Here is a 63,657-nt window from a genome sequence, read left to right as displayed (position 1 = left end):
AATATTTGATTGGAAGTTGAGAAAATGTGAGCATCAAGTAAAAAATGTATTTTCTATAATATTTTCAAGATCATAACCAAACACCTGAAAATATTTTCCAAAGTATTTTTTAAAATGCCACCAAACACCTAAAAATATTTTCCTTTCCGGAAAATATTTTCTTTTCTTGAAAACATTTTCCGGAATTGCTTTACTGTCGAAACAAACGCACCCTTAATATACAAGCAGGCTGAAAGGGTTTGTTTTGTCTTTTGCTCTTAATTTATTTGATGTTATCCCTTTGTAGCCTTTGTGGTCAGCCAACAACTCTATTTATTGACACGAACACAGGACACGCGTTTGAGAGAAGAAGAACGCGGGAGAGGACTCTGCTTTACCAACTACTCCACTAATTGACAGAGAGCAGCTATGAGTAAATCATAAAACAAACATGAGAGAGAAACAAATTATAATGGGCGTAAACTTTTAATTTCTATATTTTGTACTTTTTATATTTTAATTTTTATATTTTAATTTTATTATTTTTAGTGTTTAAATTAATTAATACCTAATATTTAGGTTATTTTTGTTATTTAATTAATAGCAAAAGCTAACGTGATTGACAGTGAAATAAAAAAATAATATAATCACACATAATATAATGCCACGTCAATGTATAATAAAATTTAATGGTCTACTAAGTTATATTGGGTGTATTAAAATAATATATGGTAAGTCTATAAAAGCATGGTACTATATATATTAGTTACAATTTATTTTTTCCTCAAAAAAAAACTACAATTTATTTTATATATACATGTGATGTGAGGAGTGGATTAACCTGAGTGATAGATTCATTGACACCGATTCATCATATAAGGTTTTATACTATTATTTGTGCATAATAAAAAAAAGGCATTTTAATAGTTGATTTATGTAAAAGTAATGTTTCATTAATCATAACTTGTTACTTCAACAAAATTTAAAAAAAAAAAAATTGTCTCTAACATTTATTGACGGTCTCTTATAACCAATCTATTCGTACTTCTTTTATGGGCCATTTTGTTCCATTATATTTTTTGTTTTATTTTGTATTAAAGTGTATTAGGGTTCGTTTGGTAACATTGTTCTAATAATGTTGTTTGAATTTTTTAAAAATACGTGTGAGCGAAAAAAATATGTAAAAATACGTATAATGTTGTTTAAAAATTGAAAATTGTTGCTTAAAATCCCATACCAAAAGACCCCTTAATTTTTGTATAATTTTTCTAACATTTTTTTAAAGTTTAGATTTAGTAGATAGAGTAGTATGATAGATATAAGATCTTCTGTGTTTGTTCTTTTACGGGTGTTTTGTGGACGTCAGTCATCAGTCTATCAAAAGATCCAGAAGATTAGGATTAAAAAAAAAGAAAAAAAAAGCATAATTGTTTTGAAAAAAAGGGGAACAAGTGTGCAAATTATAGAAAAGTAGTCCATTATATAAGGAAGTTTTGCCAGAGTTGCTTTATTTGACCAAAAGTGAATTATTGATACAAGTATGTTTGACACCTCTTAAGTGGATTATGATGTGTAATTACCCCAATAAAAAAGGATTATGGTGTTTGTTATTACTCCACTTTGCCTAATTTGGCATGTTGCATATGAGTTATGACCCAGTCAACGGCAAAGTCCAGATGGCATTTTTGTAAGGGACAACAATTAAATACAACTAGTAAGTTTCTTGTGCGATGCACGGATACTGTTGTAATGTTTTATGTAAATTTGTTTTAGAAAATATTAGACATATATTATAGCATATTTATTATAAAATTTTGTTAATAATGAGTTCGTCATAAAAAGTAACAATTATAAATTGCTCACATATATCTATAATTATTTTGTTAAAGTAATGAGCAATAATTAAAACAACTTGGAGTAATATTGTATAATAAAAGTTGATAAAAACATATTAATTCATTCTATATTATTGATTTTTATTATATGATGTAATAAAAAGTTTCATTACGATTTTTTTTTCTTCAATCTTTGTTAATAAGGTATGGTGATGCTTGTTATCATCATTAGTTTCTCTATCTTCAACGTTTGAAGTTTAGTCCGTCCATATTTGTTCAATTTTTGAGCTTTTATCATTTTTTTTCCTTTTGTTGCATCATTTGTGTTAATCACTAATGAATTGGCATCAAGAGATTCTTAATTGGATCTTACAAAATTTGGACTTTGTTACTAAGATTTTTCATAGTATTTGCATTTATATTAAATTTCAATGATGTTACAGTTTTATGTAAATATTTTTATTTTTTATTTTTGTTAATTTCGGAATAGTGCAGCAAAAAGAATTAATATAGCATATTAAATTGTGTTTTTTTTTTCTTCCATATCTTTTTATCATTTGAGGGTGCATCAAAAATCTTAGCACTATGTAATTTTCAAAACCATCCTTTAGATTGAATTCATTCGAATGAAGTAGAGAAATCCATTTTTTTCCTAATATTTTTTTCAACTCATGTTGAATTCGTTCTCCAATATCAATACTTTTTACAATAATTTAAATAAGTTGTACTTCAGTTTATTTTTCAGCAAAATATCTTGTAGATTCAATTAGGATTTTCTCGGCATCTCAATCAAATATCACAAAATTTGTTTTGATAGTTGCATCAAAAACTTCAATTTGAATCATGTATCTGAAGTAGTTTGCAATTGTATATATATAGTAGTTATAGTGAGATAAATATATTATAAATATTTGGAGAGTATGTAGTTAATGTGAGTACCTCTAACTTTGGGATAGAAAGATTTATTTTTGTTTCACATTTTGTATACCAAAATGATTTTGCTTGTGGTTTGACATTCATTTCACAAAGTACGCATAAAATGTAATACCAACATATTGTTGTATGAATATTACTTATTATTGCAATACCCTAATAGTTCACATCTTGCAATGAACTTTGAAATTAATATGTATTATTTTTTTAATATAAATAATATGATGTATGATTATTTTTTTACGTAAATGATGAGTATAAATTGAAATGATTAACAAACCTGTTTCATAGGATCTCATTCAATGCATTTTATCTTTACTATTGTCTTCATAATATTTAAAGACAAATCCTCCTATGAAAATTTTATTGCATGTAATTTTGATATTTTTTGTATAGGATCATGTTTTTTACCATTCCTATTATTGAATTTTTTTAGAGAAAATATTAAGTTAATGGCATTTTGTGAAATAGTATATGATATTTATTAGATTTTTTTGTTATTATAAATTTTAGAAATATGCACTTGTCAATTATTTCAGCAACCTCAGGGATCTTAAAATTTATATATATTTTTGTTGCACTGGTTGATGACAGAGAATTAATCTGCATAAATCGCATAGAACATTATTAATAGACAAAAGTATATTGAATTGAAATTGGGGAAAAATGAAGACATGATTTCACGAGAATGAGATTTTCTAGAAGTATCACATATACGTGGGGGAGGAAGAAGAGAGTTTGTAAGAGGGTAAGAGTTTTTGCTTTGATTTACATGTGGGAATGGTTAAACTTGGGCCATAATATGTAAAGTAAGAACTGGCTTGAGTTATTCATAAGGTTTGGTCTACTTTTAAAAGGTAGTTTATTTTATAGTAAATTAATTTTGGTCTAATGGGTCTAATTGTCAAGAACAACCCATATTTTATATAATAGTAAAAAGAAGTTACTATGATCAATTGGGTAACAGTAAAAAAAATTTAATAAAAAGAGATAAAAAATGCTAAATTTATGTAATGATAAAAATAAGTTACTATGATTTATTGGGTAACGGTTAAAAAAACTTAATGAAAAAATGTAAAAAAGGTTAAGTGTAATATCAAAGTGTCATGTGGCAGGACAGTAAAAAGAAGTTACTATGATCTATTGGGTAACGGTTAAAAAAACTTAATAAAAAAAAAGTAAAAAAGTTAAATGCAATATTAGAGTGCCACGTGGCAGGACCTCATGCACTCTCATATGAGGTCTCTGCTTTTATATATATACTAGTGTTTAACCTACGCAATGCGCAGGAACATTTTACATTTTAATTATGAGCTTTGCATCCTACATAAACTTAGTTATGATACTTCCACGGCATACATTCAAACTTAAATAATATAGTATATTTAAGCATATAGTGTCTAAAAAAGGAATTTGACTTTAAGCAACAACAACACCACCAACAACTATGCAGCTACTTAAACCTCTAGCAGCAGCACCAACATGAGTTATGCAGCAGCTTATGTTGAGCATTATTGCCACCAATCATGAGCATTGGTTCAGCCATCATAAATTCTGAAAATCAGTCTCATTCTGGTAAAAACCCAAACATAGAAAATCATTGCATCAAATCAAATCAAATCATTGCCAAACTCAAGGAAAATATTATGCAATAATAAATCATGACAGATCATATTTAACCGATGCATCAAAACTTTCCTTGTAACTTGTATATTAAAATATAGTAAACTATTCTATTACTTAACAATATAGTATATGTTAAGAGTCATCAAGCAACACCTATGATGTTGCTGCTAAAGTTGACTTGCTACCATAGCTGTTATTGTTGATGTTGCCTAACGTACACTTGTCCTAAGCCGCTGCATTAGAGTTAGGGAGTTGTCAATCTTTTACCATAAAAGCTGTTAACATCTGTTAGTTGCTTTCAGTTAGTTAGATATATAGGTTGTTAGAATGCAACATATATGGCTTTACTTGGAATAGCTTTGAATACTCAAGAAAACTGGATATTAGTGGTTTGCTTGAGTGGTGATTGTAAGGACCATTGAATGAAATAAGCAACGGTTCTCTCCTAATCTTCTCTATTCTCTCTAAATCTTATTTCTCATTCTTGGAGGCCAGTTGCCTCAAATTAGGTATTTCTCATAGATATGAATTACATATTATGTTAAAGCTCTAAGCATAAAACTTTGTGGAAAGCAAAAGAGACAATAATAATGAATTGCTATAAAGTTGGTCTAAATGGTTTGGCAATGTGTTGTAGCTAATATTTATTTTCACATAGGCTATTAGATTTTCTATCACTCATTTATCACTTATTTCAACAAACATTTGGCATTCAAATATGCTTCAAAACACAGTTCTTATACATAGATAAGAGATGTCAGTTAAGAACTCAACCATCAATACCTTTATTTTAATTTTTGTGAACACATGGAAGAAGAATAATTGAATGTATGAGGAGATGACACTATTTTTTGTGATACTGATTTACAATAATGCTTTATGCTCACTGTGAAGCAGGTTATTCAGTAAATATCTGATAAGCCAGGAGAGGGGTACCAATCTCCAAAGGAATTGTAAAAAGCAGAGAAAGGAAAAAAGTAGATAAATTGGATGTTTGATAGGGGCATGACTTTCTATCTCTTTTTCTTCCTGCCATGTAAAGAACTGACTTCTATCAATCACTGAATTTCAATTTAGCTATTTTGAGTACTAATTTATGGTCAAGTGCAGGTTTCTTCTTGGCATTCTCTGTTTTTTAAAAAGATTTTTGAGAGAGGGCTTGATTTTGTTCTTTTGAATCAAAGTAGAGTAAATCCCATTCACAACTCTAATTTGAGTTCGATTGAAAACTATAAGCCCAAACAGGTCCAGGAATTAATGGGTTGACAATAACAAAAATGTTTACATCAATGTATGCATCATAAAATTTAATTTTCCACCTTAACTTGCTTCTACTTGGCAGGAAAACACAGGATTAAGCTTCACAGGTCGTTGAAGATTGGGTATGCTTGGTTTCTTTTCCAGGATATGACAAAGATAGCACATGGTTTAATGCCACAATTCATATACTTAAATTATTAAGGTTTTTAGTTGGTCAATGAGTACTCAAATTGATAAAATCAAGAAAAAGGAAATGTGTGGATATTTGAGCCTCAAGAGAGTCAGGGCGTTCTTGATCCTTATTGAGACTAAAAAGCTATTTCAATTAAAATTTAATATAGGAAGTAAAAGTTTGATTTATATCCACAATTCACTACACATGATTACATGAACAAATTACACTAGAGTCTCCCCCATCTCAGCAAGTTCTTGATCAATTTTTGGGAAATCAAATAAGACTAAAGTTAAACACCATATGTTCTCAGCTTTGGTTACCTATAACTATCAGATTCTAATAAATTTAGAAGGAAGAGGGGGGGGGGGAATTGATTTAAACCTTTATAAATTATTGAAAAATAATAATAACAACAAAATAAATAAAAACTCTAGTTCTTTATAAATGGGTTAAAAAACTGAACTTCGTTTTTAATATACTCAAAATTTTCAAGTAATGCTATAATGTTGACAATTATCATACACCAAGGTTTCTCTTCCAGACATGCCCAATACCAAGCAGTGATGTAAGCCAAGCTTATTGTGATTTTAAATGCATATATGTATGTATGTATGATGATGATGATGATGATGATCGATATATCCATACCACATCAACAAAGACAATCTCCAGCTCATTGAAAAAGTTCTCTCTCTGATGTTCGTACTTTGCAGCAGTCTAGAAAATAATATATATATATATATATATATATATATATATATATATATATATATAAAGGATTATCTACATAAATCAAAAGAAGAAGAATTAAAGGTTTATTACTAAGAACTGAGTATGGGGATAGAACCCCATGTGCAGACAAAGAGGGGGAAAGGAGTCCATTTACAAACTTAATGGGAAAACATGCATGCATTCTGCAAATATAAAAATTTCCTCCTTTAGCATGTCATAATTAGGCATCCAGTAAAACAAACAACACATTCACTAACCAAAAAGCAGACTCCATTGGAACATTGACCCCAAAAAACTCCCATTTTCAACTAACAACATCCCAAAGATAACACATTTATAAACCACAACCCAAGTAAACAATTAACAAAAACCAAACTTTAAATAACAAATGTGTTTTCTTATCAAAACTTTGAATAACCAAAAAAAAAAAAACTTATTGTTGAGTTACACAAACACCCAATAGGTTTTAAAATCCATGATCTCACCCTACAACTTGGGGGAAGGAAGTTCCATTTGTGCCAAAGCTCATTCCTACCAAAACTTCACAAAAATTGAGAATGACACACGCATTGTCAAATACACACAGAATTTGAACCAAGTATAACATCTATATATACCCAGAAGCTCCAAAAGTACAAAGAATTCCCCCACCACCAAAAATTTAAATCCAAAGACAATTCATATAAAATTACCTGAAGCTTCTTGGCAAGGGCCACTACTTCATCCATGTTTGCATCACTTTCCTCGTACAAAGATAACAATGCCAAATGACTGGTTTTGTGGGAGAGTCTTAACTTCTATTAAAAAAAAGCTGAATATTATTAAAAAAAAAAATTAGAAACAAAAAAAAAAATCAAAATTTTCACATCTGCTTCTGATTCCATTGATTAAATTAAGTAAGCAACAGGAATTTCACCTTCTATTAGCACAATGACCTAAAAGATGACTCACCTCTAGGGAAGATGACTCACCGCTAGGGTTTGCCATCAAGGGCTATATCCCTGTCATGGAAGCACCACCAATCAACTCCAAGCTTGTTTATGAATCCAAAATTGGCTTTCACTGTTATATGCATTAAGAATTTTGAGGGGAAAAAAAAGTTCATATCATTTCCACTTGTAAATTATCAATGCCAAGTATACAAAATTGGACAAATAAAGATCAATCTTACTTCTTCTCTTGGCCATAACCACTGAATTTGTACCATCGCTTTAGCATTTTCTGTTGAAAATCCACTTCGTTCTTCAAAAATTTCTTCTAATGCAATGTGCTCCTATCAAACAAAGTATTTCAAAGATTTTAAAAATTAAAAACAGAACTTTACAGGTACGATTTCGGCAATTTGACTGTGTGAAGACTCTAATTTTTCTCTCTACTTTATAATCTCAAATCTCTATGTCGTTATTCTAAAATCCCCAAATTTTTCCTGTTTGATACTGAAATAGTTTTTAACAGCAATTGCAGTTCAACATTTCAACAGAAACTGCCATAGAATGGTTGCAGAGAAAAAAGAAAAAGTAAGAAGAAAGAAAAGGAAAACCAAATATAATTCAGAGAACAAGAAGAAAGCAAGAAGAGAACAATAGCATTAACAAATATATATATATATATATATATATATATATATACAAATCTGAAAAATAAGAATCAAAATTGATTTTTTTTCCTTAGAACTTTGAGTCTCTCTCATTCCGTTGTGCGCCTTACAAATTGTTTCTATTTGTGATTGTGGTTCCAGTGGTCTAAGATTGGCAAGGGAACGGATGGTACAAGAAAAACTAATGGTTTTGGCTGGCCTTAAATATTTATCTCTTGGCGCCCTATGAAATCTGTCTCTCCTATCTCTATATCTCAAGCCTTTCGAGTTCCAATTGCATTTTAAGTTTTTAACTCAAATAACTAAATCTAAAGCAATCCAACCAAAAAATCCAAACCTAAATCATATTCAAACCCCCAATTTGAAAAAGAAAAGGAAAAAAAGAAAAACAAAAACAAAAACTTTACTGATTATGGGTATACGGCAAAAAAACCTAAAAAAAAAAAAAATCAAATGCAACATTCAATCCTATACTTATTTAATCCCAATGATTTGGTTAAGATTATAAACAGAAGTACCCAAACTAAAACCAATATTTTTTAGTGATTTTTGTAATCTAAAAAAAATCCTGTTTCTTTACAGTGAAAACCCAAAAAAAAAAAATCAAAACCTAGTGTAATCCAAATACCTAAATAAATTCAATCCAACCAATCTCATACCCAAATCTAAGAAAGAAAGAAAAGAAAACCTTTACGGATGGTAGTTCCGACGATCTGATGGTAACGTGGTAATGGCAATTAGTTTTCTCTTCCATCAGTAGCTATATTTTCTAAATTTCTCATAGTTCTATCTTCTCCTAGGCCTTTCCTAAACACATCTATTTTCAATAGGGCGATACTCTCAGTGCCTTTAAATAATAATAATAATAATAATGATGATATTTTGAGACCAAAGAATTCAAAGAAAAATACTAAACCCATCTTTTTTAAACTGTTTTTGTTTAAAGTTTTTTTAATCAAATATTAACAAATGATAAAGAGATACAAATTTAAATGAAAGCAACGAAGGAAAATTAGGCTGGCCTAACCTTTCTATTTAATCAAGTAGCTCTTCTTGAATAGCTACCAACTGTCTTATAAGCCAGAGCCGAGATGATAGATCTACATTAGCACGTGAGGAAAAAAATGTCATTAAATATACAAAATTACTGATAAGTGAAAATGTAATTGAGGCCCTCGAAAATTTGGCATATTAATGAATTATTAGTACTTGACAGGATAAACTCAGCGAATCTGAATTTCAACAAAAAATGAAAGGGTAAGAAGGTTTTTTAAAATGACAGAAGAGAGATGAAAGATAGACACACGCCAAACAAACTATCAAAAAGTAAATAATCACACAACCATATTAAGTAAATAATCCCTTAATATGCAGTAACACATTTATTTAACAAACTATTTGCTATTTATTTGTTTGTTTCTACTCAAAATTTCACTCTGGAAAAATTCTCAAAACAAAAAAGTAGAGACGTTAATTTGAGACCAAAGCATCCCAATAAAAACCAACCTTGCATCTTTTAGGCATTTTATCAAACACTTCAAGTGCATAATTAAACCTGCTACTGTAAATAACAACAACATATTTTGATTCTATCAAATTTTTACACCCAAATGCAATGGGTAGGACAAACTTCCCTTTCACAATCCTAACATTCATATGAAAATCTGCTAACCCAAGTTTTCGACTAATGCTAAATTAATCATTATGCATGAGCATGGAAATACCTTACTTTGATGCATGAAATGCATAGGAAGTCAATGAAATTTAGAGAAGATATAGGGCTTATCAATTGATAGAGAGCAATAACAATTAATAAGGAATAAATCTGTGTAAGGAATTTGATGAAGGAAAGGGTTTATCCATGTGTGTCTGATCAAATGAGAGAATTTGATAGTTACAAAATGGGTCAGATTGTAAGAGATGCTATTGTTCCTTGATAAAATAAAAGGGTTCTTTTCAATTTTTGAAGAGGCAAAATTGGTTTGCGATTTTGGATTTTCTATTCCCTATGTCTGTTGTTTTGAAACAGAAAACACAAATGGCACGAAAGTGGGCCAAATTTGGTAAACTACATAGATTTAGTATCCGAAACAGTAAAATTAACAAAGCTATACTGACCTTGTGTGTATGGAGTTGCAAAAACAAAACAGCCAGAGAACAAACAGGGGAAGAGTTTCAGTAATCTCAATGAAACAGAAACCAAAAAACAAAACAAAAGCTGATGTGGGATGAAATGCTCAGACCGTCCCTAGACGGTCATCACCTCGGCAACCGTCCAGGAGTTATCTTCAGGACGAGGTAACGAACAAGGCCGTCTTGGGGAGATAGCGAAGCTACGTCCCTCGTCCATGAGATGCGCACCGCTTGTCCCGAGAGGAGTCGTCCACATAATTTCTCATGGACAAGGATGTTACACTTGAAATTATCAAGCACATTTTACCACCCGTAATTCACGCCTAACCTCAGGCGACCGTTATAGGAGAGAATATAACTCCCAAACGGTTGTAGGAGTTATCCATGAACCCCCAGCTTCCTAAAATTCAGGAGAGGTTACAATCCCAAGCAACTGCTCTTAAGGCACTATATAAGCACTTGTCCGGACCAATGAAAGGTACGTTGAACAATTTTTCCCAAAAGATTGGAACTCCAAAAATATAGAGAAAACTGACTTTACCATCGGAGGGTTCTTGGCCTGTGGTTCCGGTCACCTTTGATTGTTTTACTCTGTTTTTCAGGTCATTGGAAAGCGAGTTGTCCTTTCGAATCCGGATCATCCAGCCTACTGATTGAATCGCATCATCAGTTGGCGCCGTCTGTGGGAAAGAGACTAACGAGAGTAGAGCAAACAAACACTATCCACTGTCCTTTTTGTTCGATCGTGATTTTGTTGTCAAAGTTTACTCTGTCCCAGACAAAAGGCTGAATGGTTCGAACAAGATCAAGAGCTACCAGCCCAGGCCACCAGGAGAGTAGGGATGCATCTAGTAATCCCCTTCAAGATCGCAGATCAGCACCCGTAATGCAACCGCCTTCTATGCAACACATACAATCCATGGCTGCAGCTATGGCAGAATTGACACGTCAGAACCAGGAGTTGAATAAGGAGATCAACCTCAGGAGGCAGCGCCAAGATGGGCACATGGAAGGACGGGCCCCAAGTCAGGAAGGAGGAGGGGAGAATGTCGAGTCCGAGAATCAGACAAGAGGTACCACTTCAAGAAGGATGCCGCACTTGGAGAGAGAGATGGACCAGATGAGGAAAGCCATGGATGAGATGAGGGAGAATATAAGGAGGGCAAACCCAGTAGACGATATGGTCCATCGAACAGACTCCTCTTTCACAGCTTCCATTAACAGTCATCCTCTACCCTCGAAGTTCAAAATGCCTTCTTTAGACTCGTACGATGGAAACCGCGACCCCTGCGATCACATTGCAACTTTCAAGACAACCATGCACCTGCAGGGGGTCCCGGACGAGATCATGTGCAGAGCTTTTCCCACCACACTTAAGGGACCAGCGCGAGTGTGGTTCAGCAAGATACCCCCAAACTCGGTAGGATCATTTGAAGAATTGAGCAAGTTGTTTGTCAACAATTTCATTGGAGGACAACGTCACAAGCGTTCCTCCTCTAGTCTACTGACTATAGAGCAAGGGGAGAATGAGAGTTTGCGATCCTTTATCACCCACTTTAATAGGGAGGCCTTGACGGTGGACGAGATGGATGACAAGTTATTGCTGGCCGCTTTCCACAATGGGGTCAATTCTGAATTTTTCATTCATAAGCTCTACGAGCAGGAACCACAGACTATGGCCGAGCTCGTCCATTCAACCTAGAATTTTATGAATGCTGAAGACGCTATCATAGCCAAGAAGAGAAAAAGGGCAGAACGCTCGGAAGTGGGTCACCATCGTTATCCGGATCAGGGACCTCGTCCAAAGAAAGCTCAGGTAAACGAGAGGAAAGATAAGGATAGTAAGAAGACGAGTTCCTCCGCGAGGAATCAGCAGTATATGCCCCTGACTATGCCTCTGGAGCAGGTTCTTATGCAGATCAAGGACGATCCGTCCTTGAAATGGCCGAATAAAATGAAGGGAGACCCCAACAAATGTAATAGGAGCAAGTACTGCCGCTTTCACAGAGACCACGAGCATGACACAGACGAGTGCTTTGACTTGAAGCAGCAGATAGAAAATCTCATTAGATAAAGAAAATTGAGGAACTTCCTTGGGCGAGACCAGAGAGATGAGAAAATGAAAGCCAAGGTGGAAGAATCATCACGTCTCCCACTAGGAGAAATAAGGGTAATTATAGGAGGAAACTCGACGGCGCAGTCGTCCAAGTCAAGGAAGACATACCTGAAGGTGGTGCAGAACATCCAGCTGTCCGGACGACCTACTAGGACAAGGGAAGTAGACCAACAGGCCGTTACGTTCACAGACGAGGAAGCAGGACGACTTCATCACCCACACGATGACGCGATCGTCATCACCCTACTCATCTCTGACTACATGACCAGAAGGGTGTTGATAGACAATGGCAGCTCTGCGGACATTCTCTACTACCCCGCATTCCAACAAATGAGGCTAGGACGATCAGCTTCGACCAATGAACTCGTCGTTGGTAGGATTCGGAGGAATGAAGGTGCAACCAGTGGACACCATCACATTACCAGTGGTCGTTGGAACACATCCACAACAAATAACCAAGGAGGTAAATTTTCTCGTTGTTGATTGCGCATCGTCATATAACACCATCATTGGAAGACCAACACTGAATAGCTGAAAGGCGGTAACCTCTACCTACCACTTCTCCATCAAATTTCCAACCGAGTACGGAGTAGGCCAAGTACAAGGAGATCAGTTGGCCGCTAGAGAATGCTATTTAGCTATGCTGGCAATGGACGAGCATGTGCAGGCAATGAGTATAGACGGGAGAAGAATCACGGCGGAACCCACTGAAGTATTAGAGGACGTCCCTTTGGACGATAACCAGCCTGGGAAGTATACTAGAGTTAGGGCGAGCATGGACGAGGGGGCAAAGCGCGCTTTGGTCCGGTTTCTGAGGAAAAGCCTCAATATCTTTGCATGGAGTCATGAGGACATGCCTGGCATTGATCCGAGTGTCATTACCCATAGCCTGAGCGTGTGTCCCTATTCGAAACCAGTGCGTCAGAAGAAAAGAGTTTTCGCTCCCGAGCGAGACAGTGCCATTAAGGAAGAGGTGCAGAAGTTGGTCACCGCAAAGTTCATCCGAGAAGTTCATTACCCAGATTGGTTGGCGAACGTGGTCATGGTCAAGAAAGGTAATGGCAAGTGGCGAATATGCGTGGACTTCACTGATTTAAATAAAGCTTGGCCCAAGGATAGCTACCCATTGCCACACATTAATCAGTTAGTGGACTCGACGGCAGGTCACAGGATACTTAGCTTCATGGACGCTTTCTCAGGATATAACCAGATACAGATGAATGAAGCGGATCAGGAGAAGACCTCATTCATCACAAGCCAAGGGTTGTATTGCTACAAGGCAATGCCCTTCGGTTTGAAGAATGCGGGAGCGACCTACCAAAGGCTGGTTAGCCATATGTTCCGTCCTCAAATCGGGCGAAATGTGGAGGTTTATGTAGACGACATGCTGGTAAAGAGTCAGGACGAGGATAGACATCTGGACGACCTTCAAGAAACTTTTGATACGTTGCGGCAGTACAACATGAAATTAAATCCAAGCAAGTGTGCTTTCGGGGTTTCATCGGGGAAATTATTGGGGTTTATGGTGTCGCACAGGGGAATTGAGGCGAATCCGAATAAAATCCAGGCAATACTGAACATGGAGCCACCGAAAAATATCAAGGAAGTCCAGTCTCTTACTGGACGAGTCGCCGCCCTCAACAGGTTTGTATCGAAAGCTACTGAAAAATGTTTACCATTCTTTAAAGTCCTTAGGAAGGCTTTTGAATGGACGGACGAGTGTCAACAGGCCTTCCAAGACTTGAAGACGTATCTCATGACGGCACCACTGTTGAGTCCGTCTGTACTTGGGGAAGAGTTGTACTTGTATTTGGCAGTGTCCCCACACACAGTAAGCTCAGCGTTAGTCAGAGAAGAGGGATGAGTCCAGAAACCGGTCTATTACACAAGCCACGCGATGAGAGGGGCGGAAAGACGATACCCGATGATGGAGAAACTAGCCTTCGCATTAATCACAGCTTCTAGGAAGCTAAGACATTATTTTCAGGCACACGTTATCAACGTTCTAACAGACCATCCCATGAAAAAGGCAATGAGCAAGTTGGAAGCTGCTGGACGGTTAGTACAGTGGGCCGTTGAGCTCAGCGAATTTAATGTCAGATACCTCCCAAGGAGTACGATAAAGGCGCAGGCGTTGGTAGATTTCATCGCAGAATTCACCCCTAGCCAAGATGACTTGGACAAGGACGAAGGAGATGAAATGTGGGTGATTAATGTAGACGGGTCGTCCACACTATATGCAGGAGGGATTGGAATTGTACTGAAGTCCCCTGAGGGTGACAGGCTAGAGTATGCGGCCCGTCTGCAATATCAAACTACCAACAACGAGGCTGAATACGAGGCTCTACTCAAGGGATTGGAATTAGCCAAGTCCTTAGGGGCAGAGTCGTTAACAATCAGAGGAGACTCTCAACTGGTCATTAACCAAGCAAATGGGATGTGTGATGCTAAGGAAGATCGAATGAAGAAATACCTCAATAAAGTGAAACGCCTTGCACGAAAAATTTTCAGCCATAAGTTTTATTCAACTTCCCAGGGAGGAAAATGCGGGAGCAGACGCCCTGGCAAAAGCCGCTTCGGCAGGGGTCATAGACGAGTGCGACAACATCCAATATATGCCGAGCATAGACATCCCTGACATACAGCAGATAGGAGGAGGGGAGAATTGGATGAGTCCGATAATGATTTATCTCAAAGATGGAAGGCTTCTAGAAGACAAGGATGAAGCGAGAAAGTTAAGGGTCAGGTCAGCCAAGTATGTCCTCATAAATGAAGTGTTGTACAAGCGAGGTTTTTCCCAACCTTCCTTAAGATGCTTGGCTCCTGACGAGTCAAACTATGTTCAAAGGGAAGTTCATGAAGGATCGTGTGGAAATCATTCAGGAGCAAGGTCGCTAGTCCATAAAATCGTCCGTGCCGGCTACTATTGGCCTACAATGCAAGCGAATGCTAAAGCTTATGTCAAGGTATGTGACCAATGCCAGCGCTATAGCAATGTGCCTAGACAGCCGTCAAAATACCAAACCCCAATGATGGCCCCATGACTCTTCGCACAGTGGGAACTGGATATCCTAGGCCCTTTTCCCATGGGAATCCGGCAAATGAAGTTTTTGATGGTGGGAATCGACTACTTTACCAAGTGGGTAGAAACCGAGCCTCTTGCAGCAATCACTCAGCAGAACGTGAAAAATTTTGTATGGAAGAATATTCTATGCAGGTTCGGGGTACCCAGGGTATTAGTATCTGACAACGGAAGTCAATTTGACAATGCACCCTTCAGGGACTTTTGCAATCATTTCGGGATCAAGAATCACTATTCCTCACCCTCCCATCCACAGGCAAATGGACAAGCAGAAGTAGCAAATCGATCCCTGTTGAAAATCATCAAGACTATGCTCGCGGGGGTAAAAGGGATATAGCCAGACGAGCTACCAGGTGTTCTTTGGGCCTATAGGACGACTGCACGAACTCCGACAGGAGAGACCCCTTTTAAACTAGCCTATGGGAGTAAAGCTGTCATACTAGCGAAGGTCTATATGGCAAGTCATCAAGTGATGAAGTACCAGGAGAAAGACAATGGGGAACAACTTCGCCTTGACCTCGATCTTGTTGATGAGGTAAGAATGAATGCGAAGCAAAGGATGAAAAGGTACAAAAATCTTATGGCTAGACAGCATGATGCCATGGTAAAACCCAGATGGTTCGATGTGGGGGACCTTGTTCTCAAAAGGGTCTCCTTGGCGACTAGGAATCCAGCTCATGGAAAACTGGGACCCAATTGGGAAGGACCCTACAGGGTAATCAACTGCAAGAGGCAGGGGTCCTACTACCTGGAAGCCCTGGACGGGCTGAAATTAGAGCATCCCTAAAACGTGGAACATTTGAGGAGGTACTATCAGTGATAAGCAGGGACGAGGGAAGTCAGTGGCAAAGTTACAGCTATGATTTGCGTGTTTGCTTATATTTACTGCTGTGTTTTTACTACTATTATGGTGTGTTACGAATAAAAGTGCATTAGTTCTTAAACTTTTGCACTACTTATAGACCAGCTTACAAAAGACGAGGCTATGTACTTTTTAAGTATCTTAATAAGGCACTAGCTTATAGGCATGTGCCACGTTTGTGAACAATGTTCATGTAATAATATGGTTTGAATTATTTATGTATTTGATGCATAGATTTAGTTTCCATAATACCCACAGAATGGGCAAAAGCCTAAGACGAATTGAAAACTTCGGACGCAGAAACACTCGTCCAAAGCTTTCCTTTAAAAAGGATAAAGCAAAGAAAAAGAAGCCAAGGCCTACTCGTCCAAAGCTTTCCTTTAAAAAGGATAAAGCAGAGAAAGAAGCCAAGGCCTTCTCGTCCAAAGCTTTCCTTTAGAAAGGATAAAGCAAGAGAAAGAAGCCTAGGAATACTCGTCCAAGGTTTCCCTTTAAAAAGGATAAAAAAAAAAAACTAAGGCATGCTCGTCTAAGACTTTCCTTCAAATGAGTATAAAGCAAAAGGAAAAAAGGCCACGGCCCACTCGTCTAAGAAAGAAAAGTAAGCATTAAGGTATAGCATTCCAAAGACGAGCACTCGTCAAGACGAGAAAACATAAACATTATGAACTTCTTGCGAGAAGGCGAGTAATAATGGCCTAAAGGACAAGCAAAAGTAATGCAGTCATCGTCCTCGTCCTAAGTGGGTCGTCCATAAAAAGATCGTGTAGACAATCATTCAACACTTAGAGCATTGTTTGAAAGACAATTGCATAAATGATAACATTTAAGCTCGTCCATACAATAGATAACAAATAAAGAAGATATTCTTTAGCCTAAAGAGGGTAGACGGCAACCGTCCAAAAACCCTTATAAAATAAGTATTAAAAGGCCTTGTTCATAAACTCGTCCAGAACACTCTAGACGAGGTAATTGTACTTGAATACATTTCAAATTCTTAAATACATTTCAAATAAAAAAAGAAAGAAAAGAAAGCTAAACAACAATAACAATTGGTTAAAAAGAAACATTTTCTTCAAGAGGAAGGGGCATCAATGTTGGGGTCGTCCTGATCTGGTTTGGTGGAAGCGTCGTCCTCGATGTTGACATCGTCTGAGCCTGTGTGGACAAGAGAACTTGTAGCAGCAGCAAGATTGAGTTTAATGGTGCTAAAGTCAACTTCAGGAAAGTTGTCCATAGCGTCCATCCTAAAATCCTCAAACCCTGCTACGTAGTTCGTATCCATCAGGTCAGTGAACTCTTTGGACGCTTTGAATTCCTCCACTGCCTCGTCTTTAGCTTTCTTAAGAAGTAGACTCAGCTCGTCATTCTCCCTTTGAAGAAGTTCAAGACGGTCGTCCTTCTTGGCAGCGTCGGACTTCAGCTCCCCCACCAAAGCCTTCAACTCCTCAGCCTCGTCCTTGGCCTTGTTCGCCACCTCCGCCCACGTCCTACAGTCGTTCTTGATCTCTTCTATTCTTTTCTCTAGAAGGATCCTCGTCCTGTCCATCTCTGTGGCCTACCTGGACGCAGCTATGAACTTTGACATCGCCTACATGGAAGAATAGAAAGTTCAGAAGATAGAGATAACATTGGGTAAACATGGATAAACCAAGACGAGGCAAAAATGGTCACCTTGAAGAGATCGTGGACGCTAGAGTGCTCGAACTCTTTCAAGGACATGTCGTAGCACGCAGCTACGTCCTCGCCTTTCACAGCCTCTTGGAATCATTCCCAAGCCAGATCCTCGTTCTCCAATAAATTAGTAGAAATCCTTTGAGGAGGCTGGGACGAGTTAGGAGCAGGGGACTTGGACGGAGTGACACTAAGGGGCGTGGACGAGTCTACATCAACGACCAGGACGGGCGGCTGGGAAGGAAGTTCAGGCCTAGCAGTTTTAGGCCTGGGAGACCCAGACTTAGCCTTCTTCCCCCGACGACTTGGAAAGCTAGCCAAGTCCACATGCTTGGACAAGCTTTTCCTTTTTTCTCCAGAAGCAGGACGAGGCTGGGGCTGAGGTTCAGGTCTAGCTACCTCGTCAATCACTTCCTTCCCCTTGTTTCCCTTCATGGTTGCCATTCCTTAAAAAAAAAAAAAAAAAAAAAGTGCGAACACATACATACAAATAAATAATAATAATAAAACAAAAATGAAAAGCGCGTATCTTAAGAGGAGCACTCACATCTACGGGTAGTTAGTTCGTGTGCTAAAGCTTCGGCGGACGGTTCGGGGCCAAGTCCCCACCTGTGTAGACGCTGAAGGGTCACCAACGAATGAAAGTCTCGTTCAGAATGTAGACGGGTCCTGTGGACGCGATCACGGTGGAACTTGCTCAAAGAGGGGCGTCCAACGGCTGGAAAGGGAAGAAGGAAGTTAAGGTTAGACCATCGTCCAAAGATAAAATATAACAAAAAAGAAGAAGAGCATAACATACCTTCTGGACAAAGGTTCCCTAAGTCTCCAGTATAAGGAGCAAACGAGTCTCTACCAACCTCAACGGGATGCCCCGCCCAGAAACCAGAGACGAAGAAAAATTTCGTCTTCCAGTTTCTGTCAGACGAGGGCAAAGACTTAATCAGTCTACAGTCATTGCCCCTGGCTGTGACCTGATGGAAGCCTCGAGATTGACTTATCTCGGAGGGTTTATAGCAGTACAAGAACTCGTCCACGGTGATAGGACGGTCCCCGTCAAACAACTCAATCCATAAGACTTGCATAGAGACAATTAGTCTCCATGCGTTGGGGTTAAGCTGACACACTCCCAAGCCTAGCCTAGTGAGTAATTCCCTAGCAAAGGCATTCAAAGGAAGTCTAAGCCCCCCTAACAGATAAGCTTCATAAACACCTATTCCAAAACGAGGCTGGCAACACCATTCACCTCGGACAGCTAACCTAGGGTTTAGATCGTCAGGAATTTGAAACCAACTCCTAAGGGCATCTAACCTTCTCTCGTCTGTCCTAGAAGGAACCTCTATAGCACAACTATATACGGTTTCCCGTTCGTCCAAAGGGGAGGACGATGGGGAGCTCGTCGAGGTGTCAGCCCCAGAGGCTGTCCTCATCCTAATACTCTCTTGAAAGGTTTCTACAGGAACTCTAGGAACACCAGATGTGTATTCCTCAGTTGTGTGACCACTACTACTACTGACATTACTGGAGGTGTTATAACTAGAGTCGTCATGATACTCGTCTATGGCCTTGACCACACTATCGCTAGACAAACAGGAGGCCATTGAAAACGTCCTAACACTTAAAAAGGAAAGCTAGAATAAGGGTAGAGAGATTACCTGGCTCTAGACGAGGGACACTAAGGACGCGGAGGATATTCTTAGACGAAGCGACGGACGAGAGTGTCAAAGTAGAAAATTTGAAAAAGTGAAAGGGGCATGAGAGGGAAACCACTATTTATAGGCAGAAAAAGTCTCGGTAATCGCAACGACGGAACCGTTCAGAAGGCAACACGTGGCACATGCCTCGAAGAAGTAAAACTACTTAACTAACCCCCTACGGATGTGTGACACGTAGTGTGAGTTAAAAAAAAATTGAAAAGAAAGAGACTCGTCCTAAAATCTGTCGATACGTTGCATAACTCCTGGACGAGGGGCAACTGATGTAGGATGAAATGCTCAGACCGTCCCTAGACGGTCATCACCTCGGCAACCGTCCAGGAGTTATCTTCAGGACGAGGTAACAAACAAGGCCGTCTTGGGGAGATAGCGAAGCTACGTCCCTCGTCCATGAGATGCGCACTGCTTGTCCCGAGAGGAGTCGTCCACATAATTTCTCATGGACGAGGATGTTACACTTGAAATTATCAAGCACATTTTACCACCCGTAATTCACGCCTAACCTCAGGCGACGGTTATGGGAGAGAATATAACTCCCAAACGGTTGTAGGAGTTATCCACGAACCCCCAGCTTCCTCAAATTCAGGAGAGGTTACAATCCCAAGCAACTGCTCTTAAGGCACTATATAAGCACTTGTCTGGACCAATGAAAGGTACGTTGAACAATTTTTCCCAAAAGATTGGAACTCCAAAAATATAGAGAAAACTGACTTTACCATCGGAGGGTTCTTGGCCGGCGGTTCCGGTCACCTTTGATTGTTTTACTTTGTTTTTCAGGCCATTGGAAAGCGAGTTGTCCTTTCGAATCCGGATCATCCAGCCTACTGATTGAATCGCATCATCAAAAGCAAATATCTAAAATTGAGGAAACAAACATTTTGATAGAAAACCCAAAATCCCAAAACAAAAACGAATCAAATCTAAACCCATTAAAAAAAAAAAATCAATTAAAGTAACATTTCATACCCAAATCTAAAAAATGGAAAGAAAAAAGACCGGAGCCGGTTTCGATGATCTGGGTGGCGGATGTATGGCTTAACGGTTTCTTTCTGTGTGCTTGCAGTTCCGGCGGTCTAAGTCTGGTGAGCGACCCAAATTGCAGTAAACATAAATTATAGTTATCGCAGATTTAGGTTTTTACTTATAAAAATTTATTAAAAAAATCGAAAAACAAAGAAAGCAAAAAAAGAAAACTCACTCTATAATAGTGCATCGCTAGTTGAGGGAAGCAAGAATTTTGGTGGTCAAAGTCCGACAGTGGTACTGGCCTGAGATGTCTCTAACTCTGCCTCTTTCTCTATTTCTTTCTCCAGGTCTCATCGCCTCTCTATTTCTATCACCGTGGAGCAAGTTTTTTTTTAAGCGGTTAGTTTCCTTTTATACTGGGCTCCCAAAAAGTGTTTTAACGCAGTGAAAAATTATAATTTGTAGCTTTTAAACGGTGCTGTAGCATTACCAAAAAATATAATGTATCGTTTTTTATAGTAAAACGTGTCTGAATTTTAGATAGACACTTTTCCTATTTGTCAGCATCTGCTTAATTATAGGAACCCACTTTCTCTCAGCTTCTGCTATTATATATATATATATATATATATATATATATATATATATATTGATTTTATTTTGTTTTTCCAATTGTGGAGTGGGACATGTTTCTGTTGAGGGAAATAATCAATCTAGTTCTAATTGATTCTTAAAATCAATCAATCTAGTCTTAGTTTATTCTTAGAACAACCAAAGTGAATCCTACTGTACAATACCCAGGTTTATTTGATCCACTAATCTTCTTGCCTAACAAATCCTCTGTAGTTGTTTTATAGGATTATTATTTTCCTTTGTACCTAACAAACACATCTTCTATCCAAACTTTTGGTTTTTGGTTTACTTTTAAGCATGTTAAGACGGAGGGCAATTGTTTAGTTCATGCCCTTGTGCGAAGAGCAGTTTGATCTGTAGTAGGGTTAGATGTTTGGATAGAAGACCTACCATTTGATTTCGAGAATGTATTCCAAATTGATTTACGCTAATAAAACTTCCTTACCTTTTTCTCAAAAAAATAATATTAAAAGAAAAATAACACATCTGCTGAATTTTTTTATTTTTTGCTGTTTTAATTTAATTGTTTTTTTATATATATAATTCAATTGTTACAATAAGTGAAAGGGGGGCCAAGAGCCTTATAGTTTAATCAGCATCTTCTCATGCACAAAGTGTTTGGAGGTTTAGAAAGGAAATAGTTTGAACAACTGAATTACAAAATGAATAACTTTTAATACCAATAATTCAATTATTTCAACAAGTGAATAATGAAGATTTAAATTATATTTATTCTCATAAAAGAGACTAGTCAATAGAGTTAATAGCACTGAGTTATAAAAACTTTCAACATCATTTAATCATTTGATATGAAGAAATATCCTCAGATTTTTTTCTTTTTTTTACTTCCCACCAATAGGCACTAATTCTCTCTCTCTCTCTCTCTCTCTCTCTCTCTCTCTCTCTCTCTCTCTCTCTCTCTCTCTTTTCTTTTTCTTGTTTTTGAGTCAATAGTAAGCACTAACTCTTATGATCACTAGCTAAAACAATTTTAAATCAATATATGCGAGAACGACGTGTATCATTTATTTATCTAACACATGTTTGGTACATTTTCAGTTTTTAAACAACATTACACGTATTTCCACATACTTTTTTACCCACACGTATTTAAAAAAAAAAAACTAAAAACTGTTATTTAAACACACGTACCAAATTAAAAACTGTCTTAAATCCCAGTTAGCTAGGACTCGTTATACTTTACATTGAATGTTTCTCTCATGCATGTTTGGTACCAAGCAGGGAAGAAGAAAAGAAAAGAATGGAATATACCAATTTTTTTTTTTTGGGTTGCAAATAAAAGAGAAATAAAAAAAATTATTTTTTTGGGAAATACTAACTGATGTTCTTAAAACAATGATTAATAATTCATTTAAAGAAAGTTTTTATGGAAAAAAAAAAAACCAATTAATGTTTCAACAGCTTTTTCCATTTTCCATTAAAGTGGTTTCAAAACTTTCCTAAAATGAATTGTTAACTATTGCCCTAAAGGCACCTGTTAGCATAACCCTTTTTACATTTATATCCTGATGAAATAGGGAAATTAGCACAAAAGTAATTCTTGGAGTTCATAAAAGTCAACATCTGTGGCTACGGGAGATTTCTCTCCATTTTTGCCAAAATTGGGCGAACACAAAATGTAGGCCTAGAGGGATTTGGTTTCCTTCACTCTCGAGAAATTATTAGCCATAACAGAGGACCACGTGGATGTGCTGATGTGATCCTCCCAACCAATGGTGATCTACCATTTGGACAATTAGAAAATGTCAGCTTTAACCACGGGATAAATACAAACTTAACTCTAGTTTGGATTAATCTAACCAGCTTACCTCTTAAAACCAAAACCAAAGTTAAGCCATCAGCTACTTTAACCCAAACCACCAAAGCAAACCAAACCCACACATTTTCATTATAATGGAATAATTTCATTCCCTCCCTTGCATTCGCATCTGGAATGCTAAATGCCATATATTTCTTTTATTTATCATTTGTCTCTCAAAAACCTCTAACATTCAAAATTGTAAAAGTAAAGAATTGTAAAATTTTTTCCAATATTGCTATAGTGCCATCCTACTTTTATGATGGCACTATAGACTATTGTATTTATTTTTTATTCTTTCTCTCTCCTTTGTCAGACTTCTCAACTCTCTCTTTTTCCTCATTTCGTCTCCCTCTCTATCTCTCTCTCTCTCTGAATTGCTCTCAACTCTCACTCTCTCTCTTTGTGCCGGTGGTTGGGCCTCCACGTCAGTGTGTGGGTCGTGGGTTAATGGATCGGTGCATTGGCGGGTTTGGAGTTCTGGGTTCTGTGGGTTTTTTTTTTTGGTGACCTGTGCTTAAAGAAAGAGGTGGGTATGGCCGAATTGGGTATGGCTGAAGTGGGTCATGGGTCATGGCTCTCTCAAGTCCGGTGTTGCTAGGTTTTGGTGGTCATTGGAGATCGTCGGTGTTTGGGTCCGATTTTGCTAGGTTTGGGTCCGGTGTTGCTGGGTTTTTGTTGGTTTTGTTTTGGCAGTGGGGGTGGTGGGTGATGGGCAGTGAGGCCTTACTTGTATAATATTTGATTTAAATAGTATTCTCTTTGTTTTGAATCAATTTTGAATAATTGGTGTGTGTGATTTTGATTTTTTGTGTGTTGTTGTAGATTCGGCATTGAGAGAGAGGCTGAATAAGATTATGGCTTCAGACTATTTCACCACCTCGCCATAAATGAAGGCTCTGGTGGAAGTTGCAATTGGAAGAGAGGTAAAAATTAGGGAGATAGGAGAGAATAGATATGATTTTGGAATATATTATTTTATTGTGTAGAAATATTATTTTAATGTGTTGTATTGTAAAATAAAAGTTGGGATGCTGGGAATATTGTACAATGGTATGATATAATTGATAAAGTAGTTTTTTGAGATGGTAAAATAAGATAGAATACAATTTCCGGATGCAAATGCTTTTATTGGGTTTTTTGCCAATAACAATTCTATCTTTTGAATCCAAGTTATTTTTTCAAAGAGCACTAAAATTTTCAGTCTTCTTGTAATACAAATCCTTCTCAATGTCAACTTTTTAAATTTTGATAGTCTTGAACTAAGTTTCACAGATCTAATTCATCATCATCAAATATCATCTCCCTACTTTTGCATTGCCTGATTGTTTTAGGTGGTTGTCCAGACTCCAACATTGCAGCTAACCATGACTGATCAAGGTATTTAACAAAAACTCATTTCACTCTTCAATGTTTATTTTTCTTGCTCTAACTAGTTTATTAATTGGTGCCTTCTATGTATTTCATAAAAGTCCAATATGAGTATACTAATATTTGTGTGTGTATTGTTTTCTTCCTATCTAGTTTATAGATGTAAAGAGGAAATTTTTTTTATAAGTTTATGATATGTCTTTGTGATAAAACGCATTCCCTCTCTGTTGTGTGTGTGTGTGTGTGTGTGGTGTTTCCTTTAACTATTTAATAAAATTCAAAAAGTGAATAGTAAAAAAATGAACTATTTCTTATGGGTTAATAGTTTATACACACCATTCTAATCACTCTTGTTTTTTACTATGCTTTTGATTTGAGTTCCCAGAGAAACATATTTTGTGGTGTTTTATAATCACAGTGGTGTTTTATAATCATAGATATTAGAGTCAATGATGAAGACCTCCAAGATATTAAAAATTTGCTTGGAATGGTGGTACACAATAAGGATGAAGCATATAAATTGTACAATGATTACGCCATACGAATGGGGTTTAGTTTTCGAAAAAACAAACTTAGATGTTCAAAAGAAGGATTCCCCCAAGATAGTGACCGTTTGGATGATAAGAAGTTCAAAAAATTACAAATTAGGACTAGTTGTGAAGCTAGTAAAAATAATGTTCCATTAATCATAACTTGTTATCTCAACAAAATATTAAAAATTAAAAAAAAATTGTCTCTAACATTGTTTGACTGTCTCTTTTAACCAATCTATTTGTACTTCTTTTATGGGCCATTTTGTCCCTTTCTATCAATATTTTTTTTCCATTATATATATATATATATATATATATATATATATATATATATTGGTATTAAAGTGTATTAATTTTTGTATAATTTTTCTAACATTTTATAAATTTTAGATTTAGTAGATAGCTATAAGATCTTCGGTGCGTGTATTTATACGGGTGTTTTGTGGACATCAGTCTATCAAAAGATCCAGAAGATTAGGATTTTTTTTAAAAAGAAAAAAGAAAAGAAAAGAAAAGAAAAGAAAAGCATAATTGTTTTGAAAAAAAGGAGAACAAGTGTGCGAATTTTAGAAAAGTAGTCCATTATGTAAGGAAGTTTTGCCTGAGTTGCCTAATTTGACTAAAAGTGAATTATTGATACAAGTATGTTTGACACCTTCTTAAGTGGATTATGATGTGTAATTACCCCAATAAAAAAGGATTTTGGTGTTTGTTAATATATATTGTAAGTAAGGGCACTTTTATTAGTCCACTTTGCCTAATTTGGCATGTTTCTTATGAGTTATGACCCAATCAACGGCAACGTCCAGATGGCATTTTTGTAAGGGACAACAATTAAATACAATTTTATTTTGTTTTTCCAACTGTGGAGTGGGACATGTTTCTTTTGAGGAAAATCAATCAATCTAGTTCTAATTGATTCTTAAAATCAATCAATCTAGTCCTAGTTTATTCTTAGAACAACCAAAGTGAATCCTTACTGTACAATACCCAGGTTTATTTGATCCACTAATCTTCTCGCCTAACAAATCCTCCGTAGTTGTCTTGTAGGATTATTATTTTCCTTTGTACCTAACAAACACTTCTGCCCAAACTTTTGGTTTTTGGTTTACTTTTAAGCATGTTAAAACGGAGGGTAATTGTTTAGTCCATACTCACGTAGGAAGAGCAATTTCATCTGTAATAGGTTAGATGTTTAAATAGAAGAACTAACATTTGATTTTGAGAATGTATTCCAAATTGATTTACGCTGATAAAACTTCCTTATATTTTTCTCAAAAAAATAAAAAAAAATAACTCATTTACTGAATTTTTTAATTTTTTGCTATTTTAATTTAATTGTTTTTTATACAATTTTTAAAAAAAATACTAAGTATTTTAACACAAACACACAAGGAGGGCCAAGAACCTTATATAATTCAATTGTTACAATAAGTAAAAATGGACCAAGAGCCTTATAGCTTAATCAGCATTTTCTCATACACAAAGTGTTTAAAGATTTAGAAGGGAAAAGATTCGAACAACTGAATTATAAAGAGAATCACTTAATACCAATAATTCAATTGTTTCAACAAGTAAGAAGGAAGATTTGAATTATATTTATCCTCATAATATAGACTAGTCAATCAACTAAATCCCACTGAGTTATAAAACTTTCAACGTCATTTAATTATTTGATGTAAAGAGATGTCCTCATAATTTTTTTTACTTCCAACTAGTAAGCACTAACTCTCTCTTTTTTTGAGTCCATAGTAAGCACTAACTCTCACTAACTCTTTTGATCACAGGCTAAAACAATTTTTAATCAATATATTCAAGAACGATTTTTTTTTTTTTTTTTTTAGAAACAAGAGAACAACGTGTATCGTTTATTTATTTGATAGCATTGGAAATATAGCCCAAGGTCCAAAAGCCAGTTAAATTATTATATTGTCTTAAATCCCAGTTATGTTATGATCTTAACTTTAATACATGTAGCCAGGGTTAATTTAGAATTATTCTCATTATAAACATTGAGCCTTGTTCCTAACCTAGTTTACCTACAACAGTTCAATAACATTTCAATTTCAAAAAGGATAAGAGATGATGAGGTTGTAAACTGCTGAGAACGTGGGTTTAGTGGAGGTTTTAAATTGTGGGCTTTTATTTTACAAATTTATCTCCCTTAGTTGAAAAATTGTAAGTGAGCAGGGAGGAAATATTCTGGGATATCTAAGACTTAGAGTTCGCGGCTTGGAAGCTAGTAGTACAGAAAATGATAAATGAAATCAGGGTAGCTTTCTTTACGACATAATACAGCAATTCTCTATACCTTCACTCCACTTTCATATATCAAAACCTGAAGATTGGAAATAATAAGAATCTTATTTAAGTCTATTCCTTCAAGTTGATTTACAGCTCACGCAGCTACTATATATAACCTTTTTTTTTTTTGATACAAGATAGAATTTTACTCTAACCTAATCTAAGTGTACATGTGTGTGAAGCTCCTTCCTGGAGACTTGAACCCCGGCCCTTGCCCCCCACACCCCACAAACACTTATACTTGTGGGGTGTGGGATATATAACCTTAATATCATCTCTTTTTTTTAAAAAAAATAATAATTCATTTATGGAAACCTCAATATCATCTTGAATCTTCATTCAAATTGAACTCAAGATTTTTGTTTTTCAGTCAAAAAGTAATAATACATGGATTCAGCATACATAGCTAATATATGTTTTAAAAACCATCATATATTCTAGTACATTCCAATATTAATATGCCTTCACCAAAGCAACAAAAAAATGGACATGAAAAACAAAAAACCAAATTGAATATCTAAGGATATGGTACATAACCCAAACATAAAATCAAGAAAGGAAGAATTGGGCCTCACTGTTAACGACAGAGGTCTTGAGCCATTCCAAAACATTGAAGGTAACCTTACTTGGCACTGGATTGATGTTAGGCTAAGCAAACATTATGCACCAGAAGCAGACAAATATGATCAATAAAAGACAAATATCATAATAAAAGAAAACCACATTGCAAGGTGGAAAGATATCTTGGGCGCCACCAATTACTTCACAGCAACAAGGCCAGGTAACCGCATTACAATAAATGAATAAAAGAAATTAAATACTTATTTTATAATTTATAATTGCATTAAAATTCATGATTCCCTAATGAATGAAGAGAGAGAGAGAGAGAGAAAGGCACCCAAATATGTAACTAAAGGAGGCACACCTTGGTAGAGAATGGTGCCACTATGTCTTCAGGGATATTCTTTTACATCATAATTATTTGTTGTTTGCAAAATGAAAGATGAAGAGGTTGAAGAAGGATGATGAAGGTAGCAAGAGTTAAGAGAAGCTTCATCTTTAGCCCAGTCTCAACCTCAACCTTATTCTGTTCAGATAGATTTGGTTTATTCAATTGCCCAAGAAATTTAGAAAGTAACCACAGTTCCTCGTAGCTTTCTCCTGTACTTTAGATAATTGGTTTTTTATTTACAACCATTGATGGAAAAGTGAACATGAAAAATTCTGCACAATGTGCTTCAGCTGAATGAAAAGCAATACAGATGGCCAATTAGGATGGTTGAATTTGAACGACTTTGGAATCTCAGTTCCTGGCAGTAGAAGATAATCAGGTTTACTCTGAAATCAAAATCAATTTTGAAATATTTACGTGTTGATCACAAACTATTATTGAGTAGAGGCTAACCAGCAAAGAAGTTATACGAGCCAATTATGAAATGATGACCAGAAGCATTGAATAGAATCACTTGCTACAGCTGCAAGTCCATAGTCATGCAGACCAATCATTTGATGAAGTCCTCAGAAATTCCGATGCTTGATTGTTTCCAAGCTGCAGAATTTAATTATGTCACACAACAGTTCAATGAATAAGCAAATTGTTCTTTGTTAAACTGCAAATTCGCTCCTGGAATTTTTCTATTGCGATTACTTAATAAAACAGACATAGCATGCTACAATCTCAACAGAGTAGCAACTTTCACTCCAAAATCACACCTTTTACTTTATAAACCGCTTTTAAGGAAAACAAATACCACATGACTACAAGGGCCGTAAGCTATTACTCATAGAATATTCAAGTGTGCAAAACACAACAAAAACTTGAATAAAAGCAAAAGACCATAAAAGCACTTCATTTATGTATATGTGTCCAACAAACAAAGCAAGCACTCGTTGTATATTAAAAACATTACCATTCAAACAACCAAAAAAAGAGAGGGTTTGGATTTGTAATACTTACTAGTGAAGGGGACTAACTTGGCGTTGGAGCAGATGGGAATCAGGGAAACAAAGAGAGGCATAATTCTTTGAAGTCTGATCAAGATGTCCTCGCTTTCTTCGGTGGTGGACCCATATTGATATCAGAGTCATCATTTACACAGTCATGGGCCATTGAAGACGAACCCATATAGAAATCAGAGTCATCATTTACACTGGCATGGGCCATTGAAGACGAACCCAAATGAAACCCACTACTAACACCTGAGCCTAACTCCAAATTTGGCTGGGCAAAGCCGAAGTCAAACCCATTTGTCAAATCAGGGAACAAAGGAGGCTCACTTTCTCTTTCATTTGAATCATTTAGTGACAAACTCAAATCGCACCCATCGTTATGAATGCCATTCAAAAGCCTCAAATCATTTACGATATTGGAAACCTCATGATCCATATTTGGACCAGGTAACAATGCAAGGAGTTCAGAGTTATTAGGGGCCGATAATGACACATTCAAATCACCAAGAAAGCCCTTCAAACCATAAGAAGTGTCATTCAAAACTGAGGATGACCCACAACCATTCCTGTCACTCGGAAGCGGCAAGTAAGTAATATCTGATTTCTGAGGACAGCAGATGCATTCTACATTCACCCCCCACCATTTTATATAATCAGTGTAATTTCCTGGCTCATAAGGATAAAACTCCACCTCCACCTCAACCTGATTCTGTTCAGATAGATTTGGTCTCTTCAACTGCCCTAGAGATTTAGAAAATAACCACAGTACCTCGTAGCTTTCATTTGTGCTTGTATAACGGAAACACTGCTTACAACCATTAAAGGAAACGTCAACATAAAAATGTCGTCCATCAAGATATGCCTTCGCAGAACGAAAAGCAACACAGACGGCCAATTTTGGAAATTTGCAACCAACCTTGAATGATATGGAATTTCCAAAACTCTGATGGTTGAATTTGAACGACTTTGGAATCCCAGTTCCTGGCAGTACAAGATGATCATCCTCAAATTCATAATCAGATTCAGATTCAAAGTCGTCAAAGAGATCCATTAATATGTCGCTTCTTGCACCTTCACGGACTCTATTCGGTAGAGTCCTTAGAATTTTTCCAAACTGCTTGCATTAAACAAAAACAAGAAATTGAAGTTTGTGAAAGAAGTTAACAAAAAAAAATTGTATATTTACTACTTAATTATCAAAGAGAGAGACCTCACCTCATTCAATAATCTACTTGATGATTGTGGAAGCAACGATGGGCATTTTGTTATTTTCACTTCTCTAATAGATTGTGGAAGCCTTGGATTTTGAATTTCCCGAAGCTTCTTACAATTTTTTATGTAAATCCCTTTTAATGTAGATAATCTAAAAATGCATTCGGGGATACTAACAATATTGGACTCTCCTATATGTATATATCTCAATGCCGGGAAGATATCATTCTTCAACCAAAAATCTAAATCAATTAAAATTCCACTATAGCTTAGGAAATACGGATTTCCAGAATATCCCCCAATAATATAAAAGCTGTCGAGAATAGGGGTATCTATTTCCTCAAGCAGTTGCAATTTATTGGTGCTATCCAAAAACTTCCCAAGGTTTTCACAATTCTGTATCTTTAATCTGATAATCCCTTTGGTGAGATATCTTAGTGATGAAGGCCATTCTCTGATATTACAATCAGACATATCGAAATCGCTTAAACATTTCGTTTCAGGGTGAACATCGGGAAACCTCTCAAGCCTTGGGCAGCTCCGTAGATTGAAACGTTTATTCAACTTGAGGGTCCTCGGAAGAGTCTGAAGTTTCTTGCAGGAACGGAGGTTCCAACATTCAAGCTTATCAAGAAGTCCAATAGAGTCATGAATCTCAATTAATTCATCACAATAAGAAATGTCCAATGTCTCTAAGTTTGGAGCGCATAAGTCAGGAACTCTTGTGATGGATTGACACCTTTTCAAAACGATACTTTTCAAATATTTGTTATGGCACCCCTAAAAAAAAACCAAAAAAAAAAAAAAAATCATTTCATCTAATTTTAAAAATAACATTTACGGTAATGAAGATTCACAAAAAATAAACTCATACCTGCCCGAATAATTTTGGTAACCTAATGCAAGACACCTCCAGTCCAACAAGTTTTGGAGGACAAAATTCGGATGGCAAGGAAAAGTTATATCCTGACCATTCAAACAATCTTAATTCATTAGAAAGATATTTAAGTTCTTTGGAATTTTGTACATTCTTAACAATAAGAAATTTGAGATTTTCCATCTTTTTGAAAGCTTCAGCTTCCAATGATACTGTTTTTGGATATAGTTCGCACCACATTATGCCTCGAATTTCATCCGACCCCTAGATAAAACAAAGAATTAGTTGCACTTCATAACAGAATCCGACAAAAGTATAATTATTTTGAAAACTTGAAACAAAAATTTTTTTTTCTTCAATATTGAAAAGGAAAAAATAAATGAAAAATATATTTGGGGAAAAATAAAAGGTTAAGCAAAAGAACTTATACCTTATTTCTAGTTAGTAATTTATTAGCATCCTCATGACACCATATTCTGCTTCGATTTTCAAGCCCTTCAGATTCTTCTTGAACTATTTCTCTACCCATTTGTTGTAGCAAGTCATGCATCCACAATGTGCCATGTTCAACGGTTATGAGACATTTATCAATAAGCCTTTCAATACCAAAATCTGGATATAAGTCGCAAGCATCTAATATCTTTACAACATAATCCTTGTTGCGTCCCTTAAAGAAACATGCAATATCGAGAAAAATATCTTTTTCGTTTTTACTTAATCCAAGAAAACTTATTTTGAGTATCTCTTGAATTTTTTCATGTTGAATGTTCTTATACATTTCAAATGCACTTCTCCATTCACATATACTTTTTTCACACAAATCAGAACCCATTACTTTTAGAGCTAGTGGAAGTCCTTTAGCATAAGATATAATCAGCTTTGCAAGTTCTGAATAATCTTCCTCCTTGGGCTCATTTGTGTGGAAGGCATGCATATTAAAAAGATCACGAGCTTCACATGGACCTAGTTCTTTGACCTTGTAAATTAGATGACCTTTTGGAAGAGTGGTTAGCACATGTTTGTCTCTTGTTGTTATAATGACTATACTCCCTGAAGCAAACCAGTCACATTTTCCAAGCAATTTTTTTATTTGTTCTGAATTATCCACATCATCGAGAACTAAAAGAACCTTTTTACAACCAATTCTCTCCTTTACCAAATTGGTTCCTTTGAATTCACTTTCTACCTTCAAATAGTTATCTTGTAAGATCTTTGAAAGAAGTTTCTCTTGTAGTCGTATCATGCCACAATTTATAGACTCTTCTCTAACCTTCTCCAAAAAACAGCTTCCTTCAAATCGATGAGCAATTATGCTATAAACAACGTTTGCAATTGTAGTCTTACCTACTCCAGGAAGTCCATGAATCCCTAAAATGCCAACTTCATTTGACTCAATATTTAAAAGTGACATTATGTCCTTTACACGAGAATTTATTCCAACCAGGTTTTCAGCATCATATGATGGTCTCCCATTAAATGTAGCACTTGATATTTCTTCAACAATTCCTTGTATAAATTCATATTCAGATTTATATGTAGTGCGGCTGCCAATCACATAGCACAAGAAAACATAACATATAATGAGTTAGATTAGCAGATGAACGAAATTTAAGATATCTAGTTTTGTGAGTCATAAGTTACAACTAACACGTTTTTAAATAAAGTACATGTAGATTTCAGATATATCATTTCTCTTAATATTAACATAATCTTTTTTTTTCCTCTTTAAAAATATGCCTTCTAGATTACTTTTGGAATCTTAGCAAGTAGTTGCATGAAAACTCACCTCTCGTGAGGTATCATATTTATTGGAAACCCACTACTAGTGGTAGCATATTTAATATATTGTGTATCCTAAAAAAATTGCAAACACCCTAAATTTTTTTTAGGTAATTGAAGTAAGCCCAATATAATTAAATTTGGCCTCTCTTGATTATATTCTTGCCCTTTTAAACAAAAAGAAAAAGTCCAACAATAAAATTTATTGATCTAATTTTTTTTAAAGCAAAGCCAACAACAAAATTTAATAATTGCCAATCTTAAATCATTTTTGGGGGGAGGGGGGGAAGCCCAACAACAAACTTACCAATTACAAGCTAAAGAAAAATTTTTCAATCTATATCTATATCTATATATTACTAAAAGCTAAAGCGTGACATTTATTGTTGCTGAGCTCCTATTGCGCCACCTCATCGCCACGTTATTCGCCACATAATTATTATTTATAATTTATTGCTATTTTTTTTACAATATATATAAATAGATTATTGACTTTATATATTCATTTTTGTCGGTTTTAATATCTATATATATTTCTTTTTTATTTCCAATTTTCCTATAATTTTTTCTACATTCACTTTTTTTTAAAATATTTACACTTTCTTCAGCCTTTCTTCTTCCCTTACCTTTTTATCTCCCCACTACCCTCTACTTTAATATTGTTATTCATTTTTTCCTTCATCTTCCTTTATTTGTCTATTCTTATCCATTCCCTCTTACTATAAATTTGTCACTCTTTTCCATTCTTTGCATAGTTCTCTCTCTCTCTCTCTCTCTCTCCCCATGACTATGTATATATTGTTAGGACATATGTGAATCATATATATATATATATTTATTTATCCTTAGACAAAACGCACTTTACTTATAATTGGGTAGATCTAGGATGTGTTTAATACTTCAAGAAATAAGATTTCAAGTTCTAATGTTAAAACCATGCAAATCTGTCCAAGAATCAAGTGAAGAAGTGCTGGATTTTAAATCTCGATCAACAACTCTCAACAGATAACCTATCTATCGAGATTTATGAAAATCAGTTTTTCAGATCTGATTTCACTCCAATCCGTGGGTACATGTTTAGGCTTTCTTTTCTCACAACCCTAAACATATATAAGGATTATTTTAAGGGCCGTCACAGTTAATGCAACTCAATGCAAAAGTTTTTCACAAGCATATTGTGACCGAAGACATATGCCCTAGTTCATCTTTCTCTTCAAAAAGCTGTTGCGTTTGTACGCCGTAAGGTTTTGTAACCAAGGAACTTCGTGACCTTCATTTTGGGGTGAACGTCAAAACACCCCTTGCTCGGGCTTTGCTAAAGGTTTAAGGTTCCTGAATATGGTGATGACATTTGTTCTACATCCCTTTTCTCACTATAATTCGATTACTAAGTCTCGTGCTCGATTTTTGTTATCCCTTATTGAGGGAATCACTATAGATTTTCCCTCTCACTTCATACTATCCCTTATAGATGTCTATAAGGATACAACGACCTATAATATGCTCATTTTTTCTTCTACTATCACAAGGATTCTCCGTCATGCGTCTATCTCCCATCCCGAGTCTCCTTACTTTTTAGTGATGTGTGCCAGAAATGCTACTACAGTTAGACGGAGCGAGGCCCAGCTTCAACCGAAGTGGCCACGGACCAAGACATCGACTCCTTCTGTTTTTTCTGGTTCATCCACATCCACTCCTTCTACTTCTGCGGATGGTGCGACCCTTAAGATGGTCATGGCGTAGCTTCAGCGCATGGATGCTCGCCTTGATAAGCTCACTACTGAGTGGTATCAGGTGAACACCCGTGTTAGTCGTATTGCATGATGACAGGCTCGCCTTGGTAGCTTCGTAGAGTCTCCCTCTCCTTCTCCAGAGGCTTCTGAGGACGAGGACGACAATGGTGACTCTAATGGTGCTGCTGATGAGGATGAGGATGCTAGCTCTTCCAGTGATGATGAGGATGAGGATGCTAGCTCTTCCAGTGATGATGAGATGACTGTTTCGCAGTGATTTACCCTTTGTCATTCGTAACAAAAAGGGAGGAGTAGTTTTGGGTATGAGAGTAGTCATATACATAGAGGGAGAGTTAGTTATAGAAGATATATTTGTTAGGGAGAGTGTTTTCTTTTTGAGGGATGTAGTGAGGACTCTTTGTATCTTTTCTTTTCTTTTCTTTACTTTTGAGATACATTGTTCTTACATTGTGATAGCAAACCTTGTATTCTTTTTGATATATATATATAGGTTGTTATTACATTCTTTCACCTATCTCTTTATGTGTTGTTTCTTTTCTCTCTTTATGCAGATGCTTCTTATTTATTGTATGCAATCTTTTATCTCTATCTCACACTAAGATGCCATGATGGGTTTTGATTAAAGTGTATCAGAAATATAGGTTGTCAAAGTCTTTCTTGCCATGAACTCTCTTCTTGCAAAGTTTTTCAAGAGTTTGTGTTAGGATAGATTTTATTGTATTCAACAAGTGAGTATGAGTTGAGTGATTTATGACTTCTCTCATATATTCATTTGTTTATTGTGGTTTTGTTAAGGATTGCCAAAGGGGGAAATTATTAGGACATATGTGAACTGTGTTAGGAACATATGTAAATGTAGAATTGGCTAATCCTTTGACAAAACGTACTTTACTTGTAATTGGGTAGATCTAGGATGTGTTTAATACTTCAAGAAACAAGGTTTCAAGTTCTAGTGTTAAAGTCATGCAAATCGATCCAAGAATCAAGTGAAGAAGTGCTGGATTTTAAAACTCGATAGCTAGCTCGACAGCTAGTATCTATCGAGGTTTAGAAGACTGTTTAAGCCCGATGCTCGACAGCTCTCGATAGATAGCCTATCTATCGAGATTTATGAAAATCAGTTTTTCAGATCTAATTTCACTCCAATTTGTGGATACATGTTTAGGCTTTCTTTTCTCACAACCTTAAACATATATAAGGATTATTTTAAGAGCCGTCACAGTTGATGCAACTCAGTGCAAAAGTTTCTCACAAGCATATTGTGATCAGAGACATATACCCTAGTTCATTTTTCTCTTCAAGAAGCTACTGCAATTGTACACCGAAATGTTTTGTAACCAAAGAGTTTCGTGATCTTCATCATGTGATGAACTGATGAACTTTGCAGCCAACATCCTTCTCAAGTTGGTGGTTAGTCATGTACTTGGATCCGTGCATCGAATTGGTTAGTTACGTACTAGGAGCCGTGCATTAAATGGAGAGATTGTCACTACAGAACAAGTCCAATTGGGTATTGGGGTAAGGGTTCAACTATAGGTTGGTATAAGGTACTAGGATTCATTTACTTGTAATTACTTGTTGTGATAATTATGGAGTCTCGGGAGTGGTGACCTTAAAATCACCTGGTGGGGTTTTTGCATTGGAGGTTTTTCTCATTCGTAAACAAATCACCGTGTCAAATTTATTTTCCGCTGCATATTAACTTAGTTGGTGATTTGTTTGTGCTACCACGCTATTACGCTATTGCATGTTAATTGAATTAATTAATTAACTTGGCTAAATTAATTGGTTAATTCATCACTACGGGTCAATACATTCTTGGCCTATCATATATGACCAAGGTTATTAGGATTGAGATCTCACATAGAATCGATGAGAGGGTTTGGGGATCAGATTGTAGAATCGGGACAAGGATCGTAAAATCCTACTTTCCAATTAAAAAACTAAAAAAAAACCTATATTTATAATTTACAATTAATTTTTATAAAAACATAAAATAAAGGTACTTTAAACAACACAAAACATATAACAATGCATAATGTTTCACAGAATTAACATAAACTAAATAATAATGATCCAAACAACACCACAAACACACTCAAACATCATGACCAAAGTTTTGGTTATCTTGACTAGGTTTTTCAAAGTAAGGTTGATCATCATAAACAACATTCTCAACATTGTTAGAAACCACATGGCCCGCATCATCCATTGGATAATTATCAAAATCTCTTAATGTTGCATTTGGAGGTTTATTCACTTCACTTTCATTGGCATCATCAAACTCAAATTCATTACTAATCTCTAGTCCTTCATGCAATAGCCCTATACTCTCTAGTCTCTTTCTTCTGTGATTTTGTCGATTAGGTTAGGGTGAGGTGAAGAGTTTTTTTTTTTTTTTTTTACATTTTAATTTTTTTTAAATATAAATCTAGGCAAGGGCTACTAAGTTGATCTTCTTTTTTTTTTATCAGTTTGGGGCCTTTAGGCTCCATTTGGAGGCTGAAAATAAACAAGAAATTTTTTTTTTGAATTTTCCTTAATAGCACAAGATCTTTGGTATCATTATAGGATTGCAATCTTATAGAAATCTAAGATCTGGATCGGGATCCTACACAAATCCCACTTTAGTATAGATCCTAGAGAGATTTAAAACGTCTTAATGATGTAGGATTTTAATATACTAAGATTTGGATCGGGAACTTGATAATCATTTACATGACTAATGTTGTAGTGCTGCTTGTGTTCAATGTAAGTTTTATACTTAAAGTTTGATTTTGACTCTTGTTTATTATTTGAAAAATCAGTGACTCTTGTTTTGACTCTTGACTCTTATTTTGACTCTTGTTTATTATAATAAGTGTATATTATATTTTATTAATTGATATTTTTGAAAAATCAGTGACCTAAGATCACTACACGTGCTGTTCAATAACAGAAAAAATCAGTATGTGTAGTAGTTATAGGCACTAGCTTATAAAATACTATTGTGAACTTTATGTTATATTATTTTATATATAAATTTCATAATTGTGCTTTTTATTTGTTTGTTTAATTGATGGTATTGTACTCGGATTCCTGTTGCTCTAAGTGTATTGTATTCTATTTCACTTAACAATAATAATAATAATAATTAATCTTAGAACTAATAATGAAGCTAATAGTATTAATAATGAAGATTTTAAGATATAAAAATTTGTAAAAAAAAAAAATTGTAAAATTTCATGTTTTTGAGTGGTTTTTTTTTTTTTTCTTTTTTGGTTTGGTTGATAATATATTCAAGTTCTTTTTTTAAAATTAGATTTTGCATAATTTAAGTTTCTTAGAAAAAAAAATTTAGAGCCACCGTTGTCCACTACCAATGTTGGAAATAAATAATCAACAAATTTTGGAATATATATATGGGTGAAACTCTTAACTGGAAAGTTTAAAAATTTTCAACTTCACCTTTGTAGGCTAACTATCTTCCTACCAAATGATATGATCAAAAAATATTTTTTCATACTTTTGCCTATAGTGGTTTTGGTAAACCATTAGAAGTATAAAGGCATGAATCATTATATCAGCAATTAGATACGTATCTTTCTCAAAAAGAAAAAAAGAAAAAAAAGATACATACCCTTCCTGATAATGTGATCCAGACACATTAGCTGTTTTACTTAGGGCTTCCCTCCATCTCTGCATCTTCTCCTTGAACTCCTTTTCATGGTTAGCTAGCGCTATCCCAAAGTTTCCCTTCTCCTTGAACTCCTTTTCATGGTTAGCTAGCGCTATCCCAAAGTTTCCCAATTGTTTACGTACTTCACTTGGTTCTACGTTATAAAAAATCGGTAGAAGTAGAATCGTTTGGTCATTTTCCTTACACTCAACAATCTTAACAAGTTCGTCCAAACACCATTTGGACTCTGCATAGTTTTTAGAAAACACAATAACTAAAATCATGGACTCTTCGATTGTTTTGAGAAGTTCCGCAGAAATTTCTTCTCCCCTCGGAAGCTTATCATCCATAAAGGTGTTAATGCCTTTTTGTTCCAAAGCCTTATATAAATAGGTAGTAAAACCTGTACGGGTATCTTCACCTCTAAAGCTCAAAAAGACATCATACTTCTTTCGACAAGTGGAAGAAGAGGAGGCTCCTTCGTCGGTCAGGAAAACCATTGGGATCTATAAGCAAAAGATCGAGAAGATCAGAGATTTGATAAAGTGGGGGAATTAAAAGAAATGGGAGAACTATAGCTTTTGATGAACTATACCTTTTTGACAGTAGGATCACGGTTTTGAAGATTGAGTCTTGCAGCAGAAGAGCCCGGGTTCTGTGAGGCTCAGACTTGATTGAAATGCTCTGAATCAGTGTTTGATTGCGAAATTGATAAAAGGAGTGAATTGAATCAGACAGAGAGATCAAGTCGAAATGGAAATTTGGAGTTAAATAGAAGAAAGTTTTAGAGTGAGAGTGGGCGTATGTAAAGGAATTGTGAGTTGGCATTTGGCATTTGTAAACATTTGGAAAAGGGTGTGAACGCTTTGAAAAAAGAGCCCTTCAAACAGTCCCATGCTTCTCAATTTCCAGGAAACTAAGGAGTTAAATGACAAAACATAATCCACGCGCAATGCAATATACGAATTCTACTTTTTCCTGACAACGCGCAATTCTACTTTTTCAATTCTACTTTTTCCTGACAACGCGCAATTCTACTTTTTCAATTCTACGTTTTCCTGGCAACGAGCAATGCAATTGACGAATTTATTCCATGATCCACATTGAAGCCTCAGTACACCCTATCACACAGGATTGTAGCTCAAACAAAACCAAAAAAACCAAACACGTTACGTTCAGAAGAAGCCCTTACCTGGAGAAAACAGAGACCGGTGCTACCGCCTCCTCTGACCAACGGAGCTCCTCCCCGCCGCCCACGCACCAAATACTGCGGTTTGTTCCGATTTCCCCTTTGTTGTTTGCTTAGTTATCTCCCCAAGATTTAGGTTTCAAAATTTTGATGGGTTTGGGTTATTTTTTGGATATCAATCTGTTCATATTGGTATAGGTTTTGTTGATTTATATGGATTTTTCCTTTTATTTTGGGGGGTATTTTCATGGGTTTTGATTAGATTCTTAAGTGATAGGCCACCCACCTGTACAGACATAAATTTCTTGGGAAGTTCATGGATTTCGGTTTTAATGGATACAGACTTAAATTTCTTGTACCACTCTTGAATTTGGCATAGATTCACTTCTTCTTCCTTCATTTTGTAAATTAAGTATCTAATAAAAAAGTTGAGCTTCCTTTCTTCCTGCTGTCAATTAGAACTGCAATCTGTTACAAGAAAGCCATACACAAATGATAAGTAACTAGCTACCATTGATCTGACAAACTGTCATTTTTATCTAATCAACTAAAAGGAAAACTATTTCATGTCACTCCCAATGGTGCAAGATTTAAGTTTTAGAAGTACAAATATTGCAGAACAGGATAATACTACAGCACAGCAGAAGTATAATGTAACCCATGTGAAATTTGCCTACTAAAAAATCCTTTAGCAAATGTACAAATGTGAAACATATAGAGATTTTGACTTTGGTTTTAGTTCTTGACAATGGATACCTCTGATTCCTAACATTACAACTACTGTATCCAAACATAAAAGGGGAATCTGAATATGAAATCAAGAATTTTTCCTTTATAAGTTGGATACAAATACAAATATACAATCTGATAAACTTTGACTGAAATTAGTAACACTTATTTTATTTTTAAATGTTACCAGATCCTTAGTGAGATGTATCAAAGCTACTATTCAACTGTTGAGGCTCTTTTTCTTTGTCTTTTTGGTTGATGAGCTTGATTGTTCTCCTTGTTCGTAGCTAGGATTTTGTGTTTCTCAATTTTCTGAACTATATATAGTAATACTATTGGATTATAAATCTCATTGGATATCTTTCTTTTTTTTTTCTTTCTTGTTTTTGAAAGGTGGTAGTCCTTTCTATTATGTTATCAAAAGGCTTATTGTTCGGATGATATTGAATTTCCTTGTACAAATTTTTTCAACTTGGATCAGTGCCTACCATTTATTTTTTAAGTACTTGAATGATGGTTGAATTTGTGCTTTTTCTTAATTCAATATATTTTCTTAACTCTATTTATTTATGGCTGAGACTAGCATGAACTATTTCACATCTTCCATTCTTGAATAACTATTAAGTGCAGGCAAAAATAAGTAAAACAGGTATTAAGTGCAGGCAAAAATAAGTATTTCTAACTATGATGTATTTGATTTTATTGTTTTACTTAGTATAAATTGCTCTGTAATGGATGATTTTGTTATTTATTCTAATTTGTATTTGTCAATCATCTTTAGGATTCTTTGCCAACTGCGACGTATCCTTCTACATCATCATCATCATCATCTACTATGCATATACATCATAACCAGTCATTATTTACGGTATGACCACTTACTGTTTAATTAGAATATATTGATTTTTTTTTTTAACTGTGCTCATTCTTTTTTCTTTTTTCTTTTTTCTTTTTTTGTGTATTTGGTTGTACGTTCTTTTATGCAGGATTTATTACAACAATTCCAAGAAAGCTGATGTTCAAACAAGTTTTGTGACCAAGAGAATGCATTGGGAAGCAAATGTTTTTTGCTGTACAATATTTTAATTGTGGTGGATAGAACCATCTTCTTGTAGTTTGAATTGAGACAAGTTATATTTTAAGATGTATCTTCAGTCATATCATTCTCTTTTTGTATTCTGAATCACATGGTTTATTTAAGGTGAATGTTTTGTCAGTTAGAAACTTTTATAAAAAAAATTGTGACAGGTTTTATTTCAAATGTATTTGCAATCTTATGATTCTCTTTTTGTATTCGGAATCATGAGAGATTTTATTTCGGGTGAATGAATTGTCAATTAGAAATTTTAAAAAAAAATTGTGACAGGTTTTATTTCAGATGTATTTGTAATTTTATGATTCTTTTTTTGTATTCCGGAGTCATGACATGTTTTATTTCAAGTGAATATATTGTCAATTAGAAACTTATATTGCAAATTGTGACAAGTTTTATTGTCAATTAGAAACTCTGCTTTCAAAAAAAAAAATTTGGGGGTATATGTCATTATCCTGTGAAGTAAAAGCAAAAAAATGCATATAGATTTTTTTTTTTTTTTTTTTTTTTGGGGTCTTGTATAGATTCATTCAATCATGTTTTTTTACATTTTGTCTGAGAAACAAGGGTATCCATGAAAGATTATTTTTAATGCTTTAAAACTTACAAAATAAAACGTAATGCATTCATTTCATTGATTGAACAAAGTCATACATTTAAACCATTTAAGTACTGATCTGATCAGACACAGATATTATGGAATCACGGTAAAATCAACAAATTTAGCTCTTAGCTCTAGCCAAAGATGCAAAACTGTGTGCAGTTGTGCAAAAGAATGATTAACCTTTTCAATATAACTGTGTTTTAAGCATAAAAAGCTCATATGATGCATATAAAGTACCTTCCCTAATCAGTATAGGGAACAATGAGAGTGGGTGATACATAAAGAATATAAGCAGCTTTAGCAATAAAAGACAGAGCAAGCAATCAACTGGGTTGGATACAACAATGAGAGTGATTGATACATATGGAACTTTCACTTTATACTGTAAATGTTAATGTTAATTGTTAAACTGTTAAATAGGTACATTTTAGTTAAAAATCTAGTGGCATAAACTAATCATACCCTAGCAATCAAGTGAACATAATTCATTTAACCCCTATATCACATGGGTCTACTTGCCATTCCATAAAGTAATCCATGTATTTTAGCTGTAGCCATTATCCAAGTCATTCTTACTGTTCTTCACTGATATTCTTCTAAACTAAACCTAACCATTCTAACTGTTCTTCACTGATATTCTTCTAAAAAAGGAGCAGCATCATAGATAATTAGATTCTTGTAAGGCACGAACAATCCAGGAAGCTGCAGAATTTTGTGCTTCCTTTACTCTTGACTTTTCATCTCCCTCTATATATAAAATACCATCTACTGTTGGTATTTGAACTGATAAAACACATTTCTTGTCGTGTGGGGGACCCTCATGCTTCTCAAGGCTGCAAGTTATAGCAAAAGTACATTCAGATTCAATATCTTACAATATAGATATGAAAGTGAGAATTTGAAAAAACAGTGAATACTTGAGAAGAAGAAAAGCATGAAAATTTTATATCCAACATAGGTGGTGGTTTAACGGTACACACATGGAGGAGATTAAAAAAAGCATGTCATTGCAAGATTAAAAACTGCAATGAACGTGTGAGTGCCCACAAGCCAATAGAACAAACTACAAAGCCTACTAGTTTATGTTCATTTGATATGCCATAGAGATCAGTATTCCTGGTTCCAGTCATTGTGAACCCAGTAATCAAGCTCTTCAAAACATTCCATGCCATCCTTATGAAATTCTAAATCATAAACTTTGTGTATGGCTTTCTTGTAACAGATTGCAGTTCTAATTGACAGCAGGAAGAAAGGAAGCTCAACTTTTTTATTATATACTTAATTTACAAAATGAAGGAAGAAGATGCCAAATTCAAGAGTGGGACAAGAAATTTAAGTCTGTCTCCATTAAAACCGAAATCCATGAACTTCCAAGTAAGCACCGGTCTCTGTTTTCTCCAGGTAAGGGCTTCTTCTGAACGTAACGTGTTTGGTTTTTTTGGTTTTGTTTGAGCTACAATCCTGTGTGATAGGGTGTACTGAGGCTTCAATGTGGATCATGGAATAAATTCGTCAATTGCATTGCGCGTTGCCAGGAAAAAGTAGAATTGCGCGTGGATTATGTTTTGTCATTTATTTCCACTCCTTAGTTTCCTGGAAATTGAGAAGCATGGGACTGCTTCTTTTTCCAAAGCGTTCACACCCTTTCCCAAATGTTCTTGGATGGAAAATTGAGGACTCGTTATACTTTACATTGAAAATGTTTCTCTCATGCATGCTTGGTACCAAGCAGGGATGGAGAAAAGAAAAGAATGGAATATACCAAACATTTTTTTTTTTTTTGGGTTGCAAATAAAAGAGAAATAAAAAGAAAAATATTAATTTTTTTGGGAAATACTAACAGATGTTCTTCAGACAATGATTAATAATCCATTTAAAGAAAGTTTTTATAGGAAAAAAAAATCAATTAATGTTTCTACAGCTTTTTCCATTTCCCATTAAAATGGTTTCAAAACTTTCCTAAAATAAATTGTTAACTATTGCCCTAAAAGCACCTATTAGCATAACCCTTTTTTACATTTATATCCTAATGAAATAGGGAAATTAGCACAAAAGTAATTTTTGGAGTTCAGAAAAGTCAACATCTGTGGCTACGGGAGATTTCTCTCCATTTTTGCCCAAATTGGGCAAACACAAAATGTAGGCCCAGAGGGATTTGGTTTCCTTCACTCTCGAGAAATTATTAGCCATAACGGAGGACCACGTGGATGTGCTAATGTGATCCTCCCAACCAATGGTGATCTACCATTTGGACAATTAGAAAATGTCAACTTTAACCACGGGATAAATACAAACTTAACTCTAGTTTGGATTAATCTAACCAGCTTACCTCTTAAAACCAAAACCAAAGTTAAGCCATCAGCCACTTTAACCCAAACCACCAAAGCAAACCAAACCCACACATTTTCATTATAATAGAATAATTTCATTCCCTCCCTTGCATTCGCATCTGGAATGCTAAATGCCATATATTTCTTTTATTTATCATTTGTCTCTCAAAAACCTCTAACATTCAAAATTGTAAAAGTAAAGAATTGTAAATTTTTTTCCAATATTGCTACAGTGCCATCCTACTTTTATGATGGCACTATAGACTATTGTCTTTGTTTTTTAATCTTTTTTATTCTTTCTCTCTCTGTCAGACTTCTCAACTCTCTCTTTTTCCTCATTTCGTCTCCCTCTCTCTTTCTCTCTCTCTCTCTGAATTGCTCTCAACTCTCACTCTTTCTCTTTGTGCCGGTGGTTGGGCCTCCACGTCAGTGTGTGGGTCGTGGGTTAATGGATCGGTGCATTGGCGGGTTTGGAGTTCTGGGTTCTGTGGGGTTTTTTTTTTTTTTGGTGACCTGTGCTTAAAGAAAGAGGTGGGTATGGCTGAAGTGGGTCATGGGTCGCGGCTCTCTCAAGTCCGGTGTTGCTAGGTTTTGTTGGTCGTTGGAGATCGTCGGTGTTTGGGTCCGATTTTGTTGGGTTTGGATCGATGTTGCTGGGTTTTTGTTGGTCATTTGTTGGTTTTGTTTTGGCAGTGGTGGGTGATGGGCAGTGAGGCCTTACTTGTATAATATTTTATTTAAATATTATTCTCTTTGTTTTGAATCAATTTTGAATAATTGGTGTGTGATTTTGATTTTTTGTGTGTTGTTGTAGATTCAGCATTGAGAGAGAGGCTAAATAAGATCATGGCTTCGGACTATTTCACCACCTCGCCAGAAATGAAGGCTTTGGTGGAAGTTGCAGTTGGAAGAGAGGTAAAAATTAGGGAGATAGGAGAGAATAGATATGATTTTGGGATATATTATTTTATTGTATAGAAATATTATTTTAATGTGTTGTATTGTAAAATAAAAGTTGGGATGCTGGGAATATTGTAAAATGGTATGGTATAATTGATAAAGTAGCTTTTTGAGATGGTAAAATAAGATAGGATACAATTTCCGGATGCGAATGCTTTAATTGGGTTTTTTGCCAATAACAATTCTATCTTTTGAATCCAAGTTATTTTTTCAAAAAGCACTAAAATTTTCAGTCTTCTTGTAATACAAATCCTTCTCAATGTCAACTTTTTAAATTTTGATGGTCTTGAACTAAGTTTCACAGATCTAATTCATCATCATCAAATATCATCTCCCTACTTTTGCATTGCCTGATTGTTTTAGGTGGTTGTCCAAACTCCAACATTGCAGCTAACCATGACTGATCAAGGTATTTAACAAAAACTCATTTCACTCTTCAATGTTTATTTTTCTTGCTCTAACTAGTTTATTAATTGGTGCCTCCTATGTATTTCATAAAAGTCCAATATGAGTATACTAATATGTGTGTGTGTATTGTTTTCTTCCTATCTAGTTTGTAGATGTAAAGAGGATAATTTTTTATAAGTTTATGATATGTCTTTGTGATAAAACGCATTCCCTCTCTCTTGTGTGTGTGTGTGTGTGTGGTGTTTCCTTTAACTATTTAATAAAATTCAAAAAAGTGAATAGTAAAAAAATGAACTATTTCTTATGGGTTAATAGTTTGTACACACCATTCTAATCACTCTTGTTTTTTACTATGCTTTTGATTTGAGTTCCTAGAGAAACATATTTTGTGGTGTTTTATAATCACAGTGGTGTTTTATAATCATAGATATTAGAGTCAATGATGAAGACCTCCAAGATATTAAAAATTTGCTTGGAATGGTGGTGCACAATGAGGATGAAGCATATAAATTGTACAATGATTATGCCATACGAATGGAGTTTAGTGTTCGAAAAAACAAACTTAGATGTTCAAAAGAAGATTCCCCCAAGATAGTGACCGTTTGGATGATAAGATGTTCAAAAAATTACAAATTAGGACTAGTTGTGAAGTTAGTAAAAATAATGTTCCATAAATTATAACTTGTTATCTTAACAAAATATTAAAAATTAAAAAAAAAATTGTCTCTAACATTGTTTGACTGTCTCTTTTAACCAATCTATTTGTACTTCTTTTATGGGCCATTTTGTCCCTTTCTATCAATATTTTTTTTCCATATATATATATATATATATATATATATATATATATATATAGATATATATATTTTGGTATTAAAGTGTATTAATTTTTGTATAATTTTTCTAACGTTTTATAAATTTTAGATTTAGTAGATAGCTATAAGATCTTCGGTGCGTGTACTTATACGGGTGTTTTGTGGACATCAGTCTATCAAAAGATCCAGAAGATTAGGATTTTTTAAAAAAAGAAAAAAAAAAAAAAAAAAAAAAAAGAGAAAAAAGAAAAGAAAAGAAAAGCATAATTGTTTTGAAAAAAAGGAGAACAAGTGTGCGAATTTTAGAAAAGTAGTCCATTATGTAAGGAAGTTTTGCCTGAGTTGCCTAATTTGACTAAAAGTGAATTATTGATACAAGTATGTTTGACACCTTCTTAAGTGGATTATGATGTGTAATTACCCCAATAAAAAAGGATTTTGGTGTTTGTTAATATATATTTTAAGTAAGGGCACTTTTATTAGTCCACTTTGCCTAATTTGGCATGTTTCTTATGAGTTATGACCCGATCAACGGCAACGTCCAGATGGCATTTTTGTAAGGGACAACAATTAAATACAATTTTATTTTGTTTTTCCAACTGTGGAGTGGGACATGTTTCTTTTGAGGAAAATCAATCAATCTAGTTCTAATTGATTCTTAAAATCAATCAATCTAGTCCTAGTTTATTCTTAGAACAACCAAAGTGAATCCTTACTGTACAATACCCAGGTTTATTTGATCCACTGATCTTCTTGCCTAACAAATCCTCTGTAGTTGTCTTATAGGATTATTATTTTCCTTCGTACCTAACAAACACTTCTACCCAAACTTTTGGTTTTTGGTTTACTTTTAAGCATGTTAAAACGGAGGGTAATTGTTTAGTCCATACTCACGTAGGAAGAGCAATTTCATCTGTAATAGGGTTAGATGTTTAAATAGAAGAACTAACATTTGATTTTGAGAATGTATTCCAAATTGATTTACGCTGATAAAACTTCCTTATATTTTTCTCAAAAAAATAAAAAAAATAACTCATTTATTGAATTTTTTAATTTTTTGCTATTTTAATTTAATTATTTTTTATATAATTTTAAAAAAATACTAAGTATTTTAACACAAACACACAAGGAGGGCCAAGAACCTTATATAATTCAATTGTTACAATAAGTGAAAAGGGGCCAAGAGCCTTATAGCTTAATCAGCATTTTCTCATACACAAAGTGTTTAAAGATTTAGAAGGGAAAAGATTCGAACAACAGAATTATAAAGAGAATCACTTAATACCAATAATTCAATTTGTTTCAACAAGTAAGAAGGAAGATTTGAATTATATTTATCCTCATAATATAGACTAGTCAATCAACTAAATACCACTGAGTTATAAAACTTTCAACGTCATTTAATTATTTGATGTGAAGAGATATCCTCAAAATTTTTTTTACTTCCAACTAGTAAGCACTAACTCTCTCTTTTTTTGAGTCCATAGTAAGCACTAACTCTCACTAACTCTTTTGATCACAGGCTAAAACAATTTTTAATCAATATATTCGAGAACGATTTTTTTTTTTAGAAACAAGAGAACAACGTGTATCATTTATTTATTTGATAGCATTGGAAATATAGCCCAAGGTCCAAAAGCCAGTTAAATTATTATATTGTCTTAAATCCCAGTTATGTTATGATCTTAACTTTAATACATGTAACCAGGGTTAATTTAGAATTATTCTCATTATAAACATTGAGCCATATTCCTAACCTAGTTTACCTACAACAATTCAATAACATTTTATTATTTTATGGTATTAAAGGCCACGCTTTTACAGCCTTTATGCCAGTGTTATAGATTGAAATTTTATCATATACATAAAAAAAAAAAAAAAAAAAATTGTCCAAAATAGTATAGGTGTTTTTTTTTTTTTTTTTTTTTTTTTTGTGGTTTCATTTCTGTCACTCACAGATGAAAACTTTGTACCATGGACAGTAGAGATATATAAAAGGTATAGAATGTATGATGTATATGGGATTGGTTGAAATGGTTTCAACAGGTTGATGGGGAGGGTTGCATCTGATATGTGCCATAAATGGGAATTCAAGGAATCATTAGAATGCGAACCAAACATCTCCAACCACTGGCAGGGTTCTTTTGATGCTGTATATATGCAATAAAATCCAAACATCAATATTTACACCATTTAGAAATTTGAGATTTGTATTTCACTTCTATATATATATATATATATCATATTCCATTGATTATCCATGTTATTTTGGTTACTATTAATTACGAATACTTATTCTTTGTACTATTTGTTGTGTACCACTCTATATTCCACTAATTACAACTTATCATGTATTGATTTTACTTTCTTTATAAAATAACTGAAGTTTAAAATGGAAAAAAAAAAAAAAAAATTCAATACATGACAAGTTGCGATTAACGAAATATAGACTATAAAGTGGTGCAAAAAAAAAAAATAGTATAAAGAATTTGTATTCATTAATTACATGGTACAATAGTAATGATTGATGTTAACTTCCCTATTTTGGTTCTATTTAAAGTGGCTTCCTCCTGTATGGACTGATCAATTTAAATCCAAAATTCATATCAAAATACAAAGAATTATATCACTGTTTGTTAGAGAAAGAAGATCGTAGTTTAGGTAGTCTTCTAAAGATTAAATGGGAGAGATGGAATTGAAGTGAATAGAAGGAAAGATAGAAACTTTGGTGTTAAATCGCCCAAACTTCCCATTGAAACTCTAGGTTTCCCAAAAGAACAACTAGAGCACTAATGTGAATAGCATGGTAGAAACATAAATGATCTGTTTTTGTTTCATCTTATAAAAAAGAAAAAAAATTTCCTCAAGATGTGTGTATTTTTGTTGTCTTATAAGTTCATTCTCAAATTATACTTGAGATTAAAGTTGTATATATGTATGACCAATTTTTTATATCTATTTTCAACTTTTTTTTTTCTTTGAGAAAGTTTCAACCTATGACGTTTGTGTTTTATGATAGCTTTTTATCGTTAGACCAATATACCAATTGATTTTTGGTGTAGGTGAAGATTGAATCTCAAATCTCTTATCAACCATCAGAGACTTTACTAGTTCAGCTAATTGAAAGTCATTATTTTCAACCTTTTTTTAAACTAAAAGTACTCATTTTCATTCGTTTTTAATTCATTATATGATTGAATAAAGTGGATATATTTAACATTTGCTAACTATATGATGTAATGCACAGGTTAGTGACTCAAAAAAAGAAGAGACAACGTCATACGTGGATAATCGAATTTGGGGAGATACCATAAGAACCATTAAACTATTAATTGAAGGCCTCCAATGTGAAAACATCTAATTAATTGAAGAAGGCAAACAAACTTTGAGAGATGGCCAGCATACCGAGAGTCAACCAAGAAAGAAACGGTAATTGCATGCGTAGATTTTTAAATGTGGGCAAAAGTAGCCGAATAGTTGTTCGGATATAATAAACATTGTCAACATATATAAATGAGTAATGCTAACGGGTGCTCGGGCAATGATTAACAATCTATTTTAAGAAAGTTTTAACACCACTTTGAGAAATGGAAAAAGCTGTTAAAACATTTTTTTTTTAAATCTTTTTCCATAAAATCTTTCTTTAAATTTATTATTAATTATTGCCCTAAGGGCATCCGTTAACATTTCCCAACATAAATTGATAGGAAAAATGATGATATGGATATGGATGATAAGGTGGCACAATAGGAACATAACAGCATTAAATGCTATACTTTAATTTTTATATATTACTAGTTATAGACCTGTGTTATGCGCTGAAAAAATTGACAATTAGTTTGCTTTGTTAAGTGAAAAATGAAAATAGTAGATCAGACTTATAAGTGTTAGTCCCAAGCAATTCTCAAAATGAAGTGATTATTTTCTAACAAAATATAGTTGATATATTAGATTTTCTAAATTAAGTTTTCTATATTTGTTATTTGAAATGTTTTAAATTTTGTAATTTTTATATAATTTTTTTAAGGAAACATAATGCTTTTTTATTCAATTGTTATATAAGGTGAGATATTTTGTAAATAATTAATAGTGTGATTGGAATTTGTTTCTAGTGCTCCTTAAAAACGATTATGTTGACACCCCATTTTGCAATCTGCATTTAACCTCACATGAAGGGTAAAAGAGTAATTTCACTTTGAAAATATGCATCTTAATTCTGGCCATTAGATCATTAATCTCATTTCATCAGAATGATCTTGACGTTGTAACGATCAAATCGACTGGTCATAAGCCCTAATCGAACTATCAAATTGAAAGTTATCATCAAATCAAGTTTTAATAGCCGAGATGCACTATCACAAATTGAGTCCGACTATAGATGATTATGAACAATTGATTCTAATTGGTTATAATTATAATTAATTTGAGATTAATGACATATCATAATTTGATTGGCTAGGACCACATTTTATGGTAAGGTTGCACACACTTTGTGCAATTATCTTTTTAATTAGGGTAAATTTGGAACTCATTGGTTTGAAATGAGAATGATTGGAGTCTTTTAATGTTAATTGGAAACTAATTTGTGACCTATTAATGCTAATTGTGCTGAAATCCTTTTCTAACAAATGACATTTGCTCACCATTTCATTGATATCTCCTATAATATTTTGAATCTGTGAATTAGGTTAATTTTCCCAAAAACTAGACATCCGAGGCTTCAATTTGAGCACAAGAGCGAGACAATTGCGATCAGAATTGAGTAAGATATGATTTTTTGAATTTAGCTCTGCAGGCTGTTATAATAGCTATAGGAAAACCGAATTTTGATTGCTCATCACTCCTACCAATCTCTACTTTTAATGCACCAAATTTCCCCAAGGTCTAAAATAATGTCTAGGTTCATGATTTCTTTTGATCTTTTGTCAAACCTCATTAAATGACCTTCTATTCATATTTTTTCCACTACTACTATATAAATCCCCTCTCTCTTCCATTCCAAGACACACAAAAAACCCATCTCTTCTCATCTCTTGAGTTCTAGTGAAGTAGAGAAGTCTTGTCATATATTGGTCTTCCTAAAACTCAAGGTATTGAGTGAGACTAGACTCACTCCCCCTCTCCTAACTCTTCTTTTCCTCCACCCTTAGGACCTCCACCAAGAGTCTCTTCCTCCATCATATAGATCTTGCATGAAGGTATAATCCATTTCCCTAACTTTTTTTTTTTTTGTTGCCATGATGAGAATTTAAGATTAAAATATGATAGTAATTATTTAAATTCCATTTAATATGTTTGAATGTTCTTATGTGTTCTTCGCATGTTCTTAGTTGTTCATCACATGTTCATGCATAACATTAATTTTGATCTTAAATCAACATAAAAAAATATGAAAAAGATGTTTGTTTCATAATTCTTTCAAATCCTTGAATCTATGATATCACCATCCACACACATTTACTAGAATTTATTTTTAATCCAAATGCAATGCTTAATAAATTGAATTAGAGTTTATCACATGCACACACATTAAATTCAACATGCAAATTGATAGATAACATATTGGATAATGTAATATGAATGTTGGCCACCATAATCTAAAAGATTGGTTTCATTGGACAAGGTGGGTGCCCAGGGACGGACCCACTAAGAAGCTGAGGGGGGCCATGCCCCTCCCCCTTCAAAAAAAATTTTGAAAAATTTAAGTAGCATATAGGATGAACAAAAAATTTCCAATTTATAACCAAAAAATCTCCAATTCACCAATATCATAATTCAATAATTCATAACCAAAAAAATCTCATAGAAAAAAAAAATTCCCTTATGGGGGGTTACAACAATTTATATGAATTTTTTAATTGATTTATAAACTATGGAAAAGTGAATTACAGTATTTATATTTTTTTCAAAAGATAAAATGCCAAAATTTTTTTAGAAGCCAATATTGATGACGTAGCATTGCCAACTCTTAATATTGATATCCCAATTTTTTAAAATACTCAAACCAAGTTTTGAAAAACTTCATTAGTGTGATTTTCAGTTACATCTACAAGTATGAGATTATCATATTGGTGAGTTGGTCAACATGATAAAATCAACATATTAATTCCAATTACCCAAAATCTGAAGATCTGAAGTCCTCTTCTTCTTCTTTTTTTTCTTCTTCAAAAAAGGTTAGAATATCATGTTGTAACTTTCAACTTTTTTTGTTCATATTATATTCTTTTTGACTTAAATATTTAGGTAATAGAGTGCAATTTTTTGTCTACCATGATTTTTTTTTAATAAACCATATCACATGAAATTTTTTTGGTTCATGCTTTGGCCCCCCCTAAGTTCAAATCCTGGTTCCGTCCCTGTGAGTGCCTAACACATTCTCACCTTGTAACATAGCCTCCGAGTTTAGATCAAGGGTTGATAGATCAATGCTTGATAGATTAATGCTTATCCTTATAATTTTCAATTTATAGATTGTAACTAGGAAATAAAGTCATGTACTTTATCTTAGATTGTATCTAGGACCAAAGCCATGTAACTTCCTATGATCAATGTAAATTCAATTTCAAATAAATAAAATAATGAGATTTTCAATTATGGTTTTCTTATTTATTCCAATAATTAAATAAGTGTCGACTCTATTGTAAAACTCTTAATCTAAAGGGGAAAATATAATCAGTCGAATCTCCATTTTGAGGGATAATAACATGACCCCACCCATTCACGTGAATTTGGCTCAACATCCAAAAATGGGTCGGGAGCCCGGTCTCTCAAAAATTCATCTTCTATATGTTTTGAATAGCATAAAGATGAAGCAAATATAAGTAAATTCTTCACTTATATTATGAACACACACACACACACACACACACACACACACACACAATGCTTTATTAATATAAGAAAAATGTAACTTTATCAAAACCCTACTAACATTACACTAAAAAGATGGCACAATTGTCAATAAAACAACTCCTCTTTCTACAAAAACCTCTCTTTGAAAAGTATCAACATTAATTTTTAAAGTTATTTAGTAGTAAATTACTTATATTGTATGCTCAATAACTCAGATTCATGTCTCTATCCAACACACTACCCCTTTTCAGCTCCAAGTTAGCAAAAATACCCAAAATGGTTGGGGAGAGAAAATGTTCTTTTTTTTTTTTTTAGGTCACTCTCGGGAACAAATCCAGTAGAGACAGGGTGGGGCTTGTAGCTCAAAGGATTAGAGCACGTGGCTATGAACCACAGTGTTGGGGGTTCGAATCCCTCCTCACCCACAACCGGCCAAAAAGGGAAGGGCTTTTACCTTTGGGGTAGAAAAATTATGACCAGGATAGCGGACCCAAAACTACAGAACTTGGGTGTGGGTCTTTTGTTGAAATGTAATGGCCTTACTTTTTCTTGAATTGCAGGAGCATCGAGATTGCTTACAAAATTTTGATTTTTCCTACATGTCATAATTATCATTTTTCTCGATTGTGCAACATAAGAGGAGTTCATAGTCCCTACAAACCATCATGATTGAAACAAATTATTTTATTAACAAAAAAAAGCCAAAAGAAGATACAAAATGTAGATTATGTTTAATATATGTTGAACTTACAAACAAAAAGTTCTTATTCATCTCATTTTCCTTTTCATCGATTTTATTTATTTTTAACTATGTAGTTTGTGTTTTGGATATTAAAGAGAGGAATTGTAGAATTTCATATATATATATATATATATATATATATATATATATATATATATATATATATATATATATATATATATATATATATATATATATATATTGTATTGAATCTTTGCTGCATTTTTTCTGATGATGTTATTATTCTTTTAACATAATTTTTTCGCGTTTTAAATATTAGGGAGATAAAGTTTTGATATAATTTATTTTCTTTTATGCTTTTGAAGTATGGATTCGTTGTACCATCTAAGGTTACGTAACATGAGTGAATAGTGGGTACCTAGCATGGTGGTCCAAAGGTACATACACAATCTTAGTGGCTTGACACCGTGTCCATTAAAGATAAATTATTGTCTAGTTCACTTAATAAAAAATTTGTATGAATTGATAAAATGATTGAAAATAGTATTAAAGTGACAAGTGAAACTCGAAAAGTTGGCTATATTAACTCTACACCCTATAAAATTGGTCAAAAATCTGTCAAAAAGTTAACTTTATTGACATAAAATTATTTCCTAACAAGCGTTATACGGTGCTCGTTAACACTACCCTTATTTTAGAGTAAGTCTGATACCATAACTAATTTCACAATTTTGCTACAACTTTACCACTTGTGAGTGGTGGAATCATAAACTCACTATTTTATTTCTACTACTTACAACTCACCATGTAAACAAATTGTAGCAAAAGTAGTAAAAATCATTGTGGCACCTAACTTACTCCTTATTTTATTATCATTTCCTAGATTTAGGTGCTTCGTTTTTTTTTGGGGGGATTTGTTACTCTCTGTGGCTTTTTTTTTTTTTTAACCTACCACCTTCACACTTTACCATAGACTAAAATCAAGCACAATTGAGATAATTATGGAATTTTTCCAGTCGGGTCAAATTTAGTTTCTATGAGAGAGAGAGAGAGAGAGAGAGAGAGAGAGAGAGAGAGAGTACATGCTACATCTAATGGTGCTTCCCAACGTGCATTGTGTAACATTCTTCTAAACTAATGTTTGCATGAACCAAAAACAATGATATATTTTTTAAGAGTAATTAATTTTAGTTCAGCAATGTGATTGAAATTCATTGGGAAGCCTAATGTACAACAGTTAAGGAATTATAAATAGTTGTTACCATTGCAAACAACTTAATTACAGTTCATTAGGAGCAATATATTAGATTTTCCAATTAAATTCATACACATGTTTGCATGGACCAAAGAAGCACAAAAAATGTTATATTTTCTTAAAACAATTAAGCTATTCAATTCTATGTTTGAATAAAATTGAGAAATTTAATGTACTACACCTAAGAAATTGTAAATATTATTTATCTCTTTTGAGGGCAAAACTTAGGAATTATACCTTACATGGGCATGGGCATTGGTGTGGGCCTTAGATGATGGGTGTCCATGCGTAATGGTGAAGCTGAGGTCTCTCTATTTGAAATGGATCCATTCCATAGTTCATGTTAAATATTATAAATCTATAAATGGACTCAATGCCACTCATTTATTATTATTTTTTATATAAGTTTACAATTTTAAATGATGTGGCATTTTGTACAATATCATATACAAAAAATAAAATTTTAACCATGAAACAGAGCCTCCCCGTTTCAATTGAAATGAGGAGGAACATATTCCATAAATTTATGGGTGGCTAGCTCAAGTTTGGTCTTGTCGGTCTTGAAATTGAAGGAAAACTAATGGTGAAAATAACAAAAAATAGTGAATAAAAACTTGTAATGCATTTATAATTTATAAATTTAAATAATGTCCCTATATTTTTGCTAAAAATAAATTACATATTTGGTCCCTAAATTTGCATTGTGTGTTAATTTAGTCCCTGACTTTTCAAATATGTCAATTTAGTCTCTAATTTTTTGTATCGTGTCAACATGGTCAATGTTGTTAATTGATGGATGAAAGATGTTAATATGACTAACTGTCAAAATAAAAAAGCCACATCATATGACACATATACTACTACGTGGAATAAAAAATAAACCATTTTTGCGTAACCAACCAATTTCAATTTCAATTAATTAATTAAATTAAATTAAAGAAAATTGAAGTCTTTTTTTTTTGAGAAACAAACAAAATATATATATTAATTATAAGCCCTAGAAAATATGGAGACTAGGAGGATTGAGAATCGGTTCAGTTATTGTTGATGTTTTTTCTTTCCTTCTAAATGTGATTATTTACTGGAATGGATGAGTCATTCATGCCATAATTGGATCAGAGGTCTCATAATTGCTGAACGGAGTTATGTCTATACTATTATTTAAGGGGCTTTTCCAGTTTGGATTCCTTATTTTCATAGTTCTAAAATGCCTCTACATCCCTATATTTAAGTAGAGACAAAACTAAAGGACAATTCGGTAAAAATACAACTCTAACTCCTACTAAAACATTGCTTAAAAAATAAGGTCACTCTCCTGTCGATTTTCAAATTGATTTATCCACTTATAAATTAAAATTTCAAAATAAAAATTGTATATATAAACACGTTTTTTTTTTGTTGCTACAAAATAGGTCCACTAAAAAAAAGCCTCACTTGTAAATTAAAATAAAAAATATATATATACAAAATAAAACACTTTTTTTTTTTGCTACAAAATAAGACCACTAAAAAAAAAGCCTCATTGCACGCACGAGGCGCATGTGATAAGGCTAGTGGTATTTCAATTGGGAAAACGCCTTAATTTTGTGTCAATGGATTTCAAATAGTATACAATTTATCTTAGGCTATGTTTGGTAACAATTTTTGTTTTTTATTTCAAAAACTTGTTTTTGAGAATAGAAAGAAAAAACAATTTTCTTGTATTTTCAAAATCAAAAACATGTTTAGTTGAAATGAAAAAGCTTGTACAAGAGAAGAGAAAGAAAAAAAATACTGAAATTTGTTGTTACTAGAATTCAAACTTTAGTGCTAACTCATTAAAAGGGGAAAATTCATTAAATTAGGCTCATGTTTCATTTGGTTTTCAAAAATAGAAAATAGAAAACAACTATTTGCTTGTTTTCAATTTCTTTTATAAATTGAGTTTTGAGAATCATTTTTGTTTTCTATTCATTTTGGGTTACCAAATAAGTCTTTTAGTCTAAAAAATAGAAACTATTTTTGAAAACAGAAAATAAGGAAAAAAAAGTTACCAAACCTTTCTTTATTTTTTTTCATAAACAATTATACCATTAAACGTTCTAATTTCTTTTATTTTTATCCGCGTGGCAATTATGAGTCATCTAATGTGGCGTACAAATATATATATATATATATATATATATATATTTTTTTGACTTTTAGCCATATCAATATTTTTCATCAATTACTTTACAGTAGACACAATTTTGACACAATACCAAACTATTAGGGACTTATGTCACTAAACTGACACATTTGAAAGGTTAATAACCAAATGGACATACAACACAAAATTTAGAGATCAAATACGCAATTTACCCATTTACTAAAAACATGTAATGCATTTGTATAAATGACTAATACATCTTAATTGTTCCCTCTAATTACTCTTATATTGTACATAACTCATTAAATTAGAGTGTATTTAATGTATATTTTCAATAAAATAGATAAGTTTATAAATTATTAATACACTATTATCTACCTATAATTACTCTTTTTCTTAATATAGAAATGAGTGCATCTCTCTCTCTCTCTCTCTCTCTCTCTCTCTCTCAAGCATGATCCCCCTCAAAAAAAAAAATTGTTTCGACTTTAGCTACAAAGCTCTTAAATAATATCATAATTAGAAATATATGGGAACAAAATAGATAAATTTTATACTTATGTTATCCTACTATAAATTTTTAAGATGCTATAAAAGTTAAACCTATATATAAATTACTTAACAAACTTTTAATACACACACACACCCACACAAAATACTTAACAAGTTAAAGGCGATGATGTTTTGTATGTTCCTTCATTCACTTATTTTTATTTTCGTAAATCTAATACTATACTATTATACACAAGAATAAAATATAATAAGTTAAATTATATAAAAGTCTTAATAAATAATAAGAAAAATAAATAAAGATTATAATAAAAATATGAACAAATTTGATACTTAATATAAATATTAATTATGGAACTATAAATAGATTTGATTATATTATTGTCATATATAAGTATAATAAGAGAATTGCTTATATTTGTTCTATATGTGTTTAATTATATAAGGACAAATTGTGGATTTTAAACGATAATCTAGTGGTAGTGGTTTCTTTTATAGTTTCCCTTACACACACACTAGTCACATATCTGTGCAATGCACTAGATAATTAGTGATTGTTAAATATATTTAATATTACAATTAGTTAAAAATGAATGAAAATTAATATTTATAATACTTGACAAAGATACACATATTTTTAGAAAAATAACCACACTGTATATTTCTTATAAGATGAAACAAAAACTTATTTATTTACCCATCAAAAAGAAAATTATTTATGTTTTTATCATGTTTAAACTTTTATGAAACATTAAACAATAAAATACAACAACGTAATGGCAAAAAAATAAGATGTCAAACATGAGAATAAAAATATTAAGATTTAGTAACATCTACTACCTCCATAGTTTTTAGACTTGAACTGTTCAAAAAACTAGTAAAGGGAGAGTTCAAAGTTTTTAAGATTTAATAAAGGTCGAACTACAATGGTATCATAATTAATTTAGTAATTAATAAAAATAAAAATAAAGGTATTAAATTTGTGAATATTAGCAAAATTAACTAAAAATATATTAAAAATTGAAACAAGCTTTCAATTAAATTTTCATAATATTATAGGGGTAATAGAAAATAGTACATTATAAGGTTAATAAAAATAGTACAACATATATAATCATAAAAAAAAAGTTGTATAATAATCCTTTTTGTAAAAACCATTTTGATTAAATAAATTCATAAATAGTGAATTTTTATGCAAAGGTAATATTCTTAAATCACAAGAAAATATAGCAATAAAAACAAATTTAGTAATATTTAAGAGAGAGAGAGAGAGAGAGAGAGAGAGAGAGAGAGAGAGGTTGAGAAACTATAAATCAAATATAAATTTAATAATACTTCATCTTTGCTCACAAGGAGTTTACTTGGTCCGTCGGTCATGGTATCAACTATCAACCATAATGTAGCATAGAAGGTAGGTCGGTTTGTTCTAAAACTCTCCCCGTTATTGAGTAGTTGTTGATTTAAAACTCTTCAATTTGATGAGTAGTAGTCTATTCAAAACTCTCAATATTACTGAATAGTAGTTGATTAGTTGGTTTAAAACACTTCAAGTTACTGAGTAGTAGTCGGTTTAAAAATGATGATTGAAGTCTTTAATTTTGGCAATTTAGTTTTAATCCAAACAAGATTCTCAAAAAAAAAAAAAAGTTTTAATCCACATTTTTGTTGTTTGGTCGCTTACATATAGGTCTTTCCAAAAAAGTGGGGGAACTCAGTTTGGATAGACTATCACGGATATACGCAAGTCCCCAAAAGTCTAAACAAACAGAGGTTAGGGCAAACTTTGCAATCAATTTTCATTTAAAACATTAAAAACTTTTGCCAAACCAAAACCAAACTCAAAACCAAACCCCTCTTCTCTTCTCTCTTTTCGCTTCTCTCTCTCTCTCTCTCTCTCTCTCTCTCAAAGCTCGCCACCGCCATAACCACCGGAATCCGCCACAATCGGTCACGATAAAGGCTTCTTCTCCGACGCCTTTTCGTGGCCGTAAAACCCCAAGAGTTTGTTTTCTGAAGCCTCGTCGGCTATTGCAATAACTAAGGTAATAAAATTTTGTTGAATTTTCAATATCAAGCTTGGATTTTTATTTTTATTTTATAGTTATAATCAATTGAATTAGAGATGGTTGTACTTGAATTTGATTGATTGATTGATTTTAATAATGGGTTTTTTTGTTCTTATGTGTTTTTGTGATCAAAAAAGGGATTTTGGGGTTTTGATTCTATTTGGAATAGTTATTTTTGTCTGTTTGTGAAGTGACTCTTAATGGCCCTTATATGGTTGAAACTCGAATGTTTGTTTAAAAGGGGAACATGGGTTTTGTTCGTTTTGTTGTTTTGAGCTTTAATTTTGATGATCAAGAAACTATTCGAATCATGTTAAGCTTTTATGGGGGTGGGAAGTGACTTTTGAGCTTAAGCTTTAAGCTTTTATGGTGCGTTTTAGCTGGAGCTCATTGGTAATGATTGGATTTTTGGATTGTTTAATAAGGATTTTGGGAATTTTGTTGTAGCTATGAATTGGGTTAGGGACTATGGAGGCTATGGCATGGTGATGACACTCTTTAACACTCTTTAACACTCTTTGGAATATGTGTAAAGCTATATTGTCTCTGAAACTTAAGGAAAGTTGTTACTTTCGAATATATATAAAGCTATGCTTGGTCTAAAACTTTATGGGAAGTTCTTATGTGGTTGATTCAAGGGAAACAAGGCTTCCAAGTTTGATAAAATGGGATATTTGAGGGAGTCTTAACCTCCTACCCTTAAGAGTTTGTTTAGAAAATAAAAAAGGTGATACTTTTTATTCAGTTTTGTTGCCCTATATACAACTTGAATAATAACAAAGCAAAAAAAGTAGGACATGTTAACTCACACAAGCTAGAGAATACAGACCACTTACCACTTAAGGTTTGTTGTTGATTTGATAGATTCATGTAATTTGCGTGGGTGATTGTATGGTCCCCTGCTGTGTACATCCTGTATTCTTGGGAGTTGGAGTCGATCTCGTCTTTCTTGTATCTACTTTATTTTACATCTGTGCTGTGTCATGGAGAGCATAAGCTTTGTTGGAAGTAATCTGCTCAGAAAGGTATCGAGATTAGATGTTATTATACAGCATCCCTATTGGAGCTGCGAAATTCCTTTGGAAAAGAATTTGGAAGTCTATAAAGTCTCCAGATTGCTTCCTTGGGAAAAGCTTATCTGCAAATAACCTGAGGAAGAGAAATACTTACTTCGGTGAGTTGGTGTTGCAGTGCAATGGGGATGGGGAGGCAGTTTGTCACTTGTTTCTTCATTGTCCTTCCTGAGAGTTGTGGGGTATGGTTTTTGCCTATTTTGGGGTTTGTTGGGTGATGTCTGGAGGGTTTGTAGACTTGGTAGCTTGTTGGCAAGGCTGGTGTGGGTGACATTGGAACAGCGAGATCTGGAAGGAGAAGGCCATCCCTCATTGTTGGAAAGAAGTGCCTTTGGTGGAAAGAATTGCTAGAAACTTTGAGGGGTGTGGGCAGACAGTTCTAGACCTGAAATTGCAGTGTTCAGAACCGTGTTTGAATGGTTGACAATGTTAGGATGCTTTTATTTTTCTAACATATTAGAGTTTATTGGTTATGTTCATCTAGTATATGTCTGGTGTACTTGGGGCATTCAATTTTTCTAATAAAACTCATTGCTTATCAGAACAAGTTCCCTAAGTCCAAACTCAACTATCTAAGTTCCTTGACAATTTCAAATACTTAATGGAGATAGATATCCTCCCCCTTAAAGTCAACCCCTGTCCTCAAAGGCATAATCTAGAAAATTTTGTTGCATTTGGGTTGATTAAGAGTTATTGGAAAATTTTCAAAAGTGGCATGAATATTCTTCTGCCTAAAATGTATCACTCATTCATCATTTGGCTTTCTTGACAACAAGACAAAGGTAAGTATGGGTATTTTTCTTTAGTTTTTAAAATGTCTTCTTATTGGATTTGATCTGCTTCCCTTTCATGTGTTCTTCAAGCTTGTTATATTGCAATGACAAGCATTTAGCTTTCTTAGGTGACTGATGTAGAGGTTGGAACTTTTGTATTGATATGTTACCATACTTGTCCAGCCTTTTGAGACCTTTTTACAACTTTTTGGTTGTGCTGACCTGCAATCCTTGGAGGCTTTTTTATGCTTTTGGGACTGTATTTTTCCCTCCTTTTATGCCAGTATTTTGTGATCATCCATGCCATTGTTCTTTTAATGGTTGGCCATTGCATGAGCTTACAATGTTGAGGTTGCTAAATAGCTCGGTGATTCTTTCCAAGATCTGCTGCTAATCAGAGATGAGGAAGCTAACTGTTTTGCTCCTCTTGCTGGTCTATGCCCAGATTCTAATATCCGTTATTATGTGCACTAATTTTTACTGGTTGCTTGGAGGGAACCAAGGCCTCCCAAGTTTGAAAATTGACTGCTTCAAGGGAGTCCTAACTCCTAACCTCCTACACTTGAGTGTTTCTTCAGAGAATAAATGCTGATACTTTTATTCAACAGGATAGGATAGAGACCACTTACCACTTAAAAACTACACGTACAAGTCATAACAAATTGGAACAAACTTGGACACAACAACTCACTAAAGACTCAGTAACTTCCCTAAGTCTAGGCTCAACTAGACAAGTTACTTGACATTTTCTAATACTTCATGGAGATAGATACACAATAGAAGTCAAGGGTTCTTATTTAATACACCAAGCATCTCAAGCTTGATTTTGTTTCTTAGTACACTTATCAGGCTGATTTGCCTTTCTTTAAACAAAATCACGATTTCTATGTGTACTATGAAACAAAATAAACCTTGCAATGCTTGGATAGAAAAGATATGTTATTGGTAGACATTCAGGAGGGTCTCTTTTTAAAGTCTTTACTTCTTTGCGTAAATTTATATATAAATACTGTGAGATTTGAATTTTGCAGATTAAATTGGTAAAAATTGGCCTATACCAGCAATCCATTTGGTCTGTCCAACTTCTACTGACCTTTGAATGATAAGGTGTTTGTGGAGAAGTGGCTCATTTGATACTCCAAGCATCTCAAGCTTGATTTTGTTTCTTAGTACACTTATCAAGCTTATTTGCCTTTCTTTAAACAAAACCATGATTTCTATGTGTACTATGAAACAAAAATAAAGCTTGCAATGCTTGGATAGAAAAGATATGTCATGGTAGACATTCAGGAGGGTCTCTTTTTAAAGTCTTTATTTCTTTGCGTAATTTTATATATAAATACTGTGAGATTTGAATTTTGCAGATTAAATTGGTAAAAAAAAAACCTATACCAGCAATCCATTTGGTCTGTCCAACTTCTACTGACCTCTGAATGATAAGGTGTTTGTGGGGAAGTGGGAAATGCAAGTCTTTTATTTCCTCTCCATTCCACTCCATCCAACCAAATAAAGCATGACCCTTCCTTCTGCCCCTCTTCCTTTCTTCTTTCCTTCTTTTAATGGAGGATTTGACTAATCTATTAGCAACTGTAACTTT

At 33.9% G+C, this 63,657-nt stretch overlaps 2 protein-coding genes and 2 long non-coding RNA genes across 5 annotated transcripts in view; 2 read left to right on the top strand and 2 right to left on the bottom strand.

Annotated features, from left to right (window-relative positions):
• Positions 1–4,514: 4,514 nt before the first annotated feature.
• LOC142623155 (uncharacterized) lies at positions 4,515–20,906 on the bottom strand. Its single transcript, XR_012842065.1, has 3 exons — positions 20,683–20,906; positions 9,165–9,237; positions 4,515–4,606 (listed from the first exon to the last, which is right to left on the bottom strand). It is a non-coding gene; the product is annotated as an uncharacterized LOC142623155 (long non-coding RNA).
• Positions 20,907–27,101: 6,195 nt separating this feature from the next.
• LOC142624586 (TMV resistance protein N-like) lies at positions 27,102–39,374 on the bottom strand. Its single transcript, XM_075798229.1, has 10 exons — positions 39,168–39,374; positions 38,534–39,078; positions 31,812–32,925; positions 31,379–31,645; positions 30,508–31,284; positions 29,300–30,406; positions 28,748–28,891; positions 28,268–28,652; positions 27,918–27,990; positions 27,102–27,376 (listed from the first exon to the last, which is right to left on the bottom strand). The coding sequence occupies exons 2-6, from the start codon at positions 39,070–39,072 to the stop codon at positions 29,378–29,380; spliced, it is 3,726 nt and encodes a 1,241-aa protein (XP_075654344.1). The 5' UTR covers positions 39,073–39,078; positions 39,168–39,374; the 3' UTR covers positions 27,102–27,376; positions 27,918–27,990; positions 28,268–28,652; positions 28,748–28,891; positions 29,300–29,377.
• A 290-nt stretch (positions 39,375–39,664) lies between these two features.
• LOC142624593 (uncharacterized) lies at positions 39,665–41,751 on the top strand. The gene is made up of 3 exons (XR_012842354.1): positions 39,665–39,844; positions 41,272–41,358; positions 41,477–41,751. It is a non-coding gene; the product is annotated as an uncharacterized LOC142624593 (long non-coding RNA).
• An 18,225-nt stretch (positions 41,752–59,976) lies between these two features.
• The window catches only part of LOC142624366 (uncharacterized), a 7,110-nt gene continuing 3,429 nt past the window's right edge, over positions 59,977–63,657 (top strand). For both annotated transcript variants that reach the window (XR_012842318.1, XM_075797924.1), the window contains exon 1: positions 59,977–60,190. The gene's annotated coding sequence lies outside the window, so the exon portion shown is untranslated. The remainder of the gene's footprint in view (positions 60,191–63,657) is intronic.

This window comes from Castanea sativa, chromosome 2 (genome assembly GCF_040712315.1).
Source record: "Castanea sativa cultivar Marrone di Chiusa Pesio chromosome 2, ASM4071231v1".
Classification (NCBI taxonomy): domain Eukaryota; kingdom Viridiplantae; phylum Streptophyta; class Magnoliopsida; order Fagales; family Fagaceae; genus Castanea; species Castanea sativa.
The sequence above is the reverse complement of the archived record's forward strand: the minus strand, read 5'-3'. Positions and strand labels throughout refer to the sequence as shown.

Coding starts and splice junctions, on each gene's coding strand:
- LOC142624586 (XM_075798229.1), bottom strand. CDS start 39,072: ATGGTTTTCCTGACCGACGAAGGAGCCTCCTCTTCTTCCACTTGTCGA. Junction 32,926..38,533: donor GGATCACATTATCAGGAAGG/GTATGTATCTTT, acceptor TGTGATTGGCAG/CCGCACTACATATAAATCTG. Junction 30,407..30,507: donor CAAGTAGATTATTGAATGAG/GTGAGGTCTCTC, acceptor TAATGCAAGCAG/TTTGGAAAAATTCTAAGGAC.